A 62,538-nucleotide genomic window follows, 5' to 3' on the forward strand; every position below is an offset into this window, starting at 1 on the left:
ACCTGTAAGTACAATGTAACCACTTCTACATATACAATTTATTACCATTCACAATCAATTTTACCAGCTGCCTAATTGAAACTTACACAAGTAGATAAATCCGTAACATAATCAGAGGTTCTTTGGATATAGTGAAACACTTGACAAAAGTTGATGGATTATTACAGAATTGGGATAAAAAATTCCTGACCTACATTGTATCATGTCTAGATTGAGAAGAAAAAGAATAACAAACAAGTTTCTTTGTGGAATATTTGCAAAAATAATTTCATGCTCTGTAACACCAGGATTTATTGGTACAGAATATTGGCCATTTGGCATAACACTAAATATCTTTTTCATTTGTTTAATATAACCCTTTTTGATGCACAATTTAATTTTCATTCTTAGGCTCAGATTCAGCACCAAAACATTTAGATAGTTGTCCCTTATCTTTTACCTCTAATTTTGATTTTATCAAACTTGTTGCTTCTTCCATAAATGATTTATTTGAAGCAAAAATTGCTAAATCATTCACATACACTAAAATATTTCATTTATATACAATTACAATTTGATAGATTTTCAAATCCTAATTTAATCAAACTATTGTTTTATTCAGAATACCATTCCCTACCTGTTTGAAGTTTTATTATGTAGACAGTTGGAGATAAATTTCTTATTTTAGATTTGCATATAAATAAGCACATTTTATGTCTTTAATGATGACAAATCCAACCTTTAGTTACAATTAATTTAACTGCAAATTATCTTACAACAGGTAAAAATGTATTAAAAGTAATTTGTCTAATACCTTTTGTTACTAATCTATGTACCCATTTATTTCCTAAAACATTTCTGGATTTTACAGTTGAATTCCATGGTTTTGTGCCAAAGCTCATTTTTTGGAAGTGTTCAGGATTCAATAAAATAACTTGGGATTTAAATATTTTCTAAGTGGTGCGTCACTATCAGATATTTACCCATCATCAATTGAGCTATCACCAGGGTATCCACGCAACTAGAAAGTCATGGTTCTCGGTATTGCACAAAATGTGTCATGATTTGAGCTTTTTTTTAAAAAAAAATAATGGAAAGTTATAGAAAAATCGTTAGGTCGTCAAAAAATCTTAATTTTTAAAATGGTATTACTCCCCCTCCTATTTCATGAGGTTTGGTTGTTCTGAATATTTGAATTTGTGTCAAAAACTCCACTCACACACAGTCATATTTTATTAGAATATAAAATGATTTTGTCATGCTCTTTAAAAATTATGGTGTTCTTTCAAAAAATTGAAAGAAAGAACATCATTTCTTGAGCGAATTATCTTTGAAACTACTCTAATTTCAGAAATTTATTTATTTTATCAATTTAAAATTCTAGCTGAAGCAAGCCAATCATTGGCATTTTTTTTAAAAAATTCCGAAATGAGAACAGAAAAATCATTAGTATTTCTTTCCTTTCGGATGAACAAGAAAAGTATCTTTAATTCTGCAGAAAAAAATTCTTTGCTTTTGTATTTTTTTCAGTGATTTTATTGCTTCAACTCTCACTTTACTCTGCTTTTTAAATTTAAAATCTATAAATATGAAAATGCAGAGTATAACAGTTTTCGTTATACTTATAATTTAAATTAATGTTATTATAATGCATTTTTAAATTTGTTGTGTTTCTTTTTTTGTCGAAGAAAATAGTAACTTTGTTAAGTCGTGAAAAATTCTTGGAATTAGTCATGGATTTAAAAATCTAATATGTAGCAGATACCCTGTATCACTCTCAAATTGAGTTTCACTATCTTTAGGTCACATATCTAACCTAACAGTAGATTTTACTACCTATACAACTTTTTTTTAAATTAGATTTCTCTGGAATTATTCAACCAATTTGTTCAAATTTCGTATTTTGCCATATAAAACTACATGCTTTAAAATGATGTAAAAACTCTGTACCTTACAATGCAAAATTTTTCGGCAATTAAATAAAATAATAATAAATAAATACTTACTAAAAGTTGTTTTTTGCAAGGAATTATCTTTGGATAAACAGATTTTATAGTCCTGTGCAAAATATTTTCGATTCGCTTAAAAACTTTTCTAGATATGGCGAAATATGCAACAAGTAAAATTAACATTATGTGGTCCAAATTTTGGATGACTTTCCTAACCAAACTATGGGAACCATTACCCAAATTGCAGCTACTGAGCCTGGATGGCTCAGGGGATAGAGCGTTTGCCTTCCAATGAGGTGAACCGGGTTGCACTCACGGAAATGCTCACGGTTTTGTCATTCTTGGCGAAAACTTTTACGTCAAACCTGTTTTGTCGCCAAATCGCTTTTGCGGTGCGTTTGTAAACAAGGGATAAAATTGTTATCATTTAATGTGCAATGGCGACTACTTGTTTATATAAATCGGATGTTCTTGCAAAATTGTTGGTGCAATTATCGACGAAAAAAATCGACAGAATCAGAAATCGTATTTAGAACGGCAATTGAAAGAGAAGACGAAGTAGAAGAATTTAAAACATGTCTGTCTCAGGCAACAAACACGTGCTACGATTAAAAGGTAATTATTTTACATGCTATCTTTTTATTCAATATGTCAGGGGTGGCGAACCTTCATGCACCAACGTGCCATTTTTTCTAAAATATATTTTAGTGAAGTCATAGACGTGCCGACATATAGTTTCAACTTCGTGATTATTGGGTAAATAATAATACTAAATACTATCAACTCAAAACTCTTTATTTACTACGAAAAAATGCAATTCTCAACTTTTGCAATGTCTCAGTTATACGCGTAATTCAACTTAAAGTAACATCAGTGTGACTTCTGTTGTTGCAGATTAGATGACAAATAACTTATATTAGGGTTATAAGATGTTAGTTTAAGCAGAACTGTTAATTTTGTTTGCTAGTTATTTATTGTTCGCTTGCTTTTTTTATGGCTATTAATTGCTTTTTTTGGCATTAATTGTTCTCTTTTTTGTGAATTTTAATTGAATTGTTAATATGCTTCATAGTAAACTTTGTGATCAGTGGCGTGCCCAAAATATTGTGTCGCGTGCCATAAGTGGCACGCGTGCCACTGGTTCGCCATCCCTGATGTAGGGCATACCGGGCAGTGGCGCTTAACTAGACCTAGTATATGTTTCGGACATTTACCAAAGGGACAATGTGATTGTCAACATTCGCCGACGGAAGTGAACAACCACCTATTTCGGTTATTCACCGTCACATAACCATTAAAAAATGATAGTGACTCTTTAACATCATTTTTTATTTAATACGAAACACGGATATAGTTTGTTTCAAACTTATTAAAATATTTATGATTTTTTGTTCTAAAATTAATACGGAAAACAGAATTGAGATTTGCAGTTATATTTTTGTTCGAAGCTAAAATTTAACTGTTAAAATTCAATTGTGTGTCCCATAGTGTGTGATAATAGCCTTATAGTTTGTGATAATTGTATAATAGATTAGGCCGTCTAAGTGGTGACTTACTTCGACAGCTATCTTTTAACCCTTTGCCTACGGCGCTTAGTATGATGAAGCCCTCCATTGTGGTCCACCTGTTATGCCAGCAAAAGGTTAAGTACCTCTTTACCACTAACACATGGTTTGCGAAATAGTTCTTGAGAAGTTCTAAACAATTTACGTCTTTCTTATACACACTGCCTGTCTAAAAGTAACATCCACCAAATGAGTGGATCTGGCATTCTGGGGCCCTATTACCAGCTTCACGGAATCTAATTCCGATCGAAATGAAGCTCTCGTGACGTCATAAATCCGTGAATGTCAGTTAAGTCGTATTACGAGCTCTTGATTCCGCTCGGAACTAAATTCCGATGCGAAATTATTACGAATCCCATTCCGGCAGGTTTAAGAATAAGCGAAATCTAGATTCCGATAAGAGTTTGTTTATTTCAGTGAACAAAATGGCGCTGTTTTCCGTCATACAGCCAGCTATTGCTGAAGAGAGTGATCGAAACACTATTAAGAGAAAGATCTATCGGCTTAAAAGATTTTGGGTATTCCAATATCCCGACAACAAAATTTCGAAGTTAATTTAGATTGGAAATTAATTTTTTTTTTAAATGGTGTTACTCATAGGCGAAATTTTAGTGGAAATGAATAGTATCGGATTGTGGAAATTAATAACAAAAGCTACATAAAAAAAAAAATGTACAAAAAACAATAGAATCTTAGCTAAAAAAAGGAATTACCAAAGTTAGCTATTAGAATTTCCTATATTGTTTGAAATATGCATGTGTTATCCTTCAACTATCTTATGGTACTTTAAGATGGATGCAAGTTAACATGTCTTATATAATAGTGATTTGGTATTTAATATTTATAGTGGTAATTACGCCAGATATGCCGGTAAGGCTTTTTTTATTTTAATCTGGATTGTTTTCTAGGTATTCCACAATCATTGTTTGCAGGCGAATATTAATTTTTGTACGTGAAGCCAATTGAAAATACTACGTTGTAATTTCACTCTACACTGCTCTCTGTAGTTCAAATAAACACAAACTTGGCTTTTAGAACACAAAATTGGGTATAATATGAAAAAAACACAACTACTTCGATTTAGTAGGAACAACATATGACGCAATGCTAAACGAATGGAATTTAGTTGTTGTTTATTTAGTTATTGTTATTAGTAGTTGTTGTTATTTGTTTTAGTTGTTGTTGTTTATTTAGTTGTATTTAGTTTCAATAACTTTTCTTTATAATGCAGTAAAATCTGGCGAGCAGCTATTTAATCGATCGAACACTTCGTTTGTTTATTTGTGGCCTGAAGTTAGGCTCGCAGAAAATGCCGTTCATGGGTTAAATTTAGTAGGAACAACACAACCTGTGACGTAGGCTATATTATACCCAATAACAATACAATATTAATGATCTTCTCCGTCACAAATATTTCAATCGATTTGATCCCATCGGGGCCGGATTAAGACCTCTTGAGGCCCTAAGCAATGAAAATATTTTGGTGCCCTCCCTTCTCTAACAATAAAAAATATATCTAGTACTAAATCACGTTTTAATTCAAAATATAAAATTAAATTTTTTTTGTAAAAAAAAATTATTTATTCAAATTGAATCAAATTTTTTTTTTTTTAAATAATATAATCAATTGAAAACTTTTCAATTATTATTAAAAAAATAACTTATGTTTGTGTGTATGTGCAAAAAAGCAAACACTTTGAATAACTTATGATCGAAAGTTTGAACTTTTATTTACTAAGTCTCAAAATATTTTAAATTAGAAAAACAGACGCGTACTTTTTCTAGAAAAAGCATACCTTTTTTTTTCGTCAATTGATTCGAATTCTTGACTCTCGAAACAAAAGACCATATCTCGAGAATTTTTCAAACGAACTAAAAAATTTTAGCACACAATAATAAAATTCATTTACCTAAAAATAGTTCCTTGTCAAAAATAATTTGTAAGAAGTATTAATCATTTTATATTATTTTATTTATTAAGAGAATAATCGAAAGAACTTTAAATTGAAAATTTAACAAATGTCATTTTAAATGACAAAATAAAAAATTTAATTTGTACTAAATCAATTAAATAAACTTGAACCTTTCAATTTTAAAAAAACTGTATATTTAACATTTAATTTCTCAAGAACTTTTCGACAGATTTTGTATTTTACTATTTAAATTAATATTATTTAAATTAATATTATTTAAAATTATGTAATAATTTGTTTTTGGTTAATGAATTTTATTATTAAGTGCAAAAATTTTTCAATTCGTTTCAAAAGTTCTCGAGACATGGCGAAATGCATGAAAACTGCAATTAAATAAAGGAGCCCAAACTTTCAACCTAAAAAAACTTTTGGGATCTTAATTTCCATGTTGTGAATACCATCCATATTTTGAGAGACAAATATCCAAATTCAACAACATATACATATGTAGGTAGAGGAAGCACGTTTGCCCGATTTCATAACTTAAAAAAATATCTTTTGCACCAACTAATTAGCATATTTTAAGTTTGGCTCTCAAACCATTTAGATTGAGATCTAGTAAGTTAAAATCCGATCATTAAATCAAGAGTTATTCAGGTTTTTTACTTTTTTTATTTTATGCACTGTATATAATAACACATAACTTTTACAAATAATAATGCTTTTCATTATTCCTTTTTCCTTATTAAACCTAATATATTAATAATGATAGGAAGAGAAATGAAGGGAAAAAATAGTGATGAGTAATTTTATAAATGCAACAATTATCTTAAATGATCCCATAAAATTTGAATTAAAAATCAGAAATGAACTTATTTCATAATAACAACTCACTCTAGATTGCATCTGTGGAAAACAGAACTAATTATCTAATAGAATTATTACTATTTTGTTTAATATTTTGGACATTCTCGTAGTTAGTTTACCTGTCAAAGTCAAAGGTACAGAAGAGCTTAAGAGCAATAAATAACTATCAATTAAATCTTAATTTGACTAGTAAAAAAATGACCTTTCAGAAAAAATGATAGAAATCACTTAAAACTACTGCATAAGTGATAGCAATAACTTTGGTCTGAAAAAGCTGTTACAGTGAATAAAAACTTTGTCCTCAATAAGCAAATAAATGCATAAACAAAATACTTTAAATAATTATAAATTCAATGATCAGATTTTCATTTACAAATTCGGAACATTCGTGTTTTTATAATACAAAACAAAAACATAAATATGGCAACAATGAATATAATATAAAAACTAAACTTAAATAATAATCAGTAGAAAATAACAAACCATCATTTTTTTAAATTTATTCACTTTTTTTGTGTTACGACAATTTTTATTCCTGTAAGCATACGCGTACATAATACCACATTAGTTTTATAGAAAATAATTTTAGGTTTGGAAAAATATAATCCTTAGAAACATAAGCAGAAGTATTGTATGTAATTTTATTAAACCAACATTTATCTTAAACCTACTAAAATCTATTTTGCCTACAAAAATTTTATGTATTAAATATTTTACATATTCTTTACAACATTTAAAGACAAATTCGTAAAATAAATCGAAGTAAAATGTGTGTATTGTTACCTAAAATTTTTATTTTAAATCGAATAACTATTTTAATTATAACGTCATAGAATGAAATTTATTTCGATAGGATCAATCATTTAAAAAATTTAATTACTTCTTGAAACTTATAATACGGCATCATCCCCTCTTAAAAAATGCGTCACATTGTATTTTTAACAAAAACTTGAAATTTGTTTTTATTACTTTTGAGTATTATTGTGTAATAGAATGCTTAAAATGTAAAAAAAAAGAAAAAAAAAATTATATAATTTTTAATAATTGTAATTTTATTTTTACATTTAAGTTTAATTAATTTTTTATTATTAAAATATAATAATTCTTTAGGAAAATTAAACTCTTCACTTATATTGATTTAGACACAATCAATATTGATCGATAAATAATAATTATTGATAAAATTATTTGAAGGGTTTAGCTACTACCTGAAGCAACATCAGCTTTACACTATTACAGCATGCTTTCAAAAGCAATAATTTAGAATAATGTTTTAGTAGAATAAACTTTTTCTGTGCATTCATGTAGGATTCAGTGCACTCACATTCTGTGCATTCACGTATACACAGGGGTGTGTAAATACGAGATATTAATTACTGATAGTAGCATAAACAATGTTATTGGTTAAAAATTATGTCAATCAAGAAACTTTTCTTTTCCTAGACCTCCCACTTTCTTCAATCTTATAAGTCACCATTTATTTGTATCTCCCCCCCCCCCGCGAAAGGAGGACAATTTGAATTTTCTGAGATATGCACCCTTTTTTCTTTCGAAAAAAAAGAAGGGGGAATGAGTCCCCTATAGGATGCTTAAAGATATCTGAGATGAAAGGATGTTCCCTGTCTGTAGTAAATCAATTGGTTACACTTGTCTTGTCTTTAAAGTGTTTCTTCTCAGAAAATTTAGGTTTGTATTCTAACACATATGTGGGTGACAATCACGGTGGTCCTTTTCAGGAACCTTCGAATTCATGGAATCGAATGCTGGCAATATACAGCTTTTGTTGTTTTACGTCGGGATTGTTTGTTATAGGCAGAAAACAAGATCAGGTTAAATTGAACCACGTTTCCTATAAGTCTGTTACTTATAATAAAATAACAGGGAGCAACAATATTTTTCCCACTCGTTTATGCATAATGACCAATTTTTATTTTAAGAAAAAGTTAAATGGATAATGGAAATACCTTAACTAATTATTTATTTATTTCAATCTGATTTACACACGAGCTGCAAGTAAAAATTAAGCACAACTATTAAATTTTTTTTTAGTGACAGAAATAATATTATTATATTCATAATATTTACATGTTCAGATTATCCTCATAATAAAAGTTGATCAAATTACACACATATATTGCATATATATATATATATATATAATCATTATCATTAGGGATTTTCCTTATTAGTCATTAAACATATTTTAAAATTCAATTAATAAGAATATCTTTCTTAAATTTGCTATTTATTTTTAATTTGAAATTTTCAGTACTTTTCTTATTTCTTAATTATAATTTTTACAAATTTCGTTACAAGATGCACAAAATATAGTTTACTTGCACTAAGCAAAATTCAATGATTGAAAATTTGATTTTATTGCTACTTATTTCTTACATTTGATTTCAAAATTAAATTAGTTTTAATGGGTACTCTTCTTAACGTATTTTTCACCGTCAACGAACATCCGGTTCACATTGAGAATTTACACATTGTGCTCAACTTTTATAACATTTGTATTTATACAAGACTCTAAGGACTAAGGAACCTATAATTCTTTCCATATTCAAAAACTAGCTGCTTGCATTCATATTACGTAGTATATATTTTAAATCTTAAAATCTAATTTCGGTATTCGATATATATAGATAAAAAAAATCATAAGTGATGCGATGTGTGTGATCATATTTTTCGCAAATATAACCTCTCCTCCACAAAGAAATTTCGAAAAATGATACTTAAACACAACTCCTTTTTCTTAATTCAGTGAATAAAAAAAAATTCTTTGACGTAAATTTTTGAAATAAATTTTTGCAACACAACCTTTACGTAATTTGATGACTTCTTTTCCAGTTGCAATGAGAATATAATTACAAATATAGTATAAACAAATATTTTATGTAGTATAAACAAAAACATGCACAACATAAATTTTTTTTTCACATCAAAAATCACATTTTTTACATCATCAAACGATTGCATCAAAATTTTGTAAATCAAATTTTTTTTCATAAAAATATCAAATTGCCGGAGTATTAACTTGCTACAACTGCGAAAAATATTCTGTAAACATGAATCGTAGCAGTATGTTATGGAATCATTGTAATGGATAAATAAATAGAGCTTTTATCGCATAGAAATTTACTTCCTAATTTCATTAGAAGACCGAAAATTTTTGATACAAAACATCTTTAGTTTTTTTTTTTTTTTTTATTATGTGAAATTTCGTACTTAAAAATGGTTGTTATCTACTCTTAAAATGGAAGCTCAAAATAATAAATTTATTATCAATGTTTCACAAAAAAAATTATGTACTGCGAACATTTAGTTAGACTTTGTGGTGCCCCCTTATCCTCTGGTGCCCTAAGCACGTGCTTAGTGTGCTTAATGGCTAATCCGGCCTTGGATCCCATCTTGTATCATTATTGGCCTGTATTTCTGGGAGAGTTTTCATGTCATGAAAAACAATGATCATTTAATGATCTTACTACTCTACCATGTTTTTCAAATATTCGGAAATCATCAATTCTTTTTAACTTTTGATGTCACTTTAAATATTGTCATTCTTTTTCTGTATGTTTATCTCATTTAGTGTGACGTCATATCTGTTTTTCTTTTCTTGCCTTTCTTCTTACTGATAAAGGTGTCACCAAAACGTGTTTTTTCTTTTTAATAAATTTCATTATTTGTGATTTCAAATCGTTTTTTATTCAATTTTAATTATATCACAAAGGATTACTCGCGTTGCTTTATTAATAAACTAATTATTTTGAATTCAATTTTTCACGCTGTTGAGAAATTTAATCATTTTTTTTTATTTACTTTACGTTCTAAAAATCTTTCTTCAAAGGAAACATCGCCTTCATCAAATAGTTCCTTTTGAAGTATCCTTCAACTATTATATCATCCCCTTTTTAAATGTTGAAATAGATTCGGAACTAATGCCGCTATTGAAGGAAATTTCTTCATTTCCTGTGGAAATTCTATACAGACTACTTTTCTTTCTTTTCTTTTTTTTTAATTTAACAAGCTTTAATTCAAATAACACTTTTGTCAAAGAAGGGGATTGAATTCATTTTAAAAGAAAGGCTCAATTACTTAATAAAGTGTGATATTACGTTAAAAAATTCGCAAATCGAAACCGTGAAAAAAAAGTTTTTTCTTCTTAAAAGCATTAAATTTTAATATCTTTGAATGCAAGAAAATATTTTTTAAATTGAAGTATGTCAGAGCTGTTAATAAACTTCTTTATATGGTGGTAAAAGAAATATTTTTATTATACAATTAATTTAGTAAATATTAATTAATTGCGTTATGAAATTTTAGTCTTACATTTGAAAAAAAAAAAATTTCATTATTAAAGTCCTTAAGAAAATTTTTTTTTCTTAAATTACATTTTACATTACTTACTTTTATATTACATTACATAACTTACATTTTAAATTACATTTTAATTTTTTCTTAACTTACATTTTCTTCATTTTAAATCTTTGAATTGAAGAAAAAAATGTTTAAACTGAAATATGTCAGAGCTGCTAATAAACTTCTTTATAGGAAATATTTTTATTCTAAATATTTTTATTAATTTAGTTAACATTAATTAATTTAACTGCGTTATGAAATTTTAGTCTCACATTTGAAAAAAAAATTTTTTTTACATTATGTTTATAAATGGAGAAAAAGGAAGATTTCTTATTCGGTTTCGAATGTTTAACTTTATTAAACTATAAAAATGATAACATATTTGATTAATTTTTATAATTTTAAATCTTTTAATTGTTTCTATACAAGTTATACATGTTTAATTTATAATGCATTAAAAAGCATTGTTTCGACAGTTATTTGAAGCTTTAAACAAATGTGTATTGACTTTTAATTTTTTTTTAATGAAACTCTCCAGTTATCGGCAACTTTAATAATATGTTTATACAATTCTTTTAAAATACTCTCATTTTTAGAAACATTCTAAGTACTTATATCATATTTTTAAGTTTAAAATTTCTCAGTGGAATTTTAATGTTATCTTAAAAAGTCAAATAATGTTATTGAAATTATAATAAAAATAAATTTGGAATGTTCCAAAAATATTCTGAAATATTATTAACAAATTAGTTTGAAAACTTTTAAAGTTCAGCTTTGTAGCCTCGCTGAACACAATCTAGAAGACAGTGGAACTTCCATATCAAGTTTTGGAGTAATTAAAAAATACTTTTTTTAACTGAGCAGAAGCTGCGTAGGACCTTTAGTTTAAGATAATTAATTACACAGAGAAAACAAAAAATCCGAAGGCACCAATTTTTGCGGATCTAATCGTCTGAGCTGAAACAGATATATATTTCATTGCATTTGTCTTTTTATAATTTTTAATTAATTTGTTTTTGTTCAAAAATAATTTATTCTTTTGTTAAAAACCGCTTTAAAATGTTCATAATTTTTATGTCCGTTTGTTTTTTTTTCTTTATGAAAATATATAAATTGTAAGGTAGGTTTTCCTTTACAAAAACTTTCGAATTTTTTTCTCAGTTTTCTGGGAATGTCATTTTTAAACTTTTTTGTTTTTTCCAGACTTAATACCTGCTTTAATATAACTTAACTATTTCTAATTTAATTTCGTACTCATCCAAAAACTGAAAGGGATATAATAAACAAGAACTTTCTCTTTTTAGCTTATTATTTATCTTACACTCTAATTTTTAATAACATTAAAAGAAATTTAATTAGTAACAAAATTAAGGATTCATAAAAATGCTAAGGAAAAAAAAAGCTGTGATGTTACTTTTGGTTCTTTTTAATTCTAATTAAAAACCGCTTGCAGAATCCAGAAATAAAATTCTTGAAGTGCGAATTTTAATTGCCAGTTTAAATCTATTTTTGCATTTCTTTCATACGAAAGGAAAGGGGACAAAATTGTAACATATAAGTACTTGAATTAAAAGCTAATGAAACTTTACATAATTGGTAGCGAAAGTAGATATTTTTTTCATTTTGTTCTCCTTTACTTTTGAAAATGCATCTTCTCATTAATTCTTGCAGATTTATTCAAATAATGAGGATTGTTATAAACGAGTCGTTATGAAAACCGTTCGTTTATTACATGTGACTTTTATGGAATCAGATGGAAATGTTGATTAAATTCGACTGGAGATGTTAATATAGGCTTATATTCGTAATTGTTTTAGCTAAAGTAATGTTAGAATATTGTCAATTATACTGAAATGTTCAGTTAAACCGACAAGTGTAAGTTATTTACCAATTCCTGTCATGATAATTCTGTACATTGTAAGTTGGTGTTGGCAACAGTACCATTATTGATTGATTGTTGTCTTTGATATCAGTTGTTGTTGCAATGGCTGTGTAGCTAAAGAGTTGTTATGCTTAAAAGATGAACTATATTAATCCAGAAATAATCTCATTGTAAATACTATAAATAAAATGAATATGAAAGAACTATTTGTGTTCCATTAGAATTGTATTAACAACATTTGACATGGTGTCAGAAAGGAAATTGATGAAATCAGATTTCCATCCAGTCTAATCCACGTTTTTTCGATTTGCCATGGATGCGTTCCGACCACCTGCTCCTTTGAAGTTCTCCAGTGGAAATGTTAAAGAGAAATGGAGAAAATGGAAACAGGAGCTGGAAAATTATCTGCTTGCCACAGAAAAAGATGAACGCGCAGATAAAATAAAAATCGCAATCCTGCTGAATTTACTGGGAAGTGAAGGACTTGAAATATTCAACACTTTCAAATTTGAGTCTCCTGAAAGCAAAGAAAGGTATCCAGATGTCCTAAAGAAGTTTGAGGATTATTGTTCACCACGGCAGAATGTCGTTTATGAACGTTATAAATTTTTTTCGTGCGTCCAGCAAGAGGGACAAACCATAGAATGCTACGTGACTCAACTTAAAACTTTAGCTTCAACCTGTGAATTTGCCGATCAAGAAAATGGATTAATTCGTGACCGCATCGTCCTAGGAATTAGGGACAGTGGTTTGAAAGAACGCCTGCTTCGAGAATCTGGTCTGGGACTAGAAAAAGCGATTGAAATCGTTCGTGCAGCTGAGAGTAGTAGAGAACAACTCCGAAACATGAAAGACGAAAGCACAGTGTCTGTTAATAGTGTAAAGAAACATCGCAAGCATAATCAGTTGAAACAGTCTGGACAAGAGTATGATTGCAAGAAGTGCGGAAGAAAACACAAACCTCGTGAGTGTCCAGCCTATGGAAAGATTTGTGCCAAGTGTAAAACGAAGAATCATTTTGCAGCTAGGTGCCACCAGAATTCAAAGTATGTGCATGAAATGAAGGTTCCTGAAGACGAATTAAGTGTATTCGTTGATTCTGTGATTACAGTACCTCCAGAAAAGAATCTAAGTGTACAAATATGTTCAAAAGACCCTGTTGTTCATGTAAAACACATTAGTGAACTTAATGAACTAAAAATTTATGCTAATTCTGTGGGTAAAAACACAGAAAAGGTAAGTGAGACATGGTTGAAAAGTATAACATTGTATGTAAACAATAAGTATTTTAATGTTGATTTTAAACTTGATACGGGTGCAGAAGTTAATATTTTACCTATGTATGTTTTAAATAGTGTTAATGTTAAACCAAAACTTAGTGAAACTAATTTGTCATTAACAGCATATGGTAATTTTAAATTGAAGCCAGAAGGTACGATTGTTATTAATTGCTCAACTGACAAACTTAAAAATGTTCCTTTACAATTCTACATTGTTGATGTTAAGTCTAAACCAATATTAGGATTAAATGCATGCTCTAGGTTAAAATTAATTGAAAGAATTGATTCTGTAAAATGTATAAACATAAATAAAAATGAGCTGATCAATCGTTACAAAGATATATTTACTGGTACAGGTGAATTTCCTGATGAACCTTATCACATAACATTAAAAGAAAATGCAATACCAGTAATTCACCCTCCAAGGCGTGTTCCTCAGGCATTGCAGCCTATACTAAGAGACACACTTGAAAAGTTAGAAAAAGAAGGGATTGTGTCAAAAGTAAACAAACCAACAGATTGGGTTCAAAGTCTTGTAATAGTTGAAAAACCTAATGGGAGTTTAAGATTGTGCTTAGATCCAAGGGATTTAAATAAGGTTATAAAGAGGGAGCATTATCAAATTCCTTCTGCTGATGATATAATCAGTAGATTAGAAGGTAAAAAGATATTTTCTGTTGTAGATTTGAAAGACGGATTCTGGCATGTTCCACTTGACGAAGCTAGTTCTGAAATTTGTACGTTCAATACACCATTTGGGAGGTATAAATTCAATAAAATGCCTTTTGGAATATCCTCTGCCCCTGAAATATTTCAGAAAAGAAACCAAAAGTTGTTTGGAGATATCGAAGGTGTCGAGGTTTATTTTGATGACATAATTGTCGCGGGATCTGATGAGGCCACACATGACATAATTATGTCTAAAGTTCTAGAAAGAGCTAGGTCTCTAAATATAAAATTCAATCCTGATAAATTGCAGTATAGAGTACCCGAAGTAAAGTATGTAGGCCAAATAATTTCTGAATTGGGTGTAAAAGCTGATCCTAGTCATATTAAGGCAATTACTAACATGCCAACGCCTAAATCAAAAACTGAAGTTCGAAGGTTGTTAGGCATGATAAATTTTCTATCAAAATTTATACCGAATGTTTCTAAAGTAACTGCCCCATTGAGAGAAGTCATTCATGAAAATGTAGAATTTATTTGGGGAGGAACTCAAGAAGAATCATTTAATAACATTAAGGAATTGTTAACTAAGGCTCCGGTTTTAAAGGTTTTTAGCGCAAATGAAAAAATAGTGATACAGTGTGATAGTTCAAAAGATGGCCTGGGTTCATGTTTAATCCAAAATGGTCAACCTGTGTCATTTGTCTCCCGCAGCTTAACAACTAGTGAAAAGAACTATGCACAAATTGAAAAAGAGTTGTTGGCAATAGTTTTTTCATTTGAGAAGTATCACAATTTTGTATATGGACGTAAAGTCATTATACAAAGTGATCATAAGCCTTTATTGGCAATTGTAAAAAAACCTATGCATAAAATATCCTCTAGAATGCAAAGAATGGTATTAAAATTGTTAAAATATAATTATGAAATAAACTATGTACCAGGTAAGCAAATGTTTTTAGCTGACACACTTTCACGTGCATTTCTTGAAAATGAAACCATTAGTGATGATCCCGAAATGTTAAACATTGTTCATACTATTTCTAAATATCTACCTATGAGTGAAAAGAGAATTGCACAATTTAAAAATGAAACTGCATTAGATTCAGAATTGCAAATAGTTCAGAGATATATCAAAGAGGGCTGGCCCAACTCTTACAAAAATGTAGATAACAGTGCAAAGACATATTACAAAGTTAAACATGATCTTCATATTAATGATGGTATATTATTTATTAATGAAAAAGTAATTGTTCCTGTAAATTTACGAAAAGATATGTTGCAATTAATTCATGAAGCTCATTTTGGGATAGAAAAGTGCAAGAAAAGAGCTAGGGATATAATGTATTGGCCTGGGATAAATTCTGATATAGAGAAATTAGTATCACAGTGTGAAATTTGTGAAAAATTTAAAAGAGCTAATGGTAAAGAGCCCTTAATGCCCCACACAGTTCCAAATAGACCTTTTGAAAAAGTGGGAGTAGACATAATGGATTTTGGTAATCTAAGTTATCTGATTGTAATGGACTATTATTCAAAATGGATTGAAGTTAGTGAAATTGTAAATAAATCAGCAGATGAGGTAATTATTAAACTTAAATCTATTTTTTCTAGGTTTGGTGTTCCCAATACTGTTATCTCAGATAATGTTCCATTTAATAGTTATGTTTACAAGAAATTTGCAAATGATTGGGATTTTAACTATTCATTTATTAGTCCCCACTTTTCCCCAAGTAATGGAATGGTTGAGAGAGGGGTAGGAATTGTAAAATGCATTATGAGAAAGGCAAGGGAAGATAGGAAAGATTATTTTGTAGGATTAATGGAGTATAGAAATACCCCAATTTCAGGCCTTGATCTTTCTCCTGCTCAAATGATGTTTAATCGCAGATTAAAAACTAAACTACCAATATCTAACAGACTGTTAAATGCTAAATTGTTTAGTAACATTAAAGAAAAGTTAATTGTAAGGCAAAAGATTCAAAAATCTCATTACGACAAAACTGCTCATACACTATCAGAGCTTCAGCCAAAGGAAAATGTTAGAATACTAAATTTCAAAAACAAGACTTGGGAACCTGCTGAAGTAATTTCAAAGGATAAATTCTATCCTCGTTCATATTATGTTAGAAATAGTTCTGGTAGAGTTTTCAGGCGTAACAGAAAACACATAAGACAGTCAAATACAAAGTTTAAAATTGAAATAGATCCTAATGATGATATAATTAGCAATTCCCAAGCTGATTTAAACAGTTCTTCAAATTCTCAAATCTCACAGAATTGTCATATATCAAATAGTAATGTGCAAAGAAAAAGTAATCGTGTTCGTAAGTCACCATCTTATTTAAATGATTATGTTGTATAATTGTATAACGTAAAAAGGGGGATGTCATGATAATTCTGTACATTGTAAGTTGGTGTTGGCAACAGTACCATTATTGATTGATTGTTGTCTTTGATATAAGTTGTTGTTGCAATGGCTGTGTAGCTAAAGAGTTGTTATGCTTAAAAGATGAACTATATTAATCCAGAAATAATCTCATTGTAAATACTATAAATAAAATGAATATGAAAGAACTATTTGTGTTCCATTAGAATTGTATTAACAACATTTGACAATTCCTTCTATTACTTCACACTCTTCCTATATCTTGTTCAAATTTTCAATCGTTAATAAAATACTTTTTAATTCATCCACTTCATCAAGTTCAAATATATATTTTTTTTGAACTTGTAATGGATGATACTTGATGTCAATGCAATTTTTTTTTAAATATTAATTCATTCATTAAATAGGGATGAGCGAAAAACGAAATGGAATTTTCGGATGGGTTAAGCGTTAGTCATCGTTTTAAGTTATACTCTAAGCGATTCAGTTTTTCACTTATTTTAAAGATTTTTTATTTCCAATGAGCTGCACAATCGGTCTTGCCGATGAGCAGACCTAGTGCGTTCTCCAGAGGTGGTATCCACTCTTTCAGGATCACCACAATGGGTGAGATACCGTTGGTCATGTTGATTTGGAAGTCTAGTTTCTGCCACACTAGATGGCAGCACTTATTTTAAAGATAACATCATGGATAATTTCTAACTTATAGCTCTATTTGAACAAAAAAATAGTTTATTGTGAACATTTAAATATTTAATTACTTTATATTTTCTGTGTCGGATAAATTCAATAAAGAACATGACGTGGTAGCACGTGTGGTCCACGTCACCAGATTTATACTTTTATGGTTGTCTGATACCACGAGCCTTATTTATTTTTTTCAAATTCCTACTATTAGTTCACACTCTCCCTATGGATGGTGTTTTCAGTAGAAATGTAAACAATAACAATCTCGAGCTGTATGCCTGCTCTAGTTCCGGTTAGAAAGTTTGCAGCTACTTACTGCATGTTATTCTACGAGGCGATATTTTCAAACGGATAATTTTGTTTTCAATATACGAAATAAATTAGATAATTTCTGAGCTCAAATCTGCAGTAATTTTATTATGTAATTCTGGTGAGTTTGAAGTGAAAATTTGTTTTAGTTATTTAGAGATATACTAGTGGGCTGCGCCACCTGCTCGCTAACGCTCGCCGACCCCCGAAAATTGCTACACAATCTTACATGATTTGCTTCGCTTGCTACTAACTTAGGTACATTGCAAATGCACAAAATTCTAAGAATTCAAAACAATCATCCAAATCCATTTAACAACTTTTTTTTAAAAAAAATTACATATTTTTAGCAAATACTAAGTCATTAAAATAAATTTGAATTCAAATAAATGACATGTAATTCGTTAAACCTATTAGAAATGTGCTATGGTATAAAATCTTAAAGCGTAACAGCACGACTGAGGCTCATTTTTCAATGAATAACTAACAACAATAATAAAACAAATAAATTCGTGATATAAATCAAAAATCGTCAAATAAATTCGTAATAAATAAATTCGTGAAAAATAGCGCTTTCGGCAAAATACTAAAATAGAGATTTATCGACAAAGACTACTCACTTCTGCCTAGCTTAATAGTTTGAGATTGCCGCAGCTGATAGGGTGAATTTCGGAAGAGATCACATTTGGTAAGAATGCTCTCTGGTTATTTCAGTTTCCGTTTTTAAAAGCGCTACATGTTGAGCTACCTCAGCTAGATTTGGCATGTGACATTTTTAGCAGCAATCATTGGTCGATTTTCTAGCGTTGCCATTCGGAGAGTTGTAATGAGGCTTTTTTTTGTTGCCGTGTAAGAGAAATATATATATAGATTGTTAAAAAAGGTGACGTGGTTGCTAGATTTTGAATAACTCGCTTTTTTGGCAGTCTAGATTTGGCCTCTTTCCATTTGTTTATTACTGTTTGTTCGTGTTGCAAGCTGTGCACCATCTTACGTTAGTGTTAGCATATTGTTCGAGGAGCAAGATGAGGTTAGTAATAAGTATTCAAATACCACGTTTGCAGGAATCTTAAAACGCAATGATCACATTGTGAGCCAAATGGCTTTAAAATACACCGGAAACCAGGGGCGTACGCAAGGGGGGGTTTAGGGGTTTAACCCCCCCCCTTGAGCTCAGACAAAGTGAATTTACAAAATAATACAGACAGAAATAAAAATTTCAGTGGAAATTATGCTGGCTATTATTTTTTAAGACTATATATTTTTATTTGTCTTATGCCTACTTTTTTTCTCACGGTATTTCTCAGAATACTGAAAAAACATTTACTATTATAGGGTTGTACTTTTGAAACCAAATTCACGTGATACTGTTACGGGCGAGCTCCGATCGCTGGTTCCTTTCTGTCCTGCCAGTCGCGATAGTTTTCGTGACTGGCTGGCATTCGCGACGTCTGGAATCCTTGACGTTCTGTCGTCTTTGAGACAATTCGAGTATTTTGTAGATGCGGTAAAAAAAATTATATGAAAGGGGGAACGGAGTACAGTGGAGTTAGTTAGTCAAACTAAGAGTTATCTCTGCCGCTTGTCTGTCTTTCGGAGCTTGTTTCTAAATCTGTTTTGTTTTGGAGACACTGTGTGCTCGTTGAAGTTATTCATTCCAGCTCGAAACTTTGAGATCGTAGCTTAGCGGATATTTCTGTGCCAATATATATGCATATATTTTTGCTGTTCTTGGATCTTTAGGATGTCAAAACGCAAGAATTTAACAATTTTTAATTACTCTGAGAAAAAATCACGACCTGAAATTAGTGAGGTGACAGCATCTAGTACCAATGTAAGTTTTTCTGTTGAACAGAAATGTTATACTTCCGTTGAGGAAAACGTTTCTAGCGTAACAGAATCTGATGAATGTGAAAGCGGCTCTCAAAGTGTTACTTCCCACCCATATGACATTGGACTTTTTTCAGAAGATAATACATGCGAGGATAAAAAAAACTGGATTGACTTAAAAATGTTTGGGAACCCAATCCAGCATTTGTTTTTCCTGAAAAAGGAAAAAGAAAATTGAAATTTCAGTACAAATGGCTTTATCGCTGGAAATAGCTTAGGTTAAGGGTGGTGCTTTTTGCATATTTTGTGTACTTTTCGCCCCAAGTGGTGCCGGTTCTGGAAAGCAACCTTTAGGCCAGCTGTGCAATGTAAAATTTGACAACTGGAAAAATGCTGTAGAGTTTCTGAACACGAGAAATGTCTTTATCACAAGAAATCGATCGAAACTGCTGGGACATTAAACGATATTTTACTTGGAAAGATGAAACCTGTGGATGAACCAAGTTGACAGTGCAGCAAGCAGAAGAAAATTAGAAAATAGAAAAAACATTACTCCAATCATTGAAACCATCCTATTTTGTGGAAATCAAGGTCTCGCTCTAAGAAGACATAAGGATTCGGGAATAATTGCTGAACAACCAGGTGAGGAGAACGACGGAAATTTTCGGGCATTGCTTCGTTTCCGGAGTAAGAACGATTCGACTCTTAAGAACATTTTAGAGTCAAGCAGAAAAAATGCTCAGTATACCAGCCCTTGATTTCAGAACGAAGTTATTGAGGTTTGCAATATTTTAATCCTGCAAAAACTAGTCAGCAAGATTAATGATGCAACTTGCTTTTCCATTCTTGCAGATGAAGCAACTGATATTGCAGGTATAGAGCAATTATCGTTATGCGTTCGATATGTCGATAAAGAAAATTTTAACATCAACGAACAGTTTTTGCAATTCATTCCGGTGCATGACTTAACCGGAAAAGCAATAGCAACAACAATATTAGACCAATTACAGCCTATGAAAGTTGATATAAAAAAGTTACGTGGACAGGGGTACGATGGTGCTGCATCAATGAGTGGGAAAATTAATGGTGTACAAGTCCACGTAAGAAGTATTGTCCCATCAGCACTCTATGTACATTGCTCTGCTCATAGCCTCAATTTGGCTGTATCAAATGCATGCGAAATAACTGGCATTAGAAATTGCTTAGGGACAATTAAAACATTATACGACTTTTTAAATACGCCAAAAAGATAGTATGTCCTATCTTCAGCAATAGAGGAGATGGAAACCAGCTCTAAGAGGGAGAAAATTAAACAGCTATGTGCAACCCGTTGGATGGAAAGATACGACTCAGTAACCGCTGTGGTAGAACTTTTCGAGCCTATCGCCGAAACACTACAAAAAATATCAGAATGGAAGGATAAGGAATCAGCTACCCAGGCTAATTCTTTACTGTGCACAGTATCTAATTGCCAGTTCGTAATATCTCTTTTTTGCATTTACAAAGTTTTCACCATAACAATCCATCTCTGTAGATACCTACAAAAAACAAGCATAGAATTGATAGAGGCAGTGAGTCTTGCAGAAGATGTCATTAAAGATCTAAAATTGATGCGTGAAAATGCCACTGAAACATTCTCTGAAATATTCAGCTCTTCTTCTCTTACGCTAACAAGCATTGGATCTTCCACTTCCATGCAAATCCCTAGAATAACGGGAAGACAGATAAATTGCGATAATTTTCCCTCATCGACACCGGAAACATATTTCAGAGTTAGTGTTTTTATTTCATTTATAGAAAATTTTATAACACAATTAGACTTAAGATTTGTATCGCATCGTGATATTTTGAAAGGATTTCAGTGTCTTCCACCTGCTGATCCTTTCATTTGCCAACCTTCAAATATAAAGGCTTTTGAAGCATTAGTGGAATTTTACGCTCAAGATTTGGATACCTGTAAAGAAAGCCTTAAGTCTGAAGTAAAACTCTGGTATAAAAGATTAAAAAGGATTAGTGAAGACGGAGGTAGTGTTCCAAAAACTGCGGCGGATGCTGCGGCAATAAAGATATAACACCAAACATTTTCAAACTCCTAGAAATATTGGTCGTTCTACCTGTTTCAACGAGTGCAAACGAAAGATCCTTTTCGACTTTACGCCGTTTGAAGACTTATTTACGCAACTCAACGGGAAATAATAGAATGAATGGATTGGCGCTCTTAAGCATTCATAGAAAATTTACCCCAGCTGTAGAAGACATTTTAAACGAACTTGCAAAAAAACCCCGTCGTTTGGATATTACTGTATAAATCAATAAATTTTTAGCGTGTTTGTATACTGGTTTAGTTCCCTATTTGTTGGTAAGTTAATTTTTGGTTAAATTCTTTGATTTTCTATGGAATATTCACATTTATACGATTATTATTATTGTTACAGTATGAGTAGTTTTTTCTGGCTTGATTTATTCCTACTTCTTTATAAAAATAAAATATTTTACCTCTTATTATAAAAAAAAATTATATTCTTAAACTTAAAAAATAAAAACAAAATTTAACTAAACAATGTTGTCTAAATAAAAAGTCAAAATTGTCTAGCTGTCTAAATTAGGGAAATAATAGTGCTTTATTACATACTCGAATTTCTTTTAGTAATTTTTGAAAATTATGAAAAAATTCCCTTGAAAAAATTCTGCGTACGCCACTGCCGGAAACAGTAACCCGGAAGTATAAGCGGCATACAGCTTGCAGCTCTCCCTAGTGTCGAAAACAACATCCATATATATTTATTTATCTTGTTCAAATTCTCAATCGTTAATAAAATATTTTTTATTCATCTACTCAAGTTCAAATACATTTTCTTTAAACGTGTAATGCATGACACTTGATATTAATATAGTTTTTTCAAATATTATTTCATTCATTATATTTAATTAATTTTAGTTTTATATGGGACAATTAAATTTAATTATTTAATAAAACACAACTAAAATAAAAAATTTCTCTGTTGTCCTAAATAGGAATTGACTTTAAAAAAAAATATATATTACTTGTTTGAAAGTTAAAAAAGGGAATTATATTGATCGTAATGTTCATACAAACACTGATGCATCAATATTTTATATTATTGCCTATTTTTAGTAAAAATAAGTGCTGTATTAAATATTCATAAAGTTTGATAAACGGATATCGATTCGTTTCTTTTCGTGATAGCTAGTTTCAAACTTGATTTGAGTTTTTGTGGTCACAGTGAAAACGTCATTAAAATGTAGTTATGTTTTTTTTTTATAGGTTATTAATTTTTTTAGTGCTGACTTCATGCAGTAATCAGTATTTAGATATTTTAAATGAATTTGACTTAGTAATTGTTTTTTATGTGAGTGCTATTAAAATGCGTGTTATTTATTCTATATGCATGTGTAAATGACCGAAATTAGTGGTTGTTGACTTCCAGCGGTGAATGTCGACAATCACATAGTTGCTTTGGCAAATGTCCGAAATACAGTCAAACCCCGCTATAGTGAATCTTCAAGGGACCGAAATTTAGGTTCACTATAACCGGGAGTTCACTATTTCCATACCGCAAACAATTTTAACCAATGGTACTGAATTCCACCCTTTTATTACACATTATTTAAATAAATGACCCATAAAATGAAGTACAAATATGACTAAAAAACAAAAAATGTGTTAAATTTTATTTTTATTACTCTTCGTCTTGCGTACAAAAAACTTAGGGATGACCTTTATTTAGGGATGGGAAATTGAGATAAAAGAAACAAACCAGAAAAAATGCTTACCGCTACATTCCACTCTATAGATTGTTTTAAAAATCGGTATATGTAAAATATGTAGAAATTTCAAAATTACCGGAAAATGAAGAAAAAAAATCAGTCGAAGACAGAAAAAAGTTCATAATATTCAACTTCCTCTCTTTTTTTTTTTTTTGGTTCACTATATCCACAAAAAATAACATTATACGTGTGTGCCAAGGTACGGGAGCGAACATTTCGTTCACTATATCCGAGAGTTCACTATAAACCGTGTTCACTATAGCGGGGTTTTACTGTGTATACTAGGTCTAGTTAAGTACCACTGCCCGGTATACATTTCAACTGTATACCCCACATCAATGCTTTTTTAAGATTCAGCGCCTCAGCCCGGTAAACCCTACACGAGGGGTGGCGAACCTTTATACACCAACGTGCCATTCTCTCTAAAAAATTGCTTAATGAGGTCATAGACGTGCCGTCAAATTTTTTTGACTTCGTGATTATTGGGAAAATAATAATACTAAATACTATCAACTCAAAACTCTTTATTTACATTGAAAAAAGAAAAAAAAAAACATTTTGCAATGTCTCAGTTACACACGTAATTCAACTTAAAATAACATCAGTATGACTTCTGTTGTTGCAGATTAGATGACAAATAACTTATATTAGGTTGTAAGATGTTAGTTTAGGCAAGACTGATGACTTTTTTTTCTAGTTATTTATTGTTAGCTTGTTTTTTACGGTTATTGTTTTTTTTTAGTATTAATTTTTAATTTTATTATCAATAATTGTTTATTATTTTGTTTGTTTTTCATGAATTTTAATTTAATTGTTGCACATGCTTCATAAACATTTGTGTAATAACAATTAATAGTGTAACAACAATTGTGATCGGGTGCAGTGCCCAAAATATTGTGTCGCGTGCCATAAATGGCACGCGTGCCATTGGTTCGCCATCCCTGCAATATGTTTTATTTTAATAAATAAGTCATATTTTTAATTTAATAACAGCTGATAAATTTAACGTTTCTCACTTCTATATTCTATAAGTAACTTAAAAAGTATTATACTGGAATAATTTTTAATCTATTATTCTGAAACTCTCTTAAAAATTTATAAGAGTGGCCATAAAATGAGTGCAATTTTCAACATAATTTTTATATTCACAATTTACTTAAAGAGTGTAATTTAAATTAGTAAAATCAATAATTCTTTAAAAATTTTCAAGCTTTTGTAGTTCTCAGCTCCTTAATGTTGTAGGAAAAAACATTTTTCATTTTTTGAAACCGAAACGTTTTGTTTAATTTAAATCGTTTTAATTTTTTTTTATTTTATTCCTCTCTCCTGAAAATTTTGAGAAAGAATGAATATTATAGAAAAATACAAATTGTTGTTTGATATGTTAATTGGTATGTTTTTTGAATTATTTATTTTTCTGATGATATATATTTTAAATTAAAAAAATAAAAATTCATAAATAATTAAAATGAGAGGCATGAAGTAAGTTTTATTCAAGAGATAAATAGAATTTGATGCAGATATCCATCATTTTATTTAGAAATTAATTTATATCTTTGTTTATTAAACCCAATCAAAGGAAGAAATACTTTTAATTTATAAATCAGAACATAATTTTCTTTTTTTTTTTGATAAACTATGAAGAAGATAAAATGAAAATATTATGAAAAAATCAATATAAAATTTGAATCCTAAAAATATCAATATAAAATTGAAATGCAAAATAAGTCAATTTGTACTTAATGGTTTTGTTTTTTTAAACATCAAAATAATTAAAAATTCTAGTTAGAAATAAACTGTTTATAGCAAGGTTACTAAAATTTGTAGCTCGTTATGAGTTGATAAATTAAATTGTGTTGACAAAATCTTTATACATAACTTTTGCATATAGAATTACGTTTCTTGCTACTTATATTACTGTGCATATTTTTATATCCCTAATCTTGACTGAACGAAAAGAATAATACTACATGATTGATCCACTTATTTTCATTATTTAAAAACAAAACTTGTTTTAATTTTATTGATTTTATGAGATATCAAGTTAAAGATATATATGCAAGATGTTAAACTAAGTTGAGAAGTTTAGTGAATTCTTTGAATAATAAATTCATCGAACTTTTTTGATCTTATTTCAGATTTTTCTCAAGAGTGTGGATATGTCAACATTCCAAAAAGAATAAAACAAATTTAGAAGCTAAAAAGTATGTTGGGTGTAAAAGAAATGCTGCATGCAATGCAAAACTTCATATCATAGTAAAAAATGTCACAAAAAATATCGTAAAAAAGGATATTTTCCTTCGTCAAAAACCTGCTTTAAGAGGAGAAATAAAGATTGGCATTTGTCATTCCCACAGTACAACATCTGCTGAAGCTTTAAGAATGTTAAGGGTTAATGATGAGGTAAATATTTTTTTATACCTTTCTTGCAGTTTGTAACTCTAAAAACTAAATTATTGTATTTTTCCCCCAGGTTAAGGATTTGTTTCATGAATATTTTTCAAGTGGTATGACTGTAGCTGAAGCTCTGAAATTTCATGAAAATCGATACTTGGTAGAAGAGGATTTTAAAAGCCTGGCAAATGCAGCAATAAACCCTACCTGTGAGCAAATTAGATATTTGCATGACTGCTGGAGATATGATCATCTAGGTTCTGTAGTAAATCCTTTTGAAAAACTTAAAGAAAAAATCCCTTTCTACGAAGCTAATGGTGAATATGTTTATAATGAGCTTTTTTTAATGTCTTTTTTAAAATATTTTATTCCTTAATACTTCAATCTTTTTTGTGCTTATAAATTTAGATTTTGTTTTTAAACTTTTTTATTTTTTCAAGCAATTCTTAATAATTATTTATGCTCCATATGAAACAATGCTAGTAATTTAATATTTAATCACCATAATAATATTCTTTTTCTCTCCCATTAGTTTCTTATCAAGAAAATATAAGTGACAGAGAGAAAAAAGAAAACACATATTAAGTAGTTTGCTTATGATTATATTGTAAGAAACATTTCTTAAAAACAAAAGATTCTAATCTGGAAAATATTGCAAATAAATGATTATTGAGAACTGAGAAAGGCTTATTATTCCTAATACTTATTCCTAATCTAAATTATTCTATTTCTAATTAAATTATAATGTATTCAATTCTAAGCATAGTTATTAACTAATATTTGTCATTCCCCACCCCTCAATAATGATAGGGGAATGACAACAAAGATATAACAGAAATCTAAATTATTTTATTTAGCACAATAATAGCATTACAGAGCAGCTGCATTATTTTTTAAATATCAATTTGAAAAAAACTGTATTTTAAAAATTACTTAATGGTTATTTTAGTTCTAATAAAAAATAAGTGCATAAAGAACATGCCAATAACAGGTAATTAAAATACTACCAAAATATTTGAATAATTATTCAATCTTTAGCTAAACTATGTTTGTTAAACAAAATCAAAAGTAGTGCAAAGTATCCAACAATGACACTGATTTAAAAATTATATTTTCTTCTCGGCAAGGGAATGACACAAATACTCAGAGACAAAGTTTTTCAGATAATTTAAAGATTGATATTTTAAAGGAAAGCAAATTATTTCAAAATTCTTTTTATTAATGAAAACAATTTATTTTGTGATTTAACTATTCAGAATAATTAAATTTTTTCTCACCATTTATTTTTTTAAATTTTTAATAGATTTTTTCAATAGTTTTTAAAGTACATGTTTAGGGAACATGATCCATATAGTATTGGACTACATTCTAAAAACTTAAATTTATTTTTGCCTTTTAATTAATTTTAAAAGAATTGTCTAAAATTTATATAATCCTGTCTAATTAATATACATAGGGGCAATTAATATACATAGGGATGTACAAGAAGGAGATTCTTGGTCCGTATTGCTTGCCACCTCAGTCATGAAGAGAATTCATAACTCCAACTTCGCAAAAGAGATGATCTTCGTAGATTCCACGAGTGGTTGTGAGGGCTTGTCATCCACAATGACCATACTGCTTGCTGCTACCAAAATAGGAGCTCTTCCGATAAGTGTTTTAATACATTCTGGACAAACCATGGAAAACTACATCAACGCATTTGCCTTGTTGAAGAAGAATTTTCCTTTATGCTTTGGTGGGAATGATGTAAGATTTTCAGATTTATTACAAAAAAGTTATTTGTATTTAGATATTTGTGATTTAGCTTAATGATTTAATAGCTAATAGAATGATAGAATAATTTATCAACTGCATTTACAGATGTAATTAGTGGTATACTTAGCCAATAAATGTTTAATGATTAATACAGTTAGTAGTATTCTCCTTCAAAAGCTGGTTCATCATCTTGTACGACTTTCCCTCACCTTTGAAATATGGAGAGAATGCGAATTTAATATATTTCAAGACTTTTCTTAGCAGGAGATAGTAAATTGTATTCACGATATGTTTATACATGGTGCATACATATACTTCAATTTGGTTAAAAAGTCACTGTAAACTTGTTTTAAATTAATAAAAGAATTTTGAAAAAATCAAAAGGTTTGTGGTGGGCTAAAAAAAAGGTTTTATTTATATATTTTTTGCCCAAATTTGAAAATTTTTAAAACTAATGATTTTTATGGAGCAATTTAAAATATAGATACCTAAGAATATAATTGTCATTTTCTTAACATGGTTAGTCAATTTTAAAAAAATTGTTTAAAAAGTTCCTAAGACAATTAGACTGGCTTAAAATAATTTTTACAAGTACCACTACATATTCTGAGATATTATCAATTATACTCCATAATGATCACTACTATCATATTATAATTAGGTAAATAAAGCATTACCAAGTAAGATAAAGTATAAATAAGTATAAATTGCTAGTATTAGCTTTATGCTGAATGCATAACCAGATTTTTCAACAAAAGATAAGCACTTTTTAAGCACGCAAAAAATATTTTTAATCACTTTCCGAAAAAAAAATCATAATTAGGATCCGTGCAGTAATAAAAATTCTTTTCTATAGATTAAAGTTCTTAATTTATGAACATAAAATCATTAAATTTCATAAACATTTGTACAAACTTCTCATAATCATGATAAAATAACTAGTTTCTGATAAATATTTCAGAGAAAATTGGCAAAATCATGCATTTGTTTGTAATTTAGAACAACAATCGACACAGCAAAATAAAATATCTCTTTTTAAAAGGTAGAAAATTAAGCATATTTTACAAACCCTGTATAAAAAAAAACACTTAAGAGTTTTTAAGAAATGTAAATGAAAAATAAGCACATTTTAAAAATGTTACACACCATGTTTATATAGATTTGCCAGTTTCTATAGTTTTTTCTTGAAAGTAAAGAAAGAATCTGTTCAATTTGCATTAATTATTATAATTAATTTCACTTTTTGATTTCTTAATAAGTTTAAATAATACTTTTTGTTGAAATTTATTAAAAAATAATGACTAAATTCTTGATTTTATCCATAGCATCCGGAAATAGTTATGACTGATGATTCATCAGCTGAAAGAGGAGCATTAAAAAAAGTCTGGGAGACAAGTAATCGGCTGCTCTGCCATTTTCACTTTGCACAGGCCGATTGGCGTTGGCTCTTCACACATAATATTCCCAAAGATGAAAGGCCACGTTTGATGAGACTCTTTCAAGCTGTAAGATTAGAATATTTTTGACATATTTTGATTTAAAAAAATCACAGCAAGTTGCTGAAATTCCATGTAATTTAAAAGACCAAAATAGTGGTATACGAAGCGCTAATAAAACCTATCCTAACTTATGTTTCAAAAATGTTCACTTAAATTTCTTTCTCTTTTGATTTTATACTTTCTAATACTTTTGTAATATTGTGGTTTTTGAATGTTAACTGATAAAAATATTTTATAGCTGGAAAATAATATTCATAAATATACATGGAAAATAATAATATAGCATGGCTGGAAAATAATATTCAAATATTTAATATGATTCTTCCACAATATCTGTGCAATTTAGTTCCAATTCAATATGTTTTAAAGAAGGAATTGAAAAGTGTTCAATAATTAAAATAAATACATGCCGTATTAAAATAAATACATACCGAAAGCGCCGCTTCGTCGCAAGCGCCGCACCTCGATAAAAATGAAAATTTCTTAAAAAAAGTTATAGTAAGCGCCACTCCGGCGCAAGCGCCGCAATGGTGCTAAGCCGCGCATATCAGCATCCTTTTAGAAGAGACCTTTAAATTACCATTTAGAGTATCTGTATAATAAAAAATTAAATATTTTTATGCATTTCATAAAGTAAAGTTTTAATTTCTAAATTATAATAAAAAATTTCTTTTTCAGCAAAAAAAAGCAACAAAAAAAGTTTTCTCTTTCAGCAAAAAAAAAAAGAAAAGAAAACAACAAAACTATATAAAATAAAGTTGTTCTTACCAGTTGGCACCGAGCCAAAAAACAGAAGAACGGCAAAAAAATATTTATATGTTCAGTAGCTGAATTAAGGCTGAACTGATTACAGAAATCCGTAAAACAATTTTATAAGAAAAATAAAATAAAAATTTATTAAAAGAAAGATTTTGAAATTTATTACCGTTAAGAATTTGGGGAAAAACTAATTCATAATAACGAAGCATCTAATAATAACGAAATAACTAATAATAACAAGAATAAGAAATAACTAAGCAGGCCCCAAAAAAATTCTGAAGGAATGAACGAAGGGGAAATAAGTTTCAAATTCACAATCTTTGAGGGTGGAATTTTAGTGGGTAGAATGCCCTCTCCTTCAATGGAAATAACCCAATGTGACTCAACTTAGAAAGAGAGAAGAAAATGTTTAAAAGTGGGGTGTACCCCACCTCCTCCACGTGTCATTTCTACTGGAGCTGTTTAGGAGGAATCAATCAGTTATATTTTAAAGGGGTTGGGGAAAAGAAAAGGGTATGGGACCCCTAATCCAGCATTCCAAAATTCGGCACTTAATCTGATCTAATCTTTTTCGTTTTCTTTTTTTTTTTTTAAGAAATTTATATTGATAAGACAAAAAAAATCAGCTATATTCTTTTTATTTTGAATTTTATTCTGTTGAAGTAACTTACTTTATTTCATCTTTTAAAAATAAAAAAGAAGCTTGAAGAAAAAAAAATAATAAATCTGTATCAAAAGAAACATCTGTTTCTAAAGCAGTTTAAAATAAAGTGAGAAGTAAAAACACCTGCATTTCCAATGAACAAAATAAAGAAATGGAAGTTGGAAGAAACTGATCAATCAATCTTGACAGCTGTGCTTGTGCTTTACTGATTTGCCCCCAAATTTCCCTCCTCTGTTTGACCATTAATTGGCCACACCCAGTTGACATTGAAACTACCACGTGGACAAGAAAATGAATTTATCCCTTTTGCGGTTTTTTATTCGATTCATTAATTTTTTTTTATTTTGCCGCTTTTTTTTTCTTGTTAATTGTTGCTTGCTTGTTTTTTTTTTTATCGTTATTAGTTTTTAGCTTGTTTTTTGTTGTTATTCATTGTTAGTTTCTTAGCATTAATTGTTAAAAAAAAATTTTTTTGTAGTTCCCTGTTAGCTTTTTTTCTTCTTTTTCTTGCGAGGTAAGCGTTTTCTGTTAAAACAAAATGTTATCTAAAAGAAAAAACGAGAACTATGATCTCGCTCCAAAGAAGAAACGATTATTTCTTCTTCATAGGATTTCTTCTTGATTATATTATATAGATTATTATTTTGATTAAGTAAAATTTCTCTGAAGATGAGCCAGTTTTAAATTCACCCCATCATAATCTACGATCGAAACTTGACTAAATTTATTGGTTTTTCTGAAATTAACAGTGGAATTGAATTATAGTAATATTTGGGGGCCATATTGGAATTTCCGAAAGAGATCCGAAGTTCGGCATTTCGTCAGTCCCGTGAGTGTCGGATTTAGGGTCCTATTCTTCCTTTTCTGTTCGCATTAATTGTACAAGGCGCTAAATTGCCAAGGCGCAATTACAATTGCCAAGGCGCTAAATAGATTTCTAGCTTGCGATTTTTCCTTAAGCTGGGGGTGGATACAAGATGCATAGCTTTTAAATTTTCTCCTTATGCGATGTTTTTTTAAAATTATTATTTCGTTTATTTATTTTCTTACAGGCTGCTGCCGAAAATTTGCTAAAAATTGGCTATGTTCTGCAGCAGATCGCGATACGGGCGAATATTTCTTCGACTTCGTTATTAATTTTTTTTAATAGTCTTTCTTCCAGAAAATCATTTCATCTTAAATAACTTTCCTTGACAAATTTTTTTGCTACAAAAAAATATTTCGTCGGAAGCGCCGCATGTAGGGAAAAAACAACTTTTTTTTCGATAGTGCCGCGGCTCTTCCGCCGAAAAATACGGTACATATAGATATATTTGCATAAAACTATGTTTATCGCAAATGCAAATAATTTTGGTGTGTTTGTGTATCGAATATTGTTTCTTTGAAAGAAATGTTATCTTATTCGCCATTAATAATTTTATTTCTCCAATATATTACTTATTATGTGATTCACGTTTTTTTAAAACTTGTAACATTTGATTTTTATGAGATAAATGTAATATTTTAGATAATTATTAATGAGTGTATGTATGATTTATTAACGGAAAAAAAGTTAAATCATTAAACATAAGTCAGACTTTACTTTAGGTAGCTGAAAAATTTACATTAGAAACAACTATTTTTGCCCCATAGCATATCTAATAAGTATGAATTAACAATATTTATTAGAGATAGCATTTTTTTATTAAACACAATTACTCTTCCCATTGCTTTACTTTTCCCTTCTTTATTGAGAGGTTCATTCACATACATATAATTTAATTTTAGTAGCAGGGTTTGTTGATTCAAATCAACTGATTTATATATATATTTAAATAAATTGCTGCATTAATTAATTTTACTTAGCAAAATTACTTTCTTTCTTTGTTAGTGTAAAATTCCAACACATTTGAAATTACAATTTGAAAAATCTTTTGATTCTTGAGATTGAAAGTACAGATTAAAGCACACATTTAATGCTGTCTTAATATAGACTTGCATAGCTGTAGAAAGTAATTAATAAACATGAATTTTTGACAGGAAACATGAAAAAATGCAAATAATGTTAACTAAAATTCTACCTTTTGATTGAAAAAGCATGGAATGAACATCTACATTATATTTTATTGGTGGAAAATGTATATTTCTAAAGCGTGAGGTTATATTAGAAAGAAATTACCCTAATTTGCCAAAAATAGAAAGAAAGAAAAAGGCTGATGAATTCAGATATTTTTTCCTTTATATAGTGTTAATCTTCCCTTCCAAAGTCTAATTAAAGCAGTAGAGTTATTAACTGGTAAATAGTATTTTTTTCTTCTTATTATATGTTTACAGCATCTTTGACATCATCAGATTTTTTTATGAAGAAATTTTGTGAAAAAGAAAAATTCCAATGAGTACATTAAAATTTTTTTAGCTTAACTTATCTATTTTGATACAGGATTAAAAATGAATATTTTAATATTAAATTGTATAGATAAAATACTTAGTTACTTTTTGATGAATGACTTCATTTACAAACACAATCTTTTGCATATATTTTGTCATATTATTTATAAGAGGGGGAAAAAAACCACAATTTTAAATTATGCCTATATTTTGCTAATTGAAGCTTTATTTTAATAGTTAAAGAACAGGGGTCTGTCCAAGCCAAATTTACAACCGCTTAGCGGTACCTTCACAAATTCAACTTTAGGAAATTTCACAAAATACTTTTTCTTAAAATTTTATTTTTGTGTCTCATAAGAAACAGTAAATCCATATTTTTACCATATTCTTGTGTTGAATTTTTTATATATTTTTTAATTTTCACAAATTATGTCTAAATTTTCACAAAATAAGTACCTCTCAGAAAAACCTAGACAGACCCCTGTAGTATTCTTTAAATTCTCTATTTCAACTAATCTTTAAATTTCAATCATGCATTTGTTTCAAAATGGTTGCTATGATGTATTCGAAGCTATGTATTACATATAAGGTAAAATTATTTTAGTAAGTTAGAACTTCTAAAATATTGTTATAATATAGTTTTACTATTAACTTAATTTTGATAAAAACATTTATAAAGTTTTTTTAATCATAAATTAAAGCTCTTACAATGTATTAGAATAAAAAATAAAAAAATCTGATTTAAAATATAAAAAAATCCGATTTAAATGTAAAAAAAAATCACGAACCCTGTTTAGTACCTTTCAACATGAAAAAGTCTACTATGATGGATATCTTGTGACATAAAATTTTTTTTGAAACAATCTGAGTAAAACTTCATGATAAAGATTAAAATGCTGATGTGTAAGAAAGTGAACTTTTTGTATCTTGTAGGTGATGTATGCTGCTTCTGAGCAAGAATTGAGTGAGGCCACATCAAACATTTTAAAAGAAAGGAGCAAGTTCCCAGACTTCATAAAACGATTTGAAAAATTTTATGAGCGCAGAGACGAGTGGGTGTTGCTCTTTAGAGAGGATAAACTCACTCGTCAGCATAACACAAATAATTATGCTGAAGTTTCAATTCGCATAATAAAAGACAGTGCTCTGTCGAACCAAAGCTTTTAATGTTGTGGCATTGGTAGAATTCTGCATTGGAGTCTGGAAGTCCTACATACAAAAAAGACTCCTTGATGTCGCCTACTTGAGAAAAAGAGATGGTATGAATGTTTATGCGACTCTTCAAAGAAGAACCACGTCATTTGATACTACCAATATAGTATGTGAAAATGAGGGTTTATTTAAGATAAGAAGTGGTGTTAATTTTTATGAGGTGAATGCCAACATAGGCACTTGCTCCTGTAAAGCTGGGGTATCTGGGGCATTTTGCAAGCATCAATGCTTTTTGATGGACCAAAAGAAAATTAAATTCCCCAATGCACCCCCGATATCCCAGGAAGATCGCCATCAATTGGCATTATTAGCCTGCGGAAGCAAGTGCCCGGACATTTCCTTTTTCGAAGAATTTGATCATTCAAGAAACAATTAAAGTCCGATACTTTTGATATCAAACCCCATACCTATAACATCAGACTCTCATCCAGAATTGGAGGAAGAAAAAATGAACCAGCCTCAAAAGAATTGCAGGCTCAACTTAAGGGAGAGTTATACAGACTTGCCAGCCTAGTTTCTGATGAATTAGAAAATAATTCAGTAACTAGGCTGATAAGCTCCCTGAAGAAAGTTAAAACTGCAAGAGAGCTGCAAAGCACATTTATTGTAAAAGCAAAACCTCCAACTGGGCGAACAAAGCGCATTAAGGTGCAGCCTACTTCAATAAGCCGAAGAAAATCTGCATCTCGGAGTAGCAGGAGACTCCTTGCTGGTGCGAGACCTCTTTCTGCAGGAAAAAGACTTAAGCGGAAGCGCCAGCTTTCAAAAAACATAGCAAAAAACATTCAAAATGCTAAATCACATGGGACTGCTCATTAAGCAACCAAAGTAATCCCAATAAAAAAAATCAACTGTCTTCCATTAGTAATATGTTTTTTTCTTGTATATATAAATTATATTATGACTGTGTGTTGGTTGGTGTCGTATCCTCTATTGAATCATATTTCATGGTGTGCTTGAATAGTTTTTGTTATTTCTATGGCATTAAAAGAATACAAATCCTCTTCTGTGGGGTAGTTTAAGAGGTGAAGGCCTGCAGCGACTGCAGGGCAGTTAAAAACATGATATGGTGTCAGTTCCACATTAAGACAGTTGCCACAGTTTTGATATTTTCTAGTCTTATCTGTAGAAATTTTCATGCTTTTATGATGTTTTGTTCTTCGTCTGATGAGAGTAGTGGCTGTCTTCCTATCGATGTCAAGATTAGTTATTTGATCGTGGGCTTTGATTTTTAAAGGGGTGAATAGTCTTGACTTTGCAAAAGCATTTGCATCTGCCAGCGTGGTTGGGATTGAATTTTGATTTAGATCTCTGGCATTTTTAGCCAAGGAATCAGCTATTTCATTGAACTCTAGGTTCACATGGGCGGGAATCCACTGCAAGAAGCAATTTTTCCGGAGACGCTGAAGTTGTCCAAGTTGTTCTATGATATTCAGGACAAGGCTTGAGGTACCTTTGCTGAGGGCCTGTAAGGCAGACCTGCAGTCGCTGAAGATGGTGATACCACTAAGCTGCTTTGAAGGTTCAAGATTGATGTACGTTTCGATAGCCGTAGAAATGGCTATCAATTCTGCCGTAAAATTAGATGCGATTTTTCCAGCACCAGTTGCGAACTCTCGTTTTTGATCATCAGGTAGGAGCAGTACCACTCCCGCACCTCCGTTGGTGAAAGTGGAGTCAGAAGATCCATCAGTAAAAGCCCTGACATGATTGAGGCAAGATAGAGAGTCGTTAGTTTTCATCCCAATTTCCTTGAGTTTATTCGCATGATCTTTTTTCGAGCAGGGCTCGATAAGTTCTAGACAGATTGTCGTATTCTCTGGAACAACTCCAATAGCGGGAGTTTCGTTTCTGAAAAGAAAGTCTTCGGGTTTAAGGTGAATTTTTTCTCTGATGGCCCTGTCAAACAGAAGGGGAGATGACCTTTTGAATCTAGATTTCTTATTCCAGTTTATAATAGTACGATGTGAAATGTGCCCCTCATCAAGACTATGGGCATTATTTGTAAATTTAACAGTTAACATTTGTCTCCTTTCTTCCAGAGGGACCAAACCGCATTCCTCTTGAATTCTTAAGTTGTTTGTTGATGAGACAGCACCAGACATTATTTTTGCAGCTTTTGCTTGTACTTTATCAAGTCTCTCTCTTGAAGTAGAGGAGGAGTGTGACCATACAGGTGTGGCATATTCCATTATTGGTCTTATAAGAGTTGTGTAAGTAGTTTTCAGTGTTTTTGGTACAGCACCCCATTTTGTGCCACAAAGCCTCCTAAGGATGTTGAGCTTTTTTAGTGCTCTATTTGAGCACTCTAGAATTTGGTGGTGAAAACGAAGCTCTTCGTCAAGTATACCAAAGTACCGAGGTACTTTGGGTTAGAAATCTTTTCTATGGGGGTGTCAAACAATGTGATATTAGGACAAAATGTGTGCCGATGTTTTCTGTTTGTGCTGAACACGCTGAGTTTAGTCTTGTTAGGATTAATGACTAGTTTAAGGTCTCTTGACCATTTTTCCAATGCTCTCATTGATTTGTTAAGCTCAGCTTCAGATTTCTGAATCCTCTCGCTGCTGTGCCAGATGGCGATATCGTCTGCGTAGCATGTTACTTTTGCTTCTTCAGAGATGTGAGGATGTAAATCATTGACGTAAATAAGGAAAAGCAAGGGGCTCAATACCGATCCCTGTGGTACACCAGCCCAGAGTCGTTTCCTTTTGGATAGTACACCGTTAAATTAAACCCTAATTACTCTGCCTCTTAAAAATTCTGCAATCCAAATCAGGGCATTTCCATTTATTCCAATTTTGTGTGCTATTTGAATGAGCCTCTGCCTCCAGACACGGTCGAACGAGGAGGTCATGTCTAGAAATATGGCAGTTGTTTTTCTTGATGGCTTCTGTTGGAAAGAATCAATTATCGACTGGCAAAGATAAAAGAGCTGGTCTGTGGTTGAGTGTTGCGCTCTATAAGCTGTCTGATAACAGTTAATTTTTTGGTTGTTGGTGAGCCAGTGTATTAGTCTTGAATGAATCAAACGTTCAGTCAGTTTACACAAGATGCTGGTTAGAGAGATAGGACGATAGCTGGAGAGGCTATCAGCGTTTTTATTCGGTTTTAGGATGGGAATGATTATTGTTATTTTCCATTCTTTCGGAATCTTACCTGTTCGCCAGGATTTATTGATGATGGTGAGTAGCTGCTCTTTAGCAGTACTTCCTAAATGCTTTAACATCGATGCAAAAATGAGGTCATTTCCCGGGGCCTTGTTAGATGGCGTTTTGGCCAGTGAAACATTTAGCTCATGTAGCGTGAAGTCTCCAGAAAAGTCCCAAATTGAGTTGTCATTTTTCGCAGTTAGAAGAACTCTTTTGCTGCTAATGAGTATTTTCTTATCTGCTGTTTCGTAGTTAAGTCTTGAAACCCTTGAGTAGTGTTCAGCTAGAGCAGCGGTGCGCAAACTTTTTTCGACTGCGACCCCTTTTGTAGAGAGAAAATTTTTGGCGACCCCTAGAGATAAATGTTTACAAATACGATGTATATTTCGCGCATTTCCTTCGTTTCTTCGAATAAAAACATCATCATATTTTACTCATATTAATTTTATTTATAATTTTAAGAAAATACTTTTTGTATAACACAAAAATCAGTAAATTGCCCTTTAATGAGATGTATTTGGCTGCTAGTTTCTAATTATCTCATCGATGTTTGGATGTATGTTGCTAATTGCAATTCGCATATCATCTTCAGGGTTTAAACGCGAGCGGTTTTTAGTGTTTTAGTATTATTTAGTTGAATTTTGTATGGGTTTTATGATTTCTGACTCGATATTTCGTGACATTTCGGAAATCCAATTGCAATTAAACAGTGAGTGACGGCGCTTCACTTTTTATATGTACACTGTATGGTATGCAGCATGCAGGGATAATGCATTTCATAAAAATTTGGCGACCCCCACAGGGGTCACGACCCCTAGTTTGCGCACCACTGAGCTAGAGCATTAGCTGTATCAAGATCGTTGGTAAGGGGCCTATTGCCATCTGAAATAATATTTGAGTTTGTTTGAAAATTTCCATTGGTGTTTTCCAAAATTTTGATGATTTTCCAATGTTGACTCTCTTTCCTAGGGTCTAGTTTATAACAGAATTCAGCCCATTTCTCTTGTTTATGACTGTGTGTGAATAAAGTATTTATTTAAATTAAATAGAAAACTTTTTGGTTTGATTTTCAAACAATGAGTAATTAAAATAGCTCTTTTGGACCAGTTATGAATTAAATATAATTATCCAAAATAAGTCTGTAAAAACAAGTAATCAAAACAGAATTACTTTCTGTTGGTTTATATTCAAGGCTTTTCTAACACATCAATTCACTTTAATAAATTCTTGTTAACAGTTCGTTAACCAAATCATAATTCTATCAGATTGTCACAACGTTTATGTGTATTAATAGGGATAGACTTCACTGCCGTTCACATCAATCTTTATTACCTAACCTATCCTGTTTTTTTTTCCTTCATAAGTTGAAGCCACTTCAAGTGTACACATCAAAATGAATGTTGCTTTATTATGCTTGAGCTTTCCATTACAATGTCTTCTATATTTTAACAATAAAGTGTAGTTACTTTAAAATAAAGTTTCATATTAAAGCTTAAACCATAAAAAAAAATTGCTTTTGTTATCATTCCATTTACAATTTTGCTTTCTAAATTTATAAGTCATTAATGTCAATGTGTAATAAGTTAATTTTTATTCAATTGGATACCATGTTTTCCACTATAAGCAGTAATTTCATAAAGATTATTATAAAAAATAAATATAACTTATTTATAGTATAACAAACACAGGAAATAACATCCCATTTATATTATATTTACAATGAAATGATGAACAATAAAGAAGTATAGAATTACTTTATAATAAAGGAATACCTTATTTTTTACCTTTTATTTGGAATAATTAAAAAACAATAGTAGAGAATAATATTAATATATAAATAACAGGTATATGTCTAAGTGAGGTATAAAGAAATATTTGCTTAAAATTAACAGAAATTGAGTAGCACAAAGGATAGTAAGTGAGCTGCTATATATCTTTTTTTAATTACGTATGTAAGTTTTAATTTAATTTAGTATTTGCAGTTGGCTAACAGATCATGACCCAAAAATTATCTTTTTAAAATGCCAATTAAGAAAATATGAATCTTTGAAGGATCCTATGGCGAATTTTTTGGCTAATAACAATTACATAAGCAACAATGAAAGACTGCAAGACAATTATCTTTTTATGATAAGTAAAATAACAGACCTGCTTAAAAGAGGATTAATTCAGGTATACTAACATTTAAAATAAGCTAAATATACTGAATACTAATTTTTCTACTTTTTCCTAAATAAAATTTAAATAATCAACTTGGAAGAAATACCTAAAATTATTACGCAAACAACTGAATTTAAGAACATGATACAAGTAGTTTCCCTCCAACAAAGATTGATTCAGTAAGAAAACCCAATAAAAGTGGAGCTTTCTATTTCTTTTTACATATTCTCTTAATACTTAAAATGATTAACTATTAAATTAATAAAAGATATATCATAGTAGTCGGACATCTGATTTCTTTCTTTTTGGAGAATCTCCTATATTCATATATCTAATAATAAGCATCTGAGATACTAAGAATTAGTTTTTAAATGTTGAATTTTTACATCACATATGAAACAAAAACAATGTCTGTAAACTTTGCAAAATGAAGGTTGCAGTTGCTAGCTTAGGATAAATAAGACAAACAGTGCTACTAGCAGAGTGTATCTCTAACAGCAATGAAGCTCATTTAATTTCCTTCGATTGGTGTCTGCTAAACTATTTCAAAACTATGGCTTTTATTGCTTTCATATAGAATTCTATCTTACAATTAATTATTAATCATAATGTATTTTTATTACAAATTGATATCGACATGCGCAATTGTAAATTGCGACGAGAATTATTTTTGTATTTTGTTTTAAAACGACAAGAATTATTTTTGTAAAAATTTTCATAACGAATTTAAATACATAAAAATATGAATTATTTCAAAGGGGCTGATGAAAAAAAATTTGAATAAAAAGAATTTGTTTTTAAATTCAGTTTCTTATTACTTTCGGTTGAAACATTTGTTAAAAGCTTTTACACATTGTACAGTCCGCAAAAAAAAAAAAAGATATCACCCTGAATAACTTTCGCTCTAATGATCGGATTTTCACGAACTAAAAGTCAATCTTAATGGTTCCCGGGGGTGACCTCAAATATGCTATATAATTAGTGCTAACTATTAATTAAGTTACACAATCAGACACAAAAACGTACTTTCTCTGATAAAACATATATTTTTTTTTACATATTTGGAATCTAGACACTTGAATTAGGGGGGGGGGGTAGACAAAATTTTGAAAAAATTGAGTTGTAAATTGGATAGCAATAAAGGTTTATATATTTGGCGATAGTCCAGAAAACCGCCAAAAAAAGTCGCCAGCGCAAATGAATATTTTAAGATAACCCATTGACTAATTCAAAAGCTTAATGCTTAATTTTACTAGGTTGCTAGGCAACCTAGTAAAAGAACTCTGAATGTGAAAAAAAATGAAATAATGATCTGTGATTGCTGGGAGAGGTTTAATTTATTGTTAATAGAAAATATCTCAAAGTTTCAAGGCAATAGACAATTTTTAAGCTGATTTCTGTTCAAAAAGCAAAAAAAAAAATTTTTAAATCTCCTTTGAAAAGAAAATTTGAATTGATTTATAAATTATTTATGATTTTTTAAGTTTTTAGAATTTAAATACATGAACTTTTTATCTGATATTATTTAGATATGTTGTTTTTGCTATATTTATTCGAGGATTTCTTACTAAAATCAAATTGACATAACTTATTATAGCTATATACAAAATTTTAGGGATAATCATTTTTACAGATTTAATCGAGTCTTCTAGGCAAGAAAGTTTGAAAAAACTAAAAGTGCTTGAAAAAGAAAATGTAGATTGTATAGTAATTCTAATACACATTCACAAGGTTTTCTATAATTTACGATATTTCTTTTTTCTGTAACTCAAGGAATTTCTGAGTGTTTAGTGGCATTTTAAAAACATTAAAACATGTTATATTTAAGAATAAGATATTGAAATAATATGTTGCATATTGTATGATTCATTGTTTAAAAAATCGCTTCATTCTGCTAGATATTTAGGTTACATGGTTTTCTTTGGATAAAGATGATTAGCAAATAGCATCCTCATGTTTTGATACATTCTGAAACTTACGTTCGCAAATTCACCATAAAATGTCGCACAGCATATTCTTCAATTACGATAAGCTACATTTACCCCCAAATACTGCTACTATGATTATTTTTGTTTTCTTATATATATCTAATACTCTCTTTTTAAGCAGAGCTCGTAAGATCCTTAAGATACTGAAATGGGGGCACAAAAACTTAAAAGATAAAACATTTAATTTCATTAACTCAAAATATCTGGTCTCAAAATTTTAATTTTTAGGTTAAATATAACTTTTACAATATTGATGCTATTACGTTTTTAAAGACCACATAAATCCTGTTAAAATATAGAAATGCTTATGTTTAATTTAACGAGTGTAAAATCCTTATCAAAATAATGATCAAGACTCAAATGTAAAACGGTATAATTGATGATAAAAACTCACCTTGCCTCAAAAAATATGAAGAGGGAAGTAAAAGTCGACATGTTTCGAGCGTTCAAATATAATCGCCCATTCTCAAAACTTGTCAAGCTTGAATAACTTGTGACTTTTATAATTGGACACTCAAAATATGTCTATTTTTATTATCATCTATTATTTTTTAAATCAATGAAGTTTTTATATTTTCGATTCAGTTTCTTAGGATTATCTATTTAGTTACACAACATATTAAATTATTTCACTCGATATTAAAATAAGTTTTACATAAGCTATAGGCACAGGTTCTTTGATTGAAAAAAATAATAATTCACTACTTTCTAAAAAAATCAATGAATTTTTTTTTGCTGCAAGCCTTAAATTTCAAAAGTCGAATGTGAAAATGGAATGTCCCCTAGCACAGTGTTCCCCAACCTTTTTATCACTGCGGATCACTTTTACCTGTCAACGTTTGATAATTTTACCGCGGCCCGTAAGAGGGGGTGGGGACGTTGATTGTTTATATTTTAGATTATTTTGATTTATTAATTTTAATTTAATTGTATTTAAACATGCCTTCAAAATAAAATACATTTACACCAAAAAATAAATATAAAGTGATTTAACATTTTAATTTACTAGAACAATAAATTAATGGGAACCCTGAGCTTGTTTCTTTGCAATGAGATGGTTCCATCTGAGGGTAATCGTTTTAAAACGTTAAAAAAATTATGTCACTACCTTCGGGAGCCCTTTTTTTTAAATAAATAAAATTTTAATGGAACACAGATATTTTTAATTTTTGGTATAAACCTAGGAATTTAAATTCAGTTTCAATGAAATGTGCGGCCCGGTGCCTTTTGATCCACGGACCGGTACCGGTCCGCGAACCAGGGGTTGGGAAACACTGCCCTAGCACCAGGAATCGAAATTAAATAGTTTCAAGGACAACTATTTCAAAAAAGTTTGCGTTTCCGTCCTACTCGAAGTTGTTTGAAAAGGTATTTTTTATATATCGATTTCAAAGTTTATTCTACATATATTTTAGGGTATACTTTCGGAGTATTTCGATCGAGCTTATTTTTACACCCTTATTTGCTTAAAATTATTAAATAATTTGCTTAAAATAAAATATTCAAGCTACCTGATTTAATGCATTTATAGTATAATAGTAAACGGGGCTTCCATCGCATATCCTTAACCTTGATACCGCTATCATTAAATATATGGAATAAGCTTAGATAAATAATAAAATTAATTGTTTTCTCGTTTTAATTTTCAAGGAAATATGTTTCGATCAAACAGATTTCATTCTGGAAATAGCGAAATTATTGAGTAGGTCCCTTGGAGTAATATCATTCTTATCCTCTTTTGACGAAATATAGGGAAAATTGGTTTTCACAATTTCTGAAAAAAGTATGTTCGCCTTCTTGCCACGTTTTTTTTAATTTTATTTATTTATTTATTTTTAATCAAAATAAGATCGGAAATTGCGTATTTTTTTATTGAATTTTGTTTTAAAAATCAGATGGTTCCAAAATCGGCACGGCTTCGGAATCTTCTTACAAATTTCAATTTTTATTATTTCCTGCTTAACAAAATAAGGCATTTCTCCTGATAACAAATTATACAACAATAATATCTTGGAAATCGTGCTAAAGAAAAAAATTAAACAACAAACTGAGATAAACAAACTGAGATATTTTAAGACGCTTAAAAATTTTGGCTACGTATTCGAACGCTTTTTATGTTCGGTATCTTTAGACTCTTTGTAGTGACTTCTAAAGCATCAACACTATTTTAGATAATCTATGTTGAAGTCACAAGAAACAAAACAAAAAAAAGACTATCAATGATTTATATTCCTTTTTCGAAAAAAATAGTATGCTTAGTAAATAATCATCTGTTTTGCATTAAATAATTGTAAACAGTGGAATGTTTTTAATTTCTTAACAAGGTTTTATTCTTAGCAAGCAGACAATAATTCTTTTTAAAAAAATCTTGACTATAATTTAAAAAGGAACTTCACTTTAAAGAAAACCTAAATTAAAGTACTAAAAAATTGATTAGTATATTAATGAAGAAATAATAAACGTAGTAGGGTAAGGAATAAGATTTTTAAAAATGTTAAAATTAAATTAAATAGTTGGTAAAATAGTTCTGCGAAACACTTCCGGACAGGTGATTAAAAAATTACTTCTAACATTAAGACGATATATAAGATGTTGAGAAATTTGCGATGATGTGAGGTATGTTTAAATATGTTTACTACGTATTTTTACTAATATGTATAAAAAATGTATTCAAGAAATTGATAAATATTTTTTTCCAAATCTATTCATACGTATGTATGTAATACAAAAATTAAATACTTTTGTATTAATAAAAGCATTAAAACTTCATTCCTTTTCATAAAATATCTTTAGTAAAGGATAAGGGTAGAAATTCTATTTTGGGACTTCAAGGCTAAAAACATGCCAATGAATAATAATTAAATTTATACTTCAAAAGAGAAGTTATTTTAAGATTTTTCACTTCCATATAAGGAAAGATTAAACGATTTGCTTTGAGTAATAAATAAATTGATGAGGCGTAGGAATACAGAAAAAGGCAATAATGACTGACCTCTTAACAACTTTTAATCATCCTATAAAATGCAGGAGCAATGTTTTAGCGTGACTTTTTGGTGTATAATGTTTACCAACTAAACTTCGTCAGATCTGACGGTAACTCTGTCTCTCCCTCTCCGTCTGGAGAGGGATGAAAATGCTATTTCACCATCGTTTAGTAAAATAAAAGATTATGCCGAAAATGGATTCGTTAATCATGCTGCTTTGACTGTAAATAACTAAAAAATAACGGTGTGGTTACACCGTTATTTCAAGCCGGCAGGACTTTTGCTTTGTGCAGGAAACCCCTTGAAAGAAAATTTTTGTGCAATACTATCTCTTGGGACTTAGGCCTAACGTGACCGCTACCTCGTCGAGAAGGATTCCTCATCCCTTCGTCAAAAATCTTGGATGAGTTTTCACCCCCTTGGATTGAAGAGAAAAACTTACTTCATTGGATTCCTGATAGAGATAAAAATGTTTTCGATTAGAAATCCCATCCCTTTACAAGTGACCTACGGAAAGTTTAGTTATGCCAGTGCTACTCTGGATTAATCGTCGATGAAGTGTTTTCTCACCCCGGAATGGTTTACGGCTTTATCCAGCTTTGTATCCTTTAAGAATTTTTTTTCTAAAACATTTAGTTCTTTGATTTTTAATGATTAATAAGAAAAAGAAAGCAAAGTGCGCGAATGATTTTTTTTCCTCTTCGCCAAATATTGAAGAAGAAAAAGTGATACATAAATTATTTTTTTTTCTTCTTTCTCAAAATTTGTGATACTGTTATGATTACATAATTTAGAGTTAAAAATTTTTTTTATTCTGAATAATTGAGTATATTATTAATGTTGGATTGCATTTATTATATTTATATTCGTTTTATTTTTAAATTATGATATATTTTTTTTCTCTTTAACGAAATTGATGAAGGTCGACGTTGGAGAGTAGGGTGTTCATATTTTATTGAAATTAGATATGAGTAATGATAAAACTTTTTATTATGAATAATTGAATAGAATGTTTTTAAGAGTTAGATTGCATTTCTTGTGTTTATATTGCTTTTTTTAAAAATATGATATATTGTTTTTATAGAGCATTTAAAATGTTTTTGAAGGAAATAAATGCGGTTCAAACGTCAATTAAATTAGTGATGGCCAACAAAATTAAGTTTTTTTTTTTTTTAAACTTTTGTTTCCAAATGATTTATCCCGATGAAATCGAAAAAAATAAAAAAAACTTTAAGGAAATTTGTAAAAATTTTGCTTTTTCGGACTTGGTCAAAACTAAATATTCCTATGAAGAAAAAAAAAAATGTGTGAAAACTTAAAATGTTACCCAAACAAAAGGACAGTTAACACTTAACAAAATTTGCGAGTTTCTCTTATTACGATAGGCGAAATTTTTAACTCAGTTAAGTTTTTATACTTGATACTGATTTACCATATGCTTTAGTAGGGTTGTAGACTTGCAAAGAGTTTTGTTTGTTTATTAATTGTGTCGGACCAGTTGTTACTTAATTTGGTAAGAGATTGATCACCTCTGCTAATTCAAACAATGACAACTTATCTTTGCACATTAAACAGCAGACTTCTAAAAATGTTAAGGTTAAAAATTGTGGAAAAAAGAAAGTTGGATGTTTCAGTAAAAGTAAACATCGAAAAAAATGAAAAGTTTGATGTTTCATTAAAAGTAAGCATCGAAAAAATAAAAGTTGAAGATGTCTCAATAAAAGTAAACATCGAAGAAATAAAAGGTTTGATGTTTCGGCAAAAGTAAACATCGAAAAAATAAAAGTTGAAGATGTTTCAATAAAAGTAAACATTGGAAAAAAGAAAAGAAAAAAAAGGTGAAGGGTAACAAAAAGAAAAGAAAAAACAGGAAGAAGAAAGAATGACCAAGAAACTGATTGATTATGAATTAATTAAAATAAAAATGTAAGAAAACGAAATTTTGAAATAGTACAGGTATCAAAACTTAGGAAATATCACAACCCACAAATGTTAAAATTAAATCATGAATAATGTTCAAAATAAATGTTTTTGCTTTCTTCAAAGGAAGAAGTAATCCCTATATTTTTGAGAGATCCGAATCGCGTGTGGAGATGTTTGGCGAGGAAACTTGAATTTTTTTTTCTCAACACAGTGAAAAAAAAAAAAAAAAAAAAAACAATTTATAAACTATTTTTGTTTTATCCAGTCTGGATCTCTCAATTTCACAGTGCTTCATGAAATTTTGTTTTTTTTTTGTTTAAACGGGGAATACAGAATTTCATCAAGTAAATAACCCCATTAACCATACAGAATCTTAAATTCTGATTAAATGACACTTGTTGTCCAGGTCGTTTTGTATAAAAATTTTGTATATTTTTGTGTGAAAAATTTTGAAAAGTTTAGTAGAATAGTTATAAAATGTTTCATTTTTTCTTTCTGTTTAGTTCACTAAACAGATAAATTTTATTATTATGTTTTTATTGTTGCTGTAAATAATTTTTTTTCACATGTTGAAAAAGGTTATTTGTAAGAAAGAGGACAGTCATACCAACATAAAGTTTATATATTCATAGTATTTTAAAATTTTTATTTTGGCTTACCAAAATTTTTTTTGGGGGGGATGTAATACAAAAATTAAATACTTTTGTATTAATAAAAGCATTAAAACTTCATTCCTTTTCATAAAATATCTTTAGTAAAGGATGAGGGTAGAAATTCTATTTTGGGACTTCAAGGCTAAAAACATGCCAATGAATAATAATTAAATTTATACTTCAAAAGAGAAGTTATTTTAAGATCTTTCACTTCCATATAAGGAAAGATTAAACGATTTGCTTTGAGTAATAAATAAATTGATGAGGGTAGGAATACAGAAAAAGGCAATAATGACAGACCTCTTAACAACTTTTAATCATCCTATAAAATGCAGGAGCAATGTTTTAGCGTGACTTTTTGGTGTATAATGTTTACCAACTAAACTTCGTCAGATCTGACGGTAACTCTGTCTCTCCCTCTCCGTCTGGAGAGGGATGAAAATGCTATTTCACCATCGTTTAGTAAAATAAAAGATTATGCCGCAACTGGACTCGTTAATCATGCTGCTTTGACTGTAAATAACTAAAAAATAACGGTGTGGTTACACCGTTATTTCATGTATATTATTGAAATTGTATCAGTTATTGAAAAACAAAATCAAAAAATAAAAATAAGCACAATCTGGTGTATAATCATATTCTATCAGAAGCATGCTTTTATAAAACTCGACATTCGTTGAATAAAATGTTTTTTATTCAATAAGATGTTTTATTCAAATTTCTTTACTAAATTGCAAATAGAATTTTAAACTATTAAAAAAGAAACATCGTATTTTATAGTTTTAAAAAAATGAAAATAAAAAGATTTGCAAACGATTATTAGCGAAAAAAATATGAATGAAATTTTCGCTACGCGCGCTAAGTTAAGTTCCTCGTAAGTTTATCACATTTTAATATTTATCGCCCCACTTAATCATTTCTTCATTGTCGCCAAATTATTTTTTTTTAAATAATTAATTTTAATTTTTCTCATCTTCTAATAAATAAAAACAGTTGAAACTTTAGATTTTTCAATCGAAAAATATGTTGATTAAAATGGTATAAAAAATTCATACCTTATAATTCAACTTTTTTTCATCTTCACTTTAATTAAATAATAAAAAATGATAAATAATTATTAAAAATTATTTTTTTCATGAAATTATCTTTGGGTAAATGAGTTTTATGAGTGGGTGCAATTTTTATTTTTTGAATTGCTTCATTAGTTTTTAAAATATGACAGAAAACGCAAAAAGCGAAATTAACATTAAGGGGTCCGAACTTTGAATCGCTTTCCTGACCAAACTATGGGGACCACATTTCCCAGATTGCGGCTACCCCATATATTTTGAAGATGGAAAATCCAAATATGTAAAAAAAAATGTATGTTTATTCAGAGAAAGTACGTTTTTGTGTCTGATTTCGTAACTTAATTAATAGTTAGCACTAATTAATTAGCATATTTGAGGTCACCCCCAGGAACCATTAAGATTGACTTTTAGTTCGTGAAAATCCGATCATTAGAACGAAAGTTATTCAGGGTGATATCTTTTTTTTTTTTTGCGGACTGTACATGACTTGACGAAGTCATACTTAGATAATATATAACGAACACACAAGCCTATTACACTAAGCACACAAGGCAAAATAAAGAATTGTAGACTGTCTATTAGATATAAAAAAAACATGATTAGATTTCACATTTTCAAGAACAATAAAAAAAAAGAAAGTTGAAAAATAAAATTTTTACAAGAATCTATTTTTAAATAAAATTGTGAGACATAAACATTAAAGCAAGTATGAATTTTTCATTCAAAACAAAAACTGCTTATAAAAAATACAAGAGCGGTGTGAAGATAGAAGTGAATAAGAAAGACATTTATAAATAAAACAGAATAGCACAATCATTTTCCTACTCAATCAACGAAATAGTGTTGCACGCTGTTGTAATATGTGACGCAAGGTTCGGTCGGGTTATCATATTCTCAATTTTTCGGTTTTCAGAGAGCTTATTCTCGACCGCGCCAAGCGGTGCCAAAACCGTGAGTGCAACCGGGTTCGAATCCGCATCCGGCTTGCACCGACCAAAGTGCTGACGTGAAATATCCTCAGTGATAGACGGATCAAGGGTTAGAGTTCCTTTGCCGTCAGGCTATCGTGGTTTTCCTCTCCATGTAACGCTAATGCGGGTTAGTTACATCAAAAAGTCCTCCGCGAAGACAAAATTTCCCCCAATACTTGATCCAGGAGTTCCCTTGTCTTCTGAGCTGAGTTCAAAATTACACGGCTACGGTGTTGAACCTTAGAAGTCGTGAACCCAAAAATTGGGTCGGCTGTTAAATGACGGTTATAAAATAAAATTGCAGCTACTCTATGTTTTGGGAGTCAGAAATCCGTAGAAAAAAGGGTATGATTATTCAGAGAAAATACAGGTTTGTCTGATTTCGTAACTTAAAATATTGTCTGCACTAATTAGCATATTTGAGGTTACCTCCTCTAATCTTTTAAGTCCTAGAACGTGAAGAACCGATCATTAGAGCAAAAGTTATTGAGGATGGTCCATTTTTTTTTTTTGCGCACTATACTTATGCTGCATTGTGAATTTCTTGTTATTCCATTCATTTAAAGGAGCTTTACCATTTAAAGCCTTATGTGAAAGTCTATTCAATTTTGTGTTACTAGTTCATCCCACAATTCTTTTGGCAAGTTACCATAGTGCATTAAACTTCTTACACCTACAAGGAAGCACTCATCAGATGCAATAAAATCGAAAATTAAGCGAAAAATTTTATTATGCGAATGATTATTTCTACCAAAAAGAAAAATACGTATTCCTCTCTATCCTAAAAAAAAAAAAAGTTCAAGAGAATTTCTTTGGTACAAACCTTGTATATTTTATTCAATTACAGTAATTTCCGTTCGATTCGTCGCATAACCAATTATGCTTACATTATTTGCATGTAATATAATTATAAGGAACAAGAGATATTACATAAGCATGAGACAAACTACCGTGAAAAACATATTAATATGTTCGATCATAAAAAAAAATTTTAAGTGTTGCCTTTGGCTAAGAATTTTGAAAATTGGTTAGTACTTTTGATATTTGACTAATAATTTGAAGTCCTAAGCTTGGGCCCTGCTTCTATAATAATACTGCTACACCATTCATTTCAGGTGAATAAGTGTTTGTACACTTCCTCTTCATTTCTAAGATGTTATTTAATGTAGTTAGATACAATCTTACTACCTTGATCTGTTTTAATTCATTTAATCTTACTGCCCTGATGCCTTTCCATTTCACTTTTATATAATTTAAAATCTTCAAACACATCATTTGAATGTACAAACAACAGAATATCTAGAAAAATTATCAATGATTTAGAAAATAAGTAGCACCACCTAAAGAACTAATAGGCGCATCTCTGGTCCCGCACATCTTAAATAAATGTAATAGTCCTAAAACATTTGAACTAATTCTATAAATTTGATTAAGTGAAGCTCTAGTACTTTGTACTTTTAGTTAAGTGTGACATGTATCACAAAGTTACAGTTCTTGTTTTCAGTGGTATGTGTAAATAAATACAAGGTTGCCACAAGCAACTAAAATGCGACTATTTGCAACTATTTTCAGGAAAAGGAGACAATTGGGAGACTTTTCTGTGCTCCTAGCGACGTTTTTAGCATAAATTGGGTTGACAACCTGCGACCCGCTGGAGCTTCTGAACACAATGAATTTTTTTCTTAAAAAATAAAAAAATTTAAATTGCAAATTTCAGTCATCACTTTTTAATGGGCTCAATTTGCACAGATTTTATTGTAAGTTTCTCGATCGCTTTTTCAACGGTTATTGCTACGAAATTCAGCATGATTTTTAAAAGAAAAAATTTTTAATGCGCTTACCTTGCATGAATTTCGAATTTGAATAATCACTTTTCACAATATATCTAAACATATTTTTATTGATAAAAGGGGAAATTTTTTAGAAAAAGTTTATTTTTTTAATGAATTCTAGTAATTAAAAGTATTTTCTTCAAGCATCACTGGCTACGGTCAGTGTGCGGGTGGGTGACCACTTGGATCAGTCTGCGTAGGGACCGAGGGTGTGCGGTATTGGTCCTCGTTAAACTGTGCTACCGTAAAGTGCTCGACTTCGCGCACAGGTCGTCGGGCTACCGAGCAGGGGTGCCATCCCCTCCGCAGAGGATCAGAATTGTGATGGCATGTCTTCGGATCATCCTCCGGGATGTTTCCCAGACCGTCGCCAATAGCCCATTGTGCAGCTCTAGTGCGACGTAAATTAACAACAACAACAAAAGTATTTTCTGCAAAAGATACTAATTTTTTGATATAAAAATTTAGTGCTAGAACACTAGCGTTTGTATAAAAATTATCATATTTGATACCAACTTGACTAAATGAATCATGGTACATGACAATTAAGTCATTTGATAAAATTTTAGTCACATTATTGAACAATTTTTGTTCTTATTTAGACAACTATTTTCATACTGAAAACAACTGTTTTGTTCATTTTTTTTCTGTGGCAACCCTGTAGATATTACTGTGTCCTAAAATTTTAGAAGTAGCCTCTGCCACAATAATGTCACTAGGAAGTTCAACTAAGTCACTAAACAGATTTTTCATTACAAAAATATTCAATAGCTGCTGAATCCATCACAAATCAGATGTTCTGGGTATTCATAATATGGGCTGAAGCATAGTAAGTAGAGTCTTTTGATGACTTGCTCTCATGACCAGAAGATGTAGAAGACTTTAGATTTCCAACGGTTTTGTCCAATTAATCCACAGTGATAACACTTAGGGGAGAGTCGGGTAGCCCCGCCCACTTAAGGAGTATTGCTTATATTTCTGTATAATATTGAGTAATAATCAATATTTTTGTATGTTTCTATTGTTTTATCATCTAATTAATTAATGCAAAAAGAATAAACCAAAAAAAGAATAGTTTAACTTAAAAAAATAGAAATTTAAAATATTTGACTACTGTATTCAACATATTTTCAAAACTATTGTTTGCCATGTTACCAGCTGCATAAATACTTAAAACTTTGAAAATAATCTTTTTTTAACATAACAATTAATGTGAATTTGACCATTAGCCAACTGAACTGAGAGTAGGTTGTGCTCATTCAAGCTCTGATTCAGCCATGCCGATAATCCGATCTGTCCGCGGCGGTAAGGTTTTACCTTCCGGCCGGCGACCCGACTCGACAGGAGATGCCTCCGCTGATCTTGACATTGCGATTTCGAATGCCTCTGAAGTGTTCGAAAACCTTTCGAATAGACTTAGCAGCTTTAACACCAACTTTTTCCTGGACTTGCTATCCAAGAAGGATCCAGCTCCTACTCCAAAGCCTGATTTGGAAATAGAGAAATCAACAGAGCCTGTGCCCGCTCCCGAGCCCAGAGTTCCTGAATCAACTGAGACTACCGAGCCTGATGAGGAAGCCTCGGCGTCCGAGCCAGTGTTCACCGAAACTCCTAGCATAGAGCCTCCAGCCAAAAAGAGACGGAAGAAAGAGAAAAAGACCAAAGCAGTCAAAGAAATCAGAGATTCTTCCCCAGCTAAGCCTACTGCCTGCCCTTCGCCTTCCGATGCTCTTCCACAGCCGGAGTCACCCCCACCAGCCCCGATGGAAACCACCGAGGAAGCGCCTACTGATGCTGAATTTTCCAGGCCCTTTTTAGAGCCAGTAATTAATGCTGAGAAATCACCCAAGTTCCTGAAAGTGCTTCTACGTGGCCTCCCTAAGGACTTTAATTCAGACTTAATTTCCCTTGAATTAGGGAAATTGAACATAGAAGTTCCCAAAATCGTCCAATTCAAGAAGAGGGTGGGTGGAGCTTATAGGCTCCTCCCACTTTTCCTAGTGATCATCCCGCAGCTGACCAATCACATGAAGATTTTCCACACCGAGATGATCAAAGATTTCCCGGTCAGCATAGAGCGGTTCCACGGCGGCCGTCGGCCGATTCAGTGTTTCCGCTGCCAGGCTTATGGTCACACACATAACTCTTGTACTAGCCAACCAAAGTGCATGAAGTGTGCCGAAGGGCACTACTCATTCCAGTGCAAGAAATCTAAGGACACCCCTGCAAGTGCAGCCAAGCCCACACATCCAACTTCTCGGGGTGCGAGGCCCGCCCCCGCAGAAAGAATTACAGAGAGAATTACCTCCCCAGCCACATCAGCCCACCGACTCGTATCACTCTTCAAAGAAAAGCAAGAGCTGATGAAAAACGAAGAAGTTTTAAACCTTCTTCAAGCACTCTTACCCCAATCCACCCTTATTTCTTCATCTTAGATGGAAATGTAGATAGCCTTAGGGGCTAGAGGCACTGAAAACCTAGTTAAAATTGGTATGACGATTAGTGTCCGATGGCCTATGACTTGACAAAATATTCTATACATATGAAATTGACAGTGGACGGGGATACCCGACACTCCCCTACTCTCAAGGCCGGATTAGCCATTAAGCACACTAAGCACGTGCTTAGGGCACCAGAGGATAGGGGGGCACCACAAAGTCTAACTAAATGTTCGCAGTACATAATTTTTTTTTTTTTTGAAACATTGATAATAAATTTATTATTTTGAGCTTCCATTTTAAGAGTAGATAACAACCATTTCTAAGTACGAAATTTCACATAATTAAAAAAAACAAAACGAAAGATGTTTTGTATCAAAAATTTTCGGTCTTCTAATGAAATTAGGAAGTAAATTTCTATGCGATAAAAGCTCTATTTATTTATGAATTACAATGATTCCATAACATACTGCTACAATTCATGTTTACAGAATATTTTTCGCAGTTGTAGCAAGTTAATACTCCGGCAATTTGATATTTTTATGAAAAAAAATTTGATTTACAAAATTTTGATGCAATCGTTTGATGATGTAAAAAATGTGATTTTTGATGTGAAAAAAAAATTTATGTTGTGCATGTTTTTGTTTATACTACATAAAATATTTGCTTATACTATATTTGTAATTATATTCTCATTGCAACTGGAAAAGAAGTCATCAAATTACGTAAAGGTTGTGTTGCAAAAATTTATTTCAAAAATTTACGTCAAAGAATTTTTTTTATTCACTGAATTAAGAAAAAGGAGTTGTGTTTAAGTATCATTTTTCGAAATTTCTTTGTGGAGGAGAGGTTATATTTGCGAAAAATATGATCACACACATCGCATCACTTATGATTTTTTTTATCTATATATATCGAATACCGAAATTAGATTTTAAGATTTAATATATATACTACGTAATATGAATGCAAGCAGCTAGTTTTTGAATATGGAAAGAATTATAGGTTCCTTAGTCCTTAGAGTCTTGTATAAATACAAATGTTATAAAAGTTGAGCACAATGTGTAAATTCTCAATGTGAACCGGATGTTCGTTGACGGTGAAAAATACGTTAAGAAGAGTACCCATTAAAACTAATTTAATTTTGAAATCAAATGTAAGAAATAAGTAGCAATAAAATCAAATTTTCAATCATTGAATTTTGCTTAGTGCAAGTAAACTATATTTTGTGCATCTTGTAACGAAATTTGTAAAAATTATAATTAAGAAATAAGAAAAGTACTGAAAATTTCAAATTAAAAATAAATAGCAAATTTAAGAAAGATATTTTTATTAATTGAATTTTAAAATATGTTTAATGACTAATAAGGAAAATCCCTAATGATAATGATTATATATATGGGCAATTCCATATGTGACGGAATGACATTTTGACTTGCATGATAACAATTAATTGAAGTTTCTATGCATCTAATTTCAAATAAACATGATTTTTTCTCATGCATATCATTATTATTGGTATAATGTGATTCATAAACTAAAAAAAAAGAATTTATTATTTTTTTTATTTTTAATTTTATGAACTTTTTACTTGTGTGACGGAATGACATTTTGGCAACCAAGCTTTCGGCATGCCGCTTAGAACTGGTAGTTTCTGTGAATTTTGCAACTATTATTTTCCTGAACTATTTTTTACTTTTAGTATAATGTGTAAGCAATGTAAATTGTGAATTTGGAAAATTAACCTCAGGTTGGCTAGCAGTTATTAACATCTATTTGCTGTGACGGAATGACCGTGACGGAATGACAAAAAGTTTAGTGGAAGAAAGTCTTCATTTAAAAAATGTTTTATTAATACGTAAATGATAAACAGAATGTAACAGATAAACAGAATTAATATTTAAGTAAGAATCAGTTAAAATTTCAACAATTTGAAAATTAGGTTGTTTTAGAAGAGGTTTTATATCTAACTTGCCAATGTCACATCTTATCTTCGTTCTCAGGAAATTTATGCATAAATCAATTTTTGTCCCCATGTTCTTTAAATACTTTAACATCTAAATCGTCTTTGTTTATCAAAGTAATTTGCGCTGTATATAAATGTGCCTTCTTTTTTTTCGCAGTATATTCAATTCATTATTGGGACAATGATTAAAGAGCCGACCGCATACTCCTCAATCATATTTTCCATTTCCTCTTCAAAACAGTGGCTTTTCAAATCATACACTTGGTTTTGGTTAAATTTAGAAAGCATTCCAATTTTGATGATTCGCTTCTCAACTACATGAGCATCTAGTGCAGGTCTCTTGTTCCTGGCAATGCTAATGTAGCAAGTGTCTAGCTGAAGTCATTCTCTTTTGCCCTCTCTTAAATAGAATAGCTGGACAAAAACAAAACTTCAACGATTTGTTGCTTCGACTTTATGAAATCATAAAATTCTTTTACATATTATGTGCCGTTTTACAGCAGCCAACATCTTGTTTGGCCTTTTAGAACAACATCACAATTACATGGTATTTATAGGTGCATGTGCTGTGAGGTATTAATGAAATACACTTAACAAAAATAAGAATAAGAACAAAAATGAGATAAGACACACTTTACATCAATATATGCTTCTTTATGAAAAGCCTCTTTTAAGGCCATAAGTATATATGGCATCTGCACTCTTCGTTACTCTGTCAGAGTTTGTATTATGACTGAATCCTTCATACTTGGGGACTTGTAACTAACATCATCTTGACAGTAAAATTTTTTTAACCAAATTAAACAGCTCATCAACATTACTTTTCTCACTTAGTTTCTTTTGAGTTCGATGTTAAATACTTCTCACATAAAGACTGAATTAATTTTTTTACCTCTTTTGGTGATTTTGGAAGTGAGTGTACAATTTTTTTTATGGTGAATGTACAATTTTTTTTTATGGCTTTACCAAGACTCTGCAGGAATTTGTGTAGGGAATTTAAATTATTTGTATGTAAAGAGATTGGTAGAATTTGATTTTTTCTTTGTTTACACAATCTCTGCACAACAACGTTTGCACTTCTGAGTTTTTTAAGTCCAACTTTTGTCGCGGAAGCTTTCTTCTCTGCCTTTCTTTCTCTGTTTTTTTCCCCTCATCATATCATGGGGATCTTGGTCTTTTTCAACATTTTATCTGTCTTTCAACAGCTGTTTTAGCCATTAGGTTAATTGAAAAAAAAATAATTCCCTAGTTTTTGACTAAGCTTCTCAAGGACTCGTTTTGTCATTTCATCGCCGAAGATGCGTCATTCCGTCAAGCTAATTATTGGAAGTTAATAATCAAATGCATAGAATTTTACAATTTCTCATTGATTCTTATGCCACATCTGCTTTATATTCCAAAATATACACATTTTCATTCAAAAACGCAGTTGCTATTTAAAAAAATATACTAAAACATGTGACGGAATGACACAAAAAAAAGTTACTTTTATTTAATATACTAAACTTAAAATGACTTAAAGGCTATGTTTTAAATGTTTAAATTTTATACTATATGCATATTTTTATCAAAATATTGCAAAAGAAAGATACATTTCTTTTATTTTATAAGTATTTTTCAAGAAAACAATTTGAGCACAAATGTGAAGAATTCACTTGTCAGCCATGTGATTACTTTAGAATGCTGCCAGATTCAAAAAACTTAAAATTATCAAAAATTAAACAGTAATATGTAGACTTTGGCTATTTTTGAACATATTTTTAAAATTAAAATATGCAATTCATAAAAAAAAAATTTCACTTAAAAGTTGACACTTTCGTGGAATTGCCCATATATATGCAATATATGTGTGTAATTTCATCAACTTTGATTATGAGGATAATCTGAACATGTAAATATTTTGAATATAATAATATTTTTTCTGTCACTAAAAAAAAATTTAATAGTTGTTCTTAATTTTTACTTGTAGCTCGTGTGTAAATCAGATTGAAATAAATAAATAATTAGTTAAGGTATTTCCATTATCCATTTAACTTTTTCTTAAAATAAAAATTGGTCATTATGCATAAACGAGTGGGAAAAATATTGTTGTTCCCTCTTATTTTATTATAAGTAACAGACTTATAGGAAACGTGGTTCAATTTAACCTGATCTTGTTTTCTGCCTATAACAAACAATCCCGACGTAAAACAACAAAAACTGTATATTGCCAGCATTCGATTCCATGAATTCGAAGGTTCCTGAAAAGGACCACCGTGATTGTCACCAACATATGTGTTAGAATACAAAGCTAAATTTTCTGAGAAGAAACACTTTAAAGACAAGACAAGTGTAACCAATTGATTTACTACAGACAGGGAACATCCTTTCATCTCAGATATCTTTAAGCATCCTATAGGGGACTCAAAGCCCCTTCTTTTTTTTTCGAAAGAAAAAAGGGTGCATATCTCAGAAAATTCAAATTGTCCTCCTTTCGTGGGGGGGGGGGGAGATACAAATAAATGGTGACTTATAAGATTGAAGAAAGTGGGAGGTCTAGGAAAAGAAAAGTTTCTTGATTGACATAATTTTTAACCAATAACATTGTTTATGCTACTATCAGTAATTAATTTCTCGTATTTACACACCCCTGTGTATACGTGAATGCACAGAATGTGAGTGCACTGAATCCTACATGAATGCACAGAAAAAGTTTATTCTACTAAAACATTATTCTAAATTATTGCTTTTGAAAGCATGCTGTAATAGTGTAAAGCTGATGTTGCTTCAGGTAGTAGCTAAACCCTTCAAATAATTTTATCAATAATTATTATTTATCGATCAATATTGATTGTGTCTAAATCAATATAAGTGAAGAGTTTAATTTTCCTAAAGAATTATTATATTTTAATAATAAAAAATTAATTAAACTTAAATGTAAAAATAAAATTACAATTATTAAAAATTATATAATTTTTTTTTTTTTTTTTTTGCATTTTAAGCATTCTATTACACAATAATACTCAAAAGTAATAAAAACAAATTTCAAGTTTTTGTTAAAAATACAATGTGACTCATTTTTTAAGAGGGGATGATGCCGTATTATAAGTTTCAAGAAGTAAATAAATTTTTTAAATGATTGATCCTATCGAAATAAATTTCATTCTATGACGTTATAATTAAAATAGTTATTCGATTTAAAATAAAAATTTTAGGTAACAATACACACATTTTACTTCGATTTATTTTACGAATTTGTCTTTAAATGTTGTAAAGACGGGGCCGGATTAAGACCTCTTGAGGCCCTAAGCAATGAAAATATTTTGGTGCCCTCCCTTCTCTAACAATAAAAAATATATCTAGTACTAAATCACGTTTTAATTCAAAATATAAAATTAAATTTTTTTTGTAAAAAAAAATTTTTTTATTCAAATTGAATCAAATTTTTTTTTTATAGATAATATAATCAATTGAAAACTTTTCAATTAATATTAAAAAAATAACTTATGTTTGTGTGTATGTGCAAAAAAGCAAACACTTTGAATAACTTATGATCGAAAGTTTGAACTTTTATTTACTAAGTCTCAAAATACTTTAAATTAGAAAAACAGACGCGTACTTTTTCTAGAAAAAGCATACCTTTTTTTTTCGTCAATTGATTCGAATTCTTGACTCTCGAAATAAAAGACCATATCTCGAGAATTTTTCAAACGAACTAAAAAATTTTAGCACACAATAATAAAATTCATTTACCTAAAAATAGTTCCTTGTCAAAAATAATTTGTAAGAAGTATTAATCATTTTACATTATTTTATTTATTAAGAGAATAATCGAAAGAACTTTAAATTGAAAATTTAACAAATGTCATTTTAAATGACAAAATACAAAATTTAATCTGTACTAAATCAATTAAATAAACTTGAACCTTTCAATTTTAAAAAAATTGTATATTTAACATTTAATTTCTCAAGAACTTTTCGACAGATTTTGTTCAAATTTTGTATTTTACTATTTAAATTAATATTATTTAAAAAAATGTAATAATTTGTTTTAGGTTAATGAATTTTATTATTAAGTGCAAAAATTTTTCAATTCGTTTCAAAAGTTCTCGAGACATGGCGAATTGCATGAAAACTGCAATTAAATAAAGGAGCCCAAACTTTCAACCTAAAAAAACTTTTGGGATCTTAATTTCCATGTTGTGAATACCATCCATATTTTGAGAGACAAATATCCAAATTCAACAACATATACATATGTAGGTAGAGGAAGCACGTTTGCCCGATTTCATAACTTAAAAAAATATCTTCTGCACCAACTAATTAGCATATTTTAAGTTTGGCTCTCAAACCATTTAGATTGAGATCTAGTAAGTTAAAATCCGATCATTAATTTAAGAGTTATTCAGGTTTTTTACTTTTTTTATTTTATGCACTGTATATAATAACACATAACTTTTACAAATAATAATGCTTTTCATTATTCCTTTTTCCTTATTAAACCTAATATATTAATAATGATAGGAAGAGAAATGAAGGGAAAAAATAGTGATGAGTAATTTTATAAATGCAACAATTATCTTAAATGATCCCATAAAATTTGAATTAAAAATCAGAAATGAACTTATTTCATAATAACAACTCACTCTAGATTGCATCTGTGGAAAAAAAACTAATTATCTAATAGAATTATTACTATTTTGTTTAATATTTTGGGCATTCTCGTAGTTAGTTTACCTGTCAAAGTCAAAGGTACAGAAGAGCTTAAGAGCAATAAATAACTATCAATTAAATCTTAATTTGACTAGTAAAAAAATGACCTTTCAGAAAAAATGATAGAAATCACTTAAAACTACTGCATAAGTGATAGCAATAACTTTGGTCTGAAAAAGCTGTTACAGTAAATAAAAACTTTGTCCTCAATAAGCAAATAAATGCATAAACAAAATACTTTAAATAATTATAAATTCAATGATCAGATTTTCATTTACAAATTCGGAACATTCGTGTTTTTATAATACAAAACAAAAACATAAATATGGCAACAATGAATATAATATAAAAACTAAACTTAAATAATAATCAGTAGAAAATAACAAACCATCATTTTTTTTAATTTATTCACTTTTTTTGTGTTACGACAATTTTTATTCCTGTATGCATACGCGTACATAATACCACATTAGTTTTATAGAAAATAATTTTAGGTTTGGAAAAATATGATCCTTAGAAACATAAGCAGAAGTATTGTATGTAATTTTATTAAACCAACATTTATCTTAAACCTACTAAAATCTATTTTGCCTACAAAAATTTTATGTATTAAATATTTTACATATTCTTTACTCCTACTCTTTCTGGCCTAGATCAATCTCTTTTCCTGAAATACAAGGCAGAGTTACTTCTGTTATCATTCTTCTCTTTCTGTTATACTCTTTCAAATTCTGCAAGTAGAGGCTTTCTTACATTTACAGAAGTAAATTCTTTATTATCTATTTAGTAGAGCTGCATAACAATACCACTGTAATTTCTGGGAATATTAGCTAATATTTGGCATGCTAATTAGTCATCTGGTACTTTCTTGTCAGTATTTTCTAAGTCATTGGCTGCCTGTTTTATTTTGACAAGGTAGTTATTCGTATCTTAAACTTCAGAAGGAACAGTCAAAATTTACTTCAAAGTGAGGCTATTCTTGCTCTTGTTTTTGGTTCAAAAACTTGGCTAAAAACTTGTCTTGCTATGCCTCTGCTCGAGAATTAACGCTTTAAACGGTACTTTTTTTCTCGAGACAAAAGTTTTGGCCTGCTGCAAACTTAATTTCTTTTTATCTGCTACCGAAGCATTTGTGTCTACTTCATGCTCTTTTTCAGTAATTAAATAAAGTAGGCCTAAGTTTGTAAACTGCATATTTATGATACTTTCACTCATAGTATTTGTCCCTATTCAGTATAGGGAAACTCAAATTTTCGGAAGTAGCCATCACTATTCATAATCCTAAGTTCTCAGTTTTTCTATAAACTTCTATTTAGCAACAATAAAATATTATAGCAAAGCCTAAAACCATGCTTTGTTACCATTATGTTGGAACTGGAGCCATTCGCTGCAATAAAATTGAGAGCACCAAGAATACTACGAAAACGAAACTAGGCTGTTGACAGTGATTATAATTTATAAATCACATTGTTTATTTTACTGAACAAAAACTTATCCAGTCTCTCGCTATTGAAGATATTTCTTTTAATCGGACTCGTTTAGCATTTTGCTGAAGCCGTATTCATCCTAAAAATTGCTAAAATTTTGCTGATGTTCTTAAAAAATGAGATTTTTATGATTTCCAGCGGTATGATTTTGTGTAAATACCGATTGAATTTCCCTGACTTTAATAAACACTTTTTCCTCATCGCTAAACCAAGGCTGCGTAAGTTTAAACTAACAACTAAGTGCTTTCAGCAGTTATAAACGTATTAGTGTAAACTTAAGAGCCATTAGCATTGCTTTTTTAAGTTTCATATTTTTTAGTAACAAGCAATATAAATAATTTTTACTGTGTTGTTGTTGTTCATTCACGTCGCACTAGAGCTGCACAATGGGCTATTGGCGACGGTCTGGGAAACATCCCTGAGAATGATCCAAAGACATGCCATCACAATTTTGATCCTCTGCAGAGGGAATGGAAGCCCGACGACCTGCGCGTGAAGTCGAGCATTTCACGATAGAACAGTTTAACGAGGGCCAATACCGCACACCCTCGGTCCCTACGCAGACTGATCCAAGTGGTCACCCACCCGCACACTGGCCGCAGCCAGTGATGCTTGACTTCGATGTGAATTTAAGGTACAGCTGGCTGTTATGTGAAATGAATGAGTTGAACAGGCATGTTTGATGTAGTTCATATAGAATGATATTGTTTTTGGTTAAATTAACATTGATAAGAAAACATTTCTCAATAATGTTAGCTCTGCAATAATTAAAACTGAATTATTTATAATTTATTCTCCATTTTCTAACAAAGTTTCCTCTAGCTTTCAGTTTAACATTGTGTTTAATTGTTTTTGTTATTTGCATTTGTTTGGGTTCGGAAAAAGAGATTCTTAAAGCTGAAATATGTAGAAAATAAGTTACAAATTAGAAAGGATGAAAACAAAATACAGAAAATGATTTTTTTTGCTTCACATTTTAAGGAGTGAATCCTTCAAAATCTCCCTTCTTGCAACAGCTGTTCATGTTTCAGAAATTTTCCTCTCCCAGATGATATTTAGTGGTTAAATTAATCATCCGAATAATCGAAGCTCTCATAAGAAAATT

General features: G+C 30.1%; 1 protein-coding gene across 4 annotated transcripts; it reads left to right on the forward strand.

Annotated features, from left to right (window-relative positions):
* The first annotated feature begins 823 nt into the window (after positions 1-823).
* LOC122272702 (uncharacterized) lies at positions 824-38,308 on the forward strand. 4 transcript variants are annotated; one of them, XM_087156123.1, is made up of 5 exons: positions 824-2,543; positions 25,603-25,867; positions 25,938-27,607; positions 28,942-29,121; positions 33,839-35,540. In XM_087156123.1, exons 3-5 carry the CDS (start codon positions 27,383-27,385, stop codon positions 34,070-34,072), a joined length of 639 nt encoding a protein of 212 aa, XP_087012249.1. In that variant the 5' UTR covers positions 824-2,543; positions 25,603-25,867; positions 25,938-27,382; the 3' UTR covers positions 34,073-35,540. The 4 variants fall into 4 exon arrangements, 3 of the variants coding, with proteins under 3 accessions (XP_087012249.1, XP_087012247.1, XP_087012248.1); XM_087156121.1 differs by having other exon boundaries at positions 25,603-27,607; XR_015430893.1 differs by lacking the exon at positions 824-2,543 and adding an exon at positions 38,263-38,308 and having other exon boundaries at positions 24,872-27,607; positions 33,839-35,023.
* Positions 38,309-62,538: the final 24,230 nt, after the last annotated feature.

Source organism: Parasteatoda tepidariorum, chromosome 12 (assembly GCF_982258835.1).
Source record: "Parasteatoda tepidariorum strain Cologne lab strain chromosome 12, Ptep-v5.0, whole genome shotgun sequence".
NCBI lineage: Eukaryota > Metazoa > Arthropoda > Arachnida > Araneae > Theridiidae > Parasteatoda > Parasteatoda tepidariorum.

Bases quoted from the DNA above. Each gene is read 5' to 3' on its own strand.
- LOC122272702 (XM_087156121.1), top strand. From the start codon at position 27,383: ATGAAGAGAATTCATAACTCCAACTTCGCAAAAGAGATGATCTTCGTA. The intron at 27,608-28,941 runs GTAAGATTTTCA...TTTTATCCATAG, and splicing joins TATGCTTTGGTGGGAATGAT to CATCCGGAAATAGTTATGAC. The intron at 29,122-33,838 runs GTAAGATTAGAA...TGTATCTTGTAG, and splicing joins TGATGAGACTCTTTCAAGCT to GTGATGTATGCTGCTTCTGA.